Raw genomic sequence first — 70,466 nt, 5'->3', positions numbered from 1 at the left:
CACTATGCCAAGATCGATTGTTCCGCGATATGGACAAATAATTCGTTTTCTTAATTAAATGATAATGCCCATACGTACAGAACAGAGGCATTGGGTACGCTAGTACTTGCTTTTTATCGAATGGATTGACCACGCTGAATTGTTTCTTCCCTGCACTTGAATCCCAATAAACATTAATGAGACACTCAGAGGCAGATCTAGGTTTTTCGGGGTCTAGGGCTTATTGAAGTCCAATGGGCTCCATTTTTTATTAATACAAATAATACTATAAATTATCATTATTAATATTAACTATTTTTTACTATAAGTGCTCATTGTTAATGAAAAAGTATTAAAAATTTATGATAATTCAATTTCTGTGGGCCAATGACACTTGGGGGCCCAGGGATTAAGCCCTATTAGTCCCTATGAAGATCCGCTCCTGGGGACACACTTGAATGACACATTGAACGAAATTCGTCACCAGAGTATATATCCCAGAACTTATCCATGTTCTGTAGAAGGAATGGGAGACGTTACCATAATCAACTAGGTGTGATCACTTGATTTACAGTATTGCATGCCATCACAATATAAAGGCAGATACACACATGCTGTACAGAAGGGAAGAGCGGATATCGAAATCGCAATGCACCTGTAGAAGACAGACATACATACGGCAATGTCACATTTTTGTGTTATTTATTTATTGTTTTTTAATGCACATGCTATATAAATATGTAATTGTTTTTGGGTTAAATTTTAGGTGTGTCTCTATATTGGGAATTTAATATTCTCTGCCTTCTTAATTGGAGGTACAGTACTTTAAATTGTTTTTGTTTTATTATTTTGGAGTTTTAATTATTAACAAATTAATCGTGGATTAACAATACTTACCTTTAGAATATTGCTGTTTTTCATGAGTGTAATTACTTAGGGTGGGCAATTAGTTTACTTTCTGCCGGAAACGCACCAAGGTATTTCTTCAACCTTTAACACATCGCTATATAAATATTCAAGATTCTTCCATCTTAAAGAATTATTTTTCTCGTTAAACGCTGTATTTTTAAACCTTTTTTTTTTTTTTCTTTTTGATAAGAAACATTGTAACTCACCGCGTGACGCAACAAGGCGGGGTCACACAAGTTAGGGTTCAAATTTAATTAAAAGTACCAGGCCGAGACTTTGTGGTAACCAAAAGAAATATATAAATTCAAAACACTTAAATAAAGAAATCAACAATAGATATTTTATAGGGTAAACAATAACAACAAATGATTAATTATATTTTGTCATTCGATCCTACTGATCTTTAGAACTAAGCAGACAAACACGAACAGTAACAAAAAACTTTATTAAAAAGGTGAGAACTGTCACCGACATCCTCGGCCAACATCCAGGCAAAAACCCGCGAACTTTCGCGCCTCTTTTTTTTACGTTGCCAGCCAACTCTCGTTGGCAAGTGTTGCCAGGCAGTGTTCGGGATCTCTGGCGCTGGCGGCCACAATATCAAAGTTAATATAATTTTCAAAAATGTCAACTAGTGAAGTAATAAAAAAAACAAGGAGTAAACAATTAAACAAATGAGTCTTATTTCTTATAATAATACAGTAGAGAGTCCTTATCCGATCGCTTTCCAGTAGGACTGTGTCGTGCTGAATCAAACTTTTTTGATACTAGATTTACTTCTAAAGTATAATTTTTATGTTTTTATATTTTTTAATATATTTATTTTGTTTGTACAAAATAAAAAAATAATTTTTAACGATACAATAGCCTCGATTATTATTATAAAAATTTTCGTTAGGTTTAAAATCGACGAAAATTCAATCCGAAGCGACACGCGACTGAGAAAAATTCAACACGAAGCGACACGCAACGGAGAAAAATTTCAACATAGGACAGGTTGATATATTTTTTCGTACATAATCGGTTATCTGAAAAATCAGTTATCCGAACAACCCCAGTCCCCAATTGATTCGGATAAACTAATCTCTACTGTACAAGCTAAGATCCAATCTCCACCCCAAAAGAAATACTCAACCACGGTATACGTTGCTTCCGCTTAATCACTTTTCGTTGACATGTCATCGTTAGGAATTTCACCACACGCGGTAGTGGACGATCCGTCTTTTATTCGAAGAGCTGTGCGGAACTGCACTGAGCTAATTTACATTGGTTCGTGTTACGGGACAGCCACAGATAAAGTTGTATCTGCTTTTTGAATTTTTTTTTCACATGAGGGTTTAGAAGTTTGTCCTTAAATAAAAAGACCCCCGAAAAAAAATAACTAACTAAAAATAACGCACATAAAATGACGATCGGACATTGACTACTTACAAAATGTTTGTGAACTCTTTCTAAGTTTCATACATCGTGACTCCCTTTCAAATTTCTATTACAATAAAAGATCCCAAATAAAAGATCAATTTAAATGCGCATATTATGTGCCAACGAATCAATATTACTAGTGGTCATCAAAGCTGGTGGGATAGTCGAGGCGGCAGGCTATCAGCGTACCTCACTAGAGGACTCGAGATTGATCCAGGAGAGTAACCCCAGATATTTTTCATGGGCAGTCTGTCTCGGATATTTTTCACCAATTGGTCTCTCCATTGTGGATCTAGACGAACGCACGATGAGTAGAGTAAGGTCCCATAAGAGTACTCACTTTTGCAATTTTCCTTATTAATTAATACTCTAGAATAAATATAAATTTTGATTTGATACTAGCGAGGTTGAGGCCGAATACCCCCACTTCCACTGTATTATTTTTAAATACTGCACATGAGAATTCAATAATTAAAAGAAAAAAATTTTTTTAAAAATTTAAAACGAAAAGGAGCACGCGGATTTGAACCGTGGCCCTCTCGATCTGCAGTCGAATGCTCTACCACTGAGCTATACCCCCACTCGCTCGATATTATTTTTAAATACTGTACAGTACCTAAGGTAGATAGAGGTCCATTAGATGGAAATAATATTACGGGGATAGTATTAGATAAAAAATGGTTTATACCAAATTGATATTTCAGCTGGCATTATAAAAAATTGGCTCTCTAGAAACGCTCTTCAAATAGCTACAACCACATTTACCGAAACCGTCACACCGATAAAGCTAAGTTTGCGAGAAATTGCTGGAAAATTATCTTTATTCGGAGATCAAGGGTTTAAGAAATGTTCCTGTGAAAAATCCAAGATACACTGCAAAACAAATAGATGTGCCTGTAAAAAAATAACGTCCTCTGTAACTCCAGGTGCCACAAATCTACAATGTGTTTCAATAAAAATAAATAAACTTGGCGTAAATAAATCTCTATCTTTTCTTATAAGTACTTCTTAATTTGTTGATTCGTTTTTTGTCATTTCACGAAACCAGTTAAGAGATTTGATCAAATCACTTATTTTTTTTTAGGGAAATGACACTATAGAATTGTCATTTTAACATCTTCAGTGAATTGATCAAATCCCCACTTTTATCATATCCCTGCAACATATATATCAATTAATTTCTGTCTACATTTAATTGCTGGCTATACACGTAGCATCATCTATTGGCAAAAAATTTTAAAAATTAATTCTTACAAAAAAATAATATAATTTTAAAATATCTATACAGGGCCCACTCTAGGCGCGGACAACCCCGACATTTGTTTTGGGCGGCAGATCTAAAGGCGACATTTTGGTCGTGAATGTGACAAAATATTTATAAGTTAAATACTTAGTTAATCGAAATTTATATTTGTCGATTTTTTTCTATGGATACAATTACATTTCGTATTTATTATTTTTGCCTGAAAGCTAAGAAAATATTTGCATTCCTTAATTCCGAAGAAAACAACCATAAAAGAGGGCTTTTGGGCAAAAAGGAAAGATAAGCAACAATGTTAAATTTTGTCCCAAACCTTAGTGTCACCTTAAGAATATTGCCGATTATACCAATAACTAGCTAGTGGGGGAAAAGACTTCTATAAATAAAAATTTAATTAAAAACTTTTTACGTTCCACTACCACGCAAAATCATCATAATCATTTGGGCATTTTGGCCATTGCGCATGAAACTGCCGATCACGTAAACTTAAAAAAGTTAATAAAACGCAATTAAAATTCAAACATCCATACTCAATAAATAGGTTTCCTGTTAACTGGCAATTCGAAATTATCAGAAAATATTTCTATTTTTCTGCCAATTGATCGTCTGTTGAGAAGGGAAGTGAGAGTTAGGGGTACGCATTGAATGGTTTAAGAGTACGCGAAAAAAAAAATAAATAAATAGTAGCTAATGTATTGTATTCCGGTGCTACATTGACCACGCTATGTCATTGGGTGCTCAGTCTTAAATAAAATGTAATTATAATTTTATCACATTTATCTATGTTTTTCCTGCAAAAATTTTCGCTTTAACAAAAATGTTTTTTACATTTAATTGTACACTGCTACATAATTGACTAAGGCACTCCCGTTTGTCGATAATACGAAATACAACTAGAAAAATGCGAAATGGAAAAATACTTAAGGAAATGGCTGCCACGGGGCATGCATATAAAGAAAGTATGGGAACTGCTACTCTGAATCAATGTAGTGAAGTCGGTTCGTTAATTTTTATGTAACCTACGCAATTTCTTCTAATAAACATAAGTTATTCAAGTGCAACGAACATAAAAATGTCTTCCGATTGTGGGTCTCAAAAACTGCCTGGCCCCTGGATTGAAGGGGAAAATTGTTACGGCCTTGCTTTTTACAATTTTGATCAATAATATAACTACGTAACGTATATTTGAAACAAAATTTCATAGATATTTTTGTAATTTTCTATAAAGCACATGATTTTCCACGAATTCACCACTCACACTGACATTTTCTCGCAAATTTATTACTATCTTTCAATTACAATCTCTTTATGCTTTCTATCGGACAATATGTGTACCACGACGTGTGTTGCAGAACGACATTCGATCACACTACTATTTCCAAACCTTAATCACGGTGTGACGTATTTTCCGAAAACTTTCGAACTCTGAACAGTCCGACGACGACAATTTTTTTTCGTTTTCGGTAACATTCTGAAACAAAATTACGCTTTTGCCTTTGACCGGTGCATTTCCTACAAATTTTTAACAGAAAAGACGTAAAATTATCGTTACGCTATTCCTTACGACGTTACGAACTGTAAACATGATTGAAATGTCACGCGCAGATAATCCCTGGTATCTGAATTACACGAAATTAAAAGCTTATTAAATATTTGTGGTAATGACTTAAATGGTTTATCGTAGAAATTTCGAGGTAATAAGTGACGCGCGTGATGCGACGTAATACTCAACGAACAATAATTTACAATTGTTCTTTTCCATATTGTTTTTAGATGATTTCTATTATTGTTTCTTTTTAGAGACTTTTCAGCTGAATTCCGTTTCGGAAGGTCTCACGGAAGTAAGTAATCCTTTGTTTTTGTTTATATAATTAATATTGAGTATAAATTCTAATAGAACATCGACCCGAAACATATTCGGGTCGATGTTTCGGGTCAAGTTTAGATAATTATACAAATTATTGCTGAATTAGCGAGATTGATTTATATACAGATTTTTGTTATATTCGAGCTTATTTTCGTTCAAATTCTGATAATAACTCTCAAATTATTAAAATGAAAATGCGGTAAATGTGCAATAGTTTGAACAGGAATCAGTTCAATAAATAATCTTAGTTTTTTTAATATATTTTATGTACATTATAATTTTCTACGCAAAGTACTTTAATTCCAAGATTTCTAAGCTATATTTCGTGTTTGATTAACAATACGAAGTACAAAAAACAAAAGAAAGCGTCTTCCGTAACAATGAATAAGCAATGTTTTATTCAGTTAAATCTAATTTCAGTGCCGAAATTGAATAAAACAGTTAAACAACACTATCGCCAGGGTCAGTGTCATCAAATGATTTATAATATAAGCAGAATCAATTAGGTAAGTTCTCATCTTTCCTCTTATTAATTAAACTTTTTTCAAATTTTTACAAAAATATTACTTTCAGGTATGGACTTTCAAATTAAAATTTAACTTGAACAATTTTCTTCCCGACACCAGACAGTAAAATCACGATAAGTAGCATGATTTTTACACCTTCTTTTAATTTAATATCATAATATTTAATTTAATGATTTCAATAAGTAATAACCGGGTTCTTTCTAATTCTAATTGATATATAAGCTGGAATTTTAGTAATCTTTAATATTCTAATTTCATATAACATTCACTCGATATACTTTTTAACAACTATATTAATACATAACATATATCTTAAATATTTGGCGCTATGATTACAGGAACCATTTCACCGATACACAAGCTTATTTCTCTTTTAAAAATAGTCTCATAATTGGTAGATAACATGTATCTTAAATATTTGGCGCTATGATTACATGAGACATTTGACCGATACACAAGCTTATTTCTCTTTTAAAAATATTCTCATAATAGGTAGATAACATGTATCTTAAATATTTGGCGCTATGATTACATGAGACATTTGACCGATACACAAGCTTATTTCTCTTTTAAAAATATTCTCATAATAGGTAGATAACATGTATCTTAAATATTTGGCGCTATGATTACATGAGACATTTGACCGATACACAAGCTTATTTCTCTTTTAAAAATATTCTCATAATAGGTAGATAACATGTATCTTAAATATTTGGCGCTATGATTACATGAGACATTTGACCGATACACAAGCTTATTTCTTTTCTTAAAATATTCTCATAATTGGTAGATAACATGTATCTTAAATATTTGGCGCTATGATTACATGAGACATTTGACCGATACACAAGCTTATTTCTCTTTTAAAAATATTCTCATAATAGGTAGATAACATGTATCTTAAATATTTGGCGCTATGATTACATGAGACATTTGACCGATACACAAGCTTATTTCTCTTTTTAAAATATTCTCATAATTGGTAGATAACATGTATCTTAAATATTTGGCGCTACGATTACATGAGACATTTGACCGATACACAAGCTTATTTCTTTTTTTAAAATATTCTCATAATAGGTAGATAACATGTATCTTAAATATTTGGCGCTATGATTACATGAGACATTTGACCGATACACAAGCTTATTTCTCTCTTAAAAATATTCTCATAATAGGTAGATAACATGTATTTTAAATATTTTGCGCTATGATTACATGAAACATTTGATTGATACACAAGCTTATTTCTTTTTTAAAAATATATTTTTTTTTATTCAATTGATACCTAATAAATATCGTAATATTTTTCGTTCTGATTTATTTTTCTGTATCAAAACAGTTTCACTACACAAAAATTGGTTGCAAAAGGCTTAAGCAACAGCGTCTTTGTTACAATATAATAAGTTTTTAGTATATGTTTTATATGCAATTTTTATAATTTGTGGTTATTTATATTTTGAACATAATTTTTTATTCGTTGCTATATTTATTTGTAAATGAAAAATCTGTATTTAAACTTCATGTTCTTCAATAGGAAAGTTTGAGGAAAATGGCATAAAAATTAAATTTTCGTAGTGTATTTTAGTTTACCGAATGAGTTGAATAGCAACGAATGTCCAGTTTTATTCCTCGATTGTTATTCTGTCGAGCAATCGGGGTCAGTTTCTGGAAATCAAAAAACTACCACAAAATGGGTGTCGCCTTGACGTGGCTTTGTGGCTTAACGTGTGAAAATTTTCTCGAAGTTCTAAAGAAAATTTTTACCACAGACTAAGAACACCCGACAGAAATTTGAAGTGTTTTAAAAAACACTTCAAATTTCTGTCGGAAAATTTCTGTTGTTTGAAAAAATTGTACTTAAAAGTACAATTTTTTCAAACATTTTTATTGTCAATTACGCTAAAACACAAAGCAATAAATGTGTTGAATCTATTGCTTTATTTAGGTAAAAACAGAAACATAAAATGTATTGTATTAATTTGAGAAAGATCATGGTGGTATGATTAAGTAAACATTTTCCATTAAGTGGTGAGTAACTAAGGCTGCTCGGAATGCTGATGTCAAACTTCACAGCAGAAATTTATACGAATAAACGTTGCGTTGAAGTACTTCTTAATCTAATGAAATTAAATGAATAGTGACGCATGAATATGTATTCTGCTCGTGTGATAATTTGGGTAACGTAGATATTCATGTTTTAACAGTAACCAGTAGTATTGACAGGTGTAATTGAATTCACGTGGACGTTGATCCACACCAAATTTCTCGAATTTCCAGCATTATGTTGAATACCGTATATAATGAATGCACTATATATCTAAAAATAAAAAATATGGAAAAGTTAAGAAAACAAATTACAGAATTGACAACACTTCGTAAATTGCCAAATTTTTATGGTCAACCCATTATTTTTTTTTATTGCTTCATTTCATACAAAGAAAATATTTATGTCTAAACTATCAACAAAGAATTTTGATGGTTTCTATAATATTTTGAGCGATGTTAATTTTTAATATCAGGTGATCGAATTCTGCCTACCACACGACTGAATCACATAAAAAAATTAAAAATAAAATTTATGTTTAAAAATCTAACAAAGCCAACTGTTAAATCTTTAAGACAACATTCTTTTAAGTAAAACGAAATGAAACGTTTATTAATTAGTCGAGTTATAACCCAGAAAAAAAGCATTTATCAATAGAGTCATAAAACAACGTTTATTGTATCTCGCAGTAGGGGTAACGAGAGGTCTATTAACAAATTTTTTTGCAGTAGCATTAAATTTCTACTAACTTCACGTGAATGAGTCATGTTTCTTCCCTATTTACGAACAAACCAGATGACGATCAGTGAAACGTGAGATAATTTACAGTCGAGTTGAAATATGCTACGTTTATTAATTGCATTTTTTCCATCAAATTACGTAAAAATAAAAAATTTAAAACGAAAGGGGGCACACGGATTTAAACCGAAGACCTCTCGATCTGCAGTCAAATGCTCTACCACTGAGCTATACCCGAGCTATACCCCCACTCGCTCGATATTATTTTTAAATACTGTACATGAGAATTCAATAATTAAAGAAAAAAATATTTTTAAAAATTTAAAACGAAAGGGGGCACACGCAGGGCCGCCCTTAGCTTACGCGGCGCCCGGGGCAAATCTGAAATTGTGGGACCCTTTCTAAAAATAAACTAAGTATTAATAAAAAAAATGCACTAATAAGTAAAATAATTAACGTTAACTGTTCAAAAATTTATTTAATCAAAGTTGCGGAAATTATAAAACAAAAATTTATAAGTTTGTTTTTATTTATTTTTATCTTAATTTTTTTAATGACCCTTTCGCACTATTTTATGCAATATTAATTTTGCGGGCTTTTATTTCATTAAAATCTTTTATTAAATCATCGTAATTTAATTTTTCACATATTTCGTGCTCAATAGATAAAAATGTCCGATTTGTTAATCGTTCCTGTGAAATTGTTGTCGGAATATAATTTTTAATTAGTTTTAATTGAGAAAATCTTCGTTCTGGCGATGCTGTTGAAATCGGACCATTCTCTCTAAATTTTTTTTTTTAAATCCATCAACCGTTTTAAAAGCTTAATTACTAAACTTAAATTACAATTAGGTTTTTGTTCAGTTTTACTTACTGTATTGACTGTCAATAATAATTCGTACCAAATAACTGTAGATAAAACAAATTCAAAATTAATTGCATGCTCAAGTAAGGAATCTGTTTCACTTTTCACACTAAAATCCTCTGTCACGTCATTTAATTCTTCTAATGCTGTTATAATTTTGTCTAAATCAAATCTAACTGTCTTCACAGAATTTATTCGGCATTCCCAACGTGTATCTGATAATGGTTTTAGAGTTGAATTTATTAAATGTTTCATGAAAATAGCCCACCTGTGAGCAGACGTAGAAAATAGTGTATACAGACTTGAAAGTGTTCCAAAAAATGTCATAGCCATAGGAACCGAGGAAGCCATATCACCTATTAATAAATTTAAATTGTGCGCAGAACACGACACAAAAAATGCTGTCGGATTTTTTTCCAAAATTCTTGCTTGCGCGCTTTTTCTCTTGCCTACCATGTTAGCCCCATTGTCATAAGCTTGTCCACGGCAATCGTTCAAAGAAATATTTAAAAGTTTTAAGTTGATTACATAATTCCTCTGATAAATCAAACCCTGTACTTTTTGGCATAGGAGAAAAACCAATAAAAAAATCATTAATTTCAACTTCATATCGTTCTTGTTCGTCAGTCATTTCTACAATTCGAACAATGAGAGTCAATTGTTCAATACGACTTTTATCGGTAGTAAAGTCTAACTGTACTGCATAATATTTACTTTTTTTAATTTTTTTATTATTTCATTTTTAACTTTGTTTGCCAACAGATTAATTATCTCATTTTGAATTTTCCAACCTAAACAATGATCGTTTGTTTCTTTATCTTTGATACGTTTTATATGTTCTGCCATTCTTGCATCGAATTTTGAAATTAATTCAATTAAACCTAAAAATTTACCATTATTTTTTGTAAAAATTGTCTGATTCGTTCCACGAAGTGCATCGTTGTTTTTAGCTAAATATTGCACACAAAATATAATCCTTCTAAGAACTTCACGCCAATGTTCTGCATCTGAATTTAATTGTTTTTGATGAAAATCGTCAATTGTTTGATCTTTTTGCAACCTATTTTTTAGCTCCATAAAATCTTTAAGTGATTTTCTGTGTGGCAACGATAATTCATGTTCATTTAAGCGAGTTCCAAGGTGCTTCCAGTCAGAAACACCTTCATTTACTAATGCTAAAGATGATCTTGACAATTGGTTAGGACATAAATAGCAGTAAAAACAAATACCTTATCTTTTGAATTTTGAATAGAGAAGCCAGTTTCTGTAACATTTTTCTCCATTTAAATGTACTTTTGTGTAATAAGATACATTAAATTTTCTACCTCGTTCATCTATGAGAAAATCGTAATTTGTTACTTGAACAATGCTTTTATTAATTAATACAGTAGAGCATCATTTATCCGACTTAATTGGGGACTGGGGTTGGTCGGATAACCGAAAAGTATGAAAAAATACATTATTAGTATAGTGTATTAGGCCTGGTTTAAATACTAGCCTCCCTTTCATGGTCGAGCCAGTGCTGCCAGCTAAAACATGCAAAAATTTAACAAAAATAATATTAAAGTAGCCAAGACATGACCAAATATTGTAGCGCCACATCACTAGCAGACATTTGAATTTGCCGACTAGAACGCGGTCGGTTAATCGGGGGTCGGATAATCGATGCTCTACTTGTAATAATATAATTTTCTCAGAAGGGTATGATGGCAATGTTCCAGGAACGTCTTCCAATATAGTTGATAATTCTTTAGTTTTCTTGTTTGCGCTAAGAAAAAAATCTTCTTGACCTTCATCATTTATAGCTCCATCTTCATTCAATAATGAAGGTAATTCTTTGTATGTAGTTTGTAACTCTTTATTTTGTACACTAGTGCTAGCTATAGCCAGATCGTTTTCTTCGTTATCAGTTTTAAAATATTTTAAAAGACTATCTTTTTGACGACTTTCTAAATCTTTTTTATTTTCGGCACGTTTTCTTTTCTGGTTACCACTTAAATAATTTCTATTTTTATCACAATCTCTACTCGTACTCATTGCTAATGATCTAAATCATAGAAAAAAAAAAAAATAGAAAATAAAACTTGAAATAAAAAATGAATAGAAAAATAGAAATTAAACAAGTAAAACGGAAAAACCGTATTTGGGACAAGACTATGTCTCGGAGACTCACTACTAAGCGGAATCACTTTGATGCTCAAGGTAGTCTCGTTCTCATTCTCCGATCTTCTTTGGTATCGCTGGTTTTGAGCGCGATCGTTTTAACTTCACCGGCCACGACCTATTAACCTATCCAATGTCGAAATTTCTCTCCGTTGCGTGTTGGCCCGGGTTGAATTTTTGTCGATGCCTAACGAAAATTTCCCGTTTTTGAAAAAATAATTGTGGCTATTTCGATTGTATCGTCAGAAATTATTTTTTTATTTTGCACAAACAATATACAGCTTAATCCCTATTATAACGTCGTCGGATGTAACGAAAACTTTAATATAACGTCTTTAGTGGCGTGGCTACAATCTGTACGCGGCAAGTTTCGCTGCTAGGAGAAATTGGTCTGGATTGCGTCCTACATTGTCCGTGATGTCCACGTTGACCTCCGACCACGTGTTCTGCGTTTTTGTTCTGCCGGTAAAAATTAACTGAGAAACTGATCCAGGCCAAACTGAGCCAAATTGCAACTCCTGACATATATATTCTCCATACCTCTCAGCTGGTAACACAGGCCGGCAGTTCGATTTTATAATAAACAAGACATAGTCTTGTCAAATATAATATAATAATTGGAAAATTTGAAAAACTTACTTGTGTCTAGAGCCGGATTTACCAATCCAGAGGTCCTGGGCACAAATTCGGTGGGGCCCCCCTTTAAGAGTAGGCAAATTTGATGATTTAGAAAATTTACACAAAATACTGTACTTTCAACTAGATTTCAACTAGGAAGTTGTAAATTTCATTTTAAAAATAAGGTTATTGTAAACATACATATATTTTATTGTGTAAAACTAATTATTTTAATTTAATTGAAAAATACCTATGTCAAATTTTTTCCCGAAATTTTCCGATGTTTCATAGGTTTATTCCCGGGTTTGGTTTTCTTTGCCATGTGGCCCTCGTAATTAGGCCACACTAGGCTATCGCAGTAATAGGAAAAAAAAAATTATGTTTAAACATAGTTTTGCGGGGGCCCTGGGCACCGGCCCCAAATGTCCTTATGTAAATCCGGCTTTGCTTGTGTCATTAAAGTTCCAATCCCAAGTTTTAAAGTTATTAACACTATAACGATGCTTCTCTCTGTTGTTTTACGGTAACGGAATGCTGAACACCTTACGGTGCTTAAATTAAAACACCTTAGTAAATGTAAAATGTTTTTAAAATGTTCCCGTATTCACGGTCTAAAACAGTACACAGATTCCTTATAACACAACAACAACAAATTTGAACTTTAATTTCTCCACTAGCGAGTAACACTCCGGCACTCCACAAACGAACAACACTCAGGCACCCGACAATTAATTTAATAATCACAACACCGGTTCTTTATTGGCCACACAGCTACACGCTGGTCAACACTGACCGTAAACACCAAACGAAATGCACAATTTCTCCCTCTCTAGGCGGGAAGATCTTACCCCGAATTCCTAAGTGTACAGTTACATAACACACCTGACACGTGTGACAGAGCTGTGGACTGTACATTAACGCTAGATAACATAAACACACCTGACACGTGATACAATTCTGTTTAATTGCATATCGAACTTAACAGTAAATTATAAAAAGTACCACAAATTTGTTCAATTAAAACATTTATTAGCTTACAATATGTGTAGGAATAATGATAGACATATAGAACTAGAAGTAACAATAATCTTCCAGCGTTCTTAACCGTCTTGATAGAACGATAATGTTATCGTCTTCGTAATGTCTTTTCGTCCTTTTCTCCTTTCGCGCCGTCACCAACTGTTGTCTTGCCTCACTTCTTCCGTTACTCGTCCCTCTCTCTATATCTCGTCTCCGTCGCAACCCCCTTGTAAATTTATTGTCTTAACGATTTAGGAATGTTACTCGTCTAAACCCCACATTCGGCTATCCTGACAGCTGACATCGTCCCCGATGTCCCCATCTGACCGCTCCTAACCTCACAATTACACTTTAAAATTAAGTTTTATGTTGAAATACTAGTTGTTACATTTCAATTATAAAGCATTATTCCGCATCCTCTTAAGCGCAGGGCTCGGGGCGGTTGCCCCAGTAGCCCGGCCCTAGGAGCTGCCCTGGGCACACGGATTTGAACCATGGACCTCTCGATCTGCAGTCGAATGCTCTACCACTGAGCTATACCCCCACTCGCTCGATATTATTTTTAAATACTGTACATGAGAATTCAATAATTAAAGGAAAAAAATCTTTTTAAAAATTTAAAACGAAAGGGGGCACACGGATTTGAACCACGGACCTCTCGATCTGCAGTCGAATGCTCTACCACTGAGCTATACCCCCGCACGCTCGATATTATTTTTAAATACTGTACATGAGAATTCAATAATTGAAGAAGAAAAATCTTTTAAAAATTTAAAACGAAAGGGGGCACATGGATTTGAACCACGGACCTCTCGATCTGCAGTCGAATGCTCTACCACTGAGCTATACCCCCGCACGCTCGATATTATTTTTAAATACTGTACATGAGAATTCAATAATTAAAGAAGAAAAATCTTTTTAAAAATTTAAAACGAAAGGGGGCACACGGATTTGAACCACGGACCTCTCGATCTGCAGTCGAATGCTCTACCACTGAGCTCTACCCCCACTCACTCGATATTATTTTTAAATACTGTACATGAGAATTCAATAATTAAAGGAAAAAAATATTTTTAAAAATTTAAAACGAAAGGGGGCACACGGATTTGAACCATGGACCTCTCGATCTGCAGTCGAATGCTCTACCACTGAGCTATACCCCCACTCGCTCGATATTATTTTTAAATACTGTACATGAGAATTCAATAATTAAAGGAAAAAAATCTTTTTAAAAATTTAAAACGAAAGGGGGCACACGGATTTGAACCACGGACCTCTCGATCTGCAGTCGAATGCTCTACCACTGAGCTATACCCCCGCACGCTCGATATTATTTTTAAATACTGTACATGAGAATTCAATAATTGAAGAAGAAAAATCTTTTTAAAAATTTAAAACGAAAGGGGGCACACGGATTTGAACCACGGACCTCTCGATCTGCAGTCGAATGCTCTACCACTGAGCTATACCCCCACTCGCTCGATATTATTTTTAAATACTGTACATGAGAATTCAATAATTAAAGAAGAAAAATCTTTTTAAAAATTTAAAACGAAAGGGGGCACATGGATTTGAACCACGGACCTCTCGATCTGCAGTCGAATGCTCTACCACTGAGCTCTACCCCCACTCGCTCGATATTATTTTTAAATACTGTACATGAGAATTCAATAATTAAAGGAAAAAAATCTTTTTAAAAATTTAAAACGAAAGGGGGCACACGGATTTGAACCGTGGACCTCTCGATCTGCAGTCGAATGCTCTACCACTGAGCTATACCCCCACTCGCTCAGTATTATTCTTATCGTCTTTTTCATTCAAATTCCGTGTAAATGCGCATTTATGGAGAGACTATGGAAGCTATATGACATCTATTTTACTTTAAATTTTTGATCCTCCGCTCTGTGGTAACTAAAATGGCGTTTTTCCATGCTTGTCCATGCATGGATTCAGATAAAGTCATAATGAGACGTCCAGGTGATGAGAGGTACCCAATATATCTGTGTCAATCATCCTAGCCACCTGCGAGTCATAGAAGATTGCGGACCCTTCTACATAATTTTACGACTTCATAAACTAATAATGTCTGATTATATCTATATAATTATTTATAAATTGATATACAATTGCAACGGTTAAATTGCTTCATTCTTTTTCCAATTTCGGGACGCCTACAAATATTTTAAATGCGTAGTGGGCAATCCGGTAGTAATTTCCAGAACGTTAGAAGCTACAATGCATGATAACCAAGACTGTTGCCAATCTTCTGTTTTGAAAATCCCCTAAAATAATAGTGTTAATCCTAAATACTGAAACAAATTCCCCTAAACAGTTGCTTCAGGAGCAATGCATATAAAAAAATAGTTTTTTCGCAATCCAGAGAAACACAAATTTTCATGCGGTGGCGTGGACACAGTTGAGCAAAATTAACGTGTGACTTGAAAACGCCTACTCGTCGCTGAAACTCAACTAAACAATATGGGTAAACTACATTTTCCAGTAAACTACAGTATTTGTACCCCTATTTAGGAGGAAATAAAACCCCTAAGTTGGCACCACTGCTTTGATAATATTGTTTCTGTGCTGCCCTCTGGAGATTAAATTAATAGTAATATATTTTAGTTTTCGTTTTAATTTTTTAAAAGTTTTTTTTTAAGTTTTACGTACATTAAAATCAACCAATGAAGAAAAACAAAAATACATATATTTAAATATAACACTTAAAATAGAATATTTAATGTGTTTGTTTATGAAATTAATAACAGTCATTAATTTGTAGCGCCATCTCGACGTATTTCGATTCTGTCTTAAAAATTCATATTTGCAATTTAAATAATCCTGAATTGTTAAATAAAGTAATATATTCGTCATCAATAAAAATAACGTTTTTTTTCCCTCAAAAATGAAGAATTAACACCGACTAAATTTAGCATCGACACTCATTTTAGTTAACTAAAATAAATATACAGATAGAAAAATGAGTTTAGTTACAGCCAATTTTTCCTGACTCAAATGATCAATCATTTATATCAATTTTAAATAATATGTCATCGTAAATAGTTTGATACTTGTTAAAATATTTCAATTTCAAAAACACGTGAGGAGATGATTGGCTTATCAATACGGATATTTACGTATTGTCCATCAGTGGTTTGGGGCAAATGTAATCATTATCGTCACTCTGTCCAAGGACTCTCTTCGATACACTTCACAAACATGGATAAAGTCGAAATTGCTAAGAAATTGGCGGCGCAAAAGGCGGTAGATTGTCATATTAAGGTAAAGAAATTAAAATATATTCACATAAATCGATTATTATACACATTAATTTAACAATCAATAAAATTCTTAAATTATATGGTTATTTAAAAGATTTTAAAGTTAAACTTTGTTTATCATCATAATAAATGGACACACACTGCATATACTTTGTATAAACACAGGCTATAAGCTAGGAAATTTATATTATTAAATCTAAAATATTAAGTGATTTTTTTTATTTAAAAAATGTATTAATGACTACAGTTATTAAAAGAATAATTTTTTAAACCATATCCTTTGAAGTGATAGATGTTTTAGTTATTTTTATGGAGTTATAAAACTGAATTTTCAACATTACAAGATAAATACTCATAAACTGAAACAAAATTATTGAATGAAAGTTTGAAATGGTTTACTTATTAGTATTTTAAAAATAGAGATGGATTTTTCTAGAGTACATTTTGATAAAATTTCTAATTGTATTTTATACTTTTTCCTTCCTTCTCTTCTAGCCCAAACTTCAGAGTTTGCTGTTGTCTTTCTTCGATATCGACCTTACAATTGACGTGCGGTTTTTATTTTAATTGAAATCCACATAGTTTTGTGGATTTAATTGTTTTAAATAAACTTTACTTATATTCGACATAAAAGTAGTGAAATAAAGAATAATGTGAATAAAACCCAATAGTCTTTGTCTCTGATGAAATGCGGTACAGACGAAATAACTACGGTTAAACCAACTGTGAAGTTAAATCAATTAATCTATTGAGAAAAAGAAAATTTTCAAGGGAAATTGATACTTAAGCAATATATATAAAAGTTTAAGTTAAGGACTTTGTAGTTTTGTTATGTAGAGATATTGACATAATATTTTTGTTAAAATGAGAAAAATTAGTTTTTAGTTTAATAAATTTTTGTTTTTGAAAATTTGTATCGTTCAACTAATTTTCTATACTATTGACAATTCTACATTTCATAAATGTTACAAGTTTTTAAATTAATTTTATTTTCAAAAACAAAAATGATCAAAATATTTGAATTTTTTAATTCAGAAGTTTAGACCTTCAAAAAATTTTATGATTTTTGTTGAGATGACCATGTTTTACATGGTTTGCAGTAGTTTTTTCTTCTATACTTTATTTTTCACTAAAATATTATAGTTCATTTAATGAAATAATTTAACTCATTCTTAATTTCTCTTAGTGTTTTTTTTTAATTATTGTTTTATGTAAGGTTTTAGTATTTCAAATGCATATATATAAAGACAGTAGCAACTCTACAAAGCATAAATAATTGAATAAGTGTTAATTATTAGAAAGATCTTTATGTGAAAACAAGATTTAAACAAAGCTAGACTGTCTTATTGCTATGTAATTCTTGCTTATGTAATTTTTGGATAAACTTAATAATTGGTTCTTGTTGATGTATGATTTGGATTTACCATGATTTAGATCTTCAGTGTATAAATTGCATACACAATCTAGACTTAGTCCAAGGTATTACATAAGCTAAGAATTATAATTACAATACAGTACATATTAATATATTATATGCTTAAAAAACTAAGATTCTTTGTTATTTTAGCTGATAATCTTTATATTTTGTGATGTAGTTTGAACAAAGATGATAAACTACATGTTAGTACTTCAAAATCTTTGTTGTTTAGTTACTTTTGTTTTATAAAATTATAAATTATATATGATATGCATAAAAATGAAGTTTGTATAAAAAAATTTAATAACCCTTTTAGGTAAATTGTATAATATATGTTTGAATGTAATTTTATAAACAAACAGTTCTTGATTTTTGGACAACTTATTTTTTTGTATCTGATGCTTTGATAGCCTTAAATCACTTTTAAATATCAAATTTCCATTTGTATACATTTTCTGCTAACAAACACTTATTTCAAGCTATTTGCAGTGATGTTTTCAAACAGTTTTAGTTTTGACTATAATTATGGTTTTAATATGTTAAATATTGCTTTATACAATACAATATATTCACTCAATATAAACATCCACAACAAACCCAATATATAGTAATAAATTCCTCCAACTGCCTTATATCCTTTGCTATAATTTAGCAATAATGATAATAAGGCATTAGGTGCCATCTCGTGATGATGCCTAACTCCTCCCTCTAGGTGCCAAATTTATTAGTAATTTATAATTATTACAATATATTCACTGTAAAAAGAGTAAAACTTTCCTATCTTTATAAGGAATGTTATGATTTTTCTTCTTAGCTTTCTTTGAACAGAATGCCCTTTATAACACACAACTGTATGGTTTGACTTTCAAGCATTCAACTTTTGCATACATTTTAAAGAATACATTATATCTGAAAGTTGAAGATTGTCTGCAATCATATTGAAAATAAAGATTTTATTTAATTACTACAAAGAAAATTATCAGTTTCTTATAAAATGTTGCCAAATATCCTTTATTTTAATTAGGCTTGTTCTGTATTGAAATGAGAAAGGATTCAATTTATCTTTTATTTTCATTTTTAAATGCCTATCCTTATAGATCAATTCATATTCTTTCCCATAGAAAGATACGATTTATCGTTAAATATTTTATCATTCTTGAAACCGTGTCAGTATGTTTTCTTTTTACAAAGGAAAAAATACCGACACGGTTTCAAGAATGTTTAAATATTTTAAATCAAAATCTAATAAATATGAACAATGTTTAGTTATTAACTAAAAACATCATTGAAAATTACCTTTTTGGAGAGTGGTAGTATTAATCATTTTTATATGTCCTTTAGGCTGTGTGTCCAAGAACCTGATCATTAAAATATCCATACTGTTTATTGGGAATATCTTTTTAAAAATTGCCAAATTATTCTTCTCATTTAATTATTTTTTATCCATATCTCTACACTTTTATTACAGTGTATTCTTTTCAATGATAGAGATCCTTCTTATAGTTGAGGAATCTGGGGTCTGGGTGGTCCTCCTAAGACTAATGTTACCAAATTTTCCTCAGGGGAAAAAGATTTTGTGACAAAATTATGCACGTTGAAAAAAGTATTGTTGCCAACAATTTTGAATAGTTACAGCATCATCTAATGATTTTACTTGCAAGCAGTTTTCAACTATATTTACCAGAAAGTTAAATATGATTTTCATCGTAAAAAGAAAATGGCTCAATTTTGTTAAGTAAAAAGTTTGCATTACTTATGAATTTTGTAAGAATTGTTAAAAACGAAAAATAAATCATTAGGGAGTTTAATAATTTGCAATAGAAATTATTCTATTGCAAATTTTGAATAATTCAATCATTAATAAATTTGAAATTTTAAAAGTGTTATACTTTTAAAAATTTTTAGTTCTGATTTTTGTTTACAAGAAGTTTGTTGATTTCATGTAGAGAAAAAGTTATCACTAAAAACGTGTAAGAGTTTTTAAGTATTTGTTCATCAGTAACCTTGGAAAAATTTAATCACTATGATACCCTAGTGAAAGATGTTCAATGATAGCACTTTTGATTGATTATTTCTAAAAGTTGTTATAAAATGTAGTGTTGATTTTAAATGTTTATATCAGATGATGTACTAAAAATCATAAATTAAATATAATAAATATCTAATTATTATATTGGGTCTTGAAAGTCATAAGTTATGGGTTCTATCACATGATTCAAGATATCTGTATATTTTAGCTTTATTGGACTTTTTATTTAAGATCATGTCATATTTTGGAAAAATTGCAATCTAAGAAAACAAATGTTTGTAATCTTTACTTTAAAAAATTTATAATTTTATATTTTTTTGAATAGGCTATGACATACAAAGCGATTTTTATGGGAGACATGTCGTCAGGCAACAGAAAAACCTGTTTCTTGAGCAGGGGGAGTGCAGTCGGCGGGGAGTCAAACCACTTTAATTTCGGGAGACTAAAACAATAGTGAATGAGTACGCATAGATTTATCACGTAATACAGCTCTTGTTTACAAGAAAAAATAAAAATAGAGGATAGTCACTTGTCGACGGTTGACAGGACACAATGTTTAATTTAATTACTGTATTTACTCGCTTATAAGACAGTCTTGCATATAGGATGAGGTATGACTTTTTAAAGATCAAAATAAAGAAAATTAGATTTATTAATACAATTCTAGTTTTATTTTGTTTAATCACAAATAAAATATGAAATTCACATAAATGCACACATTGACCCACAGAAACTACTGGCATTTTAAACTTTAATGAAAAATCTTGTAATATCAACAACACAATTTCTTCGTGTAAGGCTGGACTGGACGATCAGAAACCTGTCATGCCAATTTTTAACAGTTGAATCCATTCTCTGTCGATTACACTTATGAGTTTCTCCGAATTCTGATTTTTGAATAATTGTGTGTTTTCACGTGGGAATGGTTATTAAAACTTACATCAGGCTTTTGTATGATTTTGGAATTCAATTCAAATGCTTTGCTTTTCCTACTGCTATTCATCTTTACTCATGACAATACGCAAGAAGGATTCAAACGACCCAGATAAAATACTTTTGTTTTTTAAATGCCAGAGGGTGAGCTTCCAATAAAAAATGCGAATATATGGTTTACAAAAATTATTGCATAAACACAAAGAATCCTTCGCACATATATATAGGACAACCAAGTTTTTGAAGCAGTGAAAAATGAATAAAAACCTCGTCTTATATACGAGTAAATATGTTAATTCAATCGTAAAAACCAATTTACAGTATAACAACACTATTAAAGAATATCATGACAAGGTACTCAAAGATATATGCTTTTGCACCATTAGCAAAAATTTATGATTATCAGATAGAAATGTGAATTGTTTGACTCAGGCAACTTGTCTCCTCGTGTCCAAATGTTGGTAAATGTCAACAGGTTTTTGTTGCTTGGAGACATGTCTCCCGGGCAAGAAATCACCTAGTGTGTCATGTCTTATGTGTGTTATATGTTGAATATGTTTGATATATACTTTTTGACCTTCAGATTATTCATTACTTAGGGCTTTACATTCATAGGCAAGAAAATTCATTACTTCAGATTGTCCATAACTGATGTCTATACTGGAAGGGAGAGAGGGGGTAATGATGAATCAGACAAAGTCAAACGAGGGGGGTCAAGTATTGGTGGGCATTCATTTATTTCTTTAAATTTTATACAGTTTATGCCTTTTACTATATTTATTTCAAAATTTCTTGTACATTTCATTTTTACTTATGGTATCTATCAGTGATAAAGGTTTTAAGGGGGTTGAATTTTGTCAGATTTCCAAAGAGGGAAGGGAATTATGAAAACTTGGATAAGCTGGGATGGGATGGGGAGTAAAAATTTCAAGAAAAATGCAGATATAATTTTTGCACAGACCCTTAATTGTATTTATTTAATACTCTGAAATTTTATAAAAACACAATTTGATATTGTTCAGTATAAATCTATACTATTTAGTTTTGTTAAACTACATTATAGTTGAACTGATATTTCACATAAAAGAATTCAGCATATGTAATTAAAATGTATAAATAATAAAGCCAGAAAATTCATAGTTTATAAGGAGTATGAATTTTTTTAAACAAAGTATACAATTATATAATTTATGTTCATTATATATACTGTTTTACTAAAATATAACTAATCTTTAAAATGTTATGTATAGACATGTTATATACAAATGTTATATTTACATTTGTATTTATTTTTATTATTATTGTGAATTAGCCTATGTGTTTTAGAATTATCACCCTAAAATTTTAATTAACAGTTTTCTCACAACATTAATTCAAATAGAATTTCTATTGCAAAATGTCATTTTAATTAAAAAATTATTTTCATTTGTTTGAACTAATTCTTTATTTCATTCAAGAATTCATCTTTATTTTCATGTATAGTGTAAGAAGCTAAAATACTCTCCCAACTTTTTAAATAGAATTTTAACTTAAAGATTATTAATCATCTTTTTTGAAATAAAATAGTTCTGACTGACTAATTTTAACTTAAATTTATAATATAATTGATTTATAACTTTTAAGTTTAATATTTATAGTAATTAAATATTTGGCCTCCAATAAATGAATGCTGAAATTACAAAATATTGAACTGAAAAAAAATATATATATCTAAATATGAATACTTTATTGATTTTCTTTGATAAAGTTAAATAGATCAAATGAAAATGAAATGATGATTTGAAATTTTCAGTTATTTAATGAAACATTTTAAATTTAAATTAGAAAATTACAATACTTAATTTGAGATTTTTATATGGGACTTTTTGTATTTTAGGATAATTTTGTGGTCGGAATTGGTAGTGGAACAACTGCAGTATACGCTGTTGAACATTTAGGTTAGTAAACATTAAATTCTTAAATGACTCAATTTTGACTTATTGTATTTGAAAACTATTTATAAAATTATAATAATTAGTCTAAATTTTATTTATATGCAATGTGTTGATATAATTTAACTCTGATTTTTAAAAAATAGCTTTAATATTTTAGATTTATAAAATATCTTAAAAATTATCCAAAGGTTATAAATTTAAGATATAATGTAAATGTTACAATTACAAAGTTACAGTATAACTTGTATTTGTTACATTTACAGTTACAAGTTATACAATAACTTTGTTAAAAAATTTTTTTCATAAATTTTTTTAATCTTTTAATCAGAAAATGTTTCTACATTTGCCTTATATAGGCCTATTAATAAAACGTAACTTTGTTAAAGATTACTTATTACAGAGTAATTGCATTGATATTTATCATGGTTATGATAAATATCAAGTAGGTTTACTTGGAAAATTGTCTCCTAGATTAATAATTGTTTTGATTTTGTCACCAGTTGTTTTTGAGAAATTGTTAGTTGTTATTATTTTATACCAGATGCTCACCCTCTGGTGTTTAAAAACAAAACTATTCTATCTGGGTTGTTTGATTCATTCTTGAGTATTATCAGCAGTAAAGATGAAAAGCAATAGAAAAAGCAAAGCTTTCTGTTGCGTTTCAAATTGCAATTCAAAACCTTATGGAAGACTAATGTAAGTTTTTGTCTATTCCCACATGAAAAACAGATGATTGTTCGGAAATCGGTCGGTTATATTTATGAGCTTCTCTGAATTCTGAAAGTGTGGATTAAACTGTTAAGAATTGGCAGTTACCCCAATTGTCCAGCTTTACATGAACAAGTTATGTTGTTAATTTTAAAACATATTTTCTTAAAGTTTAAAATGCAAGTAATTTTGTGTGGGACACAGGGTCGGATTTAAGCATTTCGAAGCCCTATGCTGAACTCTGTAAGGCCCCTTACCAACCCTTCACAATTTTAGAAGTCAATCATAAAAAGAAAAGAATTAAATCAGATTATGGCTCTGATTTAATATCGATATTGGAAGAAAAAGATGTGAGGTTTCACTAGTCTTCTGTTTTATAACTGAATTTAATTAAATTTTCATTAAAATTTTTTTTTTAAATTGGTTTTATCAATTTTTTAAAAAAGATCTTACCGTATTTACTCAAATGTAAGACAATCTCGCATATAAGACAAGGTGTGACTTTAAAGATCAAAATAAAAGAAATTAGTTTTATTAATACAATTTTAGTTTTATCTTATTTAATCACAAATAAAATATCAAATGAACATAAATGTACACATTGTCCCACAAAAATTACTTGCATTTTAAACTTTTAGGAAAAATCTTGTAAAATCAACAATGTAATTTGTTCATGTAAAGCTGGACAATCAGGAACATTTTTTTGACAATTCTTAAGTCAAATCCACTCTCCATCAATTACACTTATGAATTTCTTTAAATTCTGATTTTTGAATAATCATCTGTTTTCATGTGGGAATGGATTAAAACTTATATCATGCTCCCATGTGATTTTGGAATTTCAGTCTGGATTTCAATTCAAAAGCTTTGCTTTTCCTATTGCTATTCCTCTTTATTCCTGAGAATATACAAGAAAGATTCAAATGACCCAGATAAAATACTTGTTTTTAAATACAAGAGGGTAAGCATCTAGTAAAAAATGTAAATACACGGTTCACAAAAATTACTTGCAAAAGCGCAAAGAATCTTTCACTCATGCATATAGGATGATCTGGGATTTTGAAGCCATGATAAATGAATAAAAACCTCGTCTTATATGTGAGTAAATACGGTATGTTAATTCTTAGAAAAAAATTAATGAAATACTACACAAAATAAAAAGTCGAGTATATTTTGTTGGTTTGTAAGAAAATGTTTATGACAAAATTTGACTTCAATTTTCTTTTTTGTACAAACATTTGAGGCCTCTTGAAAGTTGAGGCCCTAAGCAGCAACTTTACATAGCTTTTTACTTGTAAATCCGGTCCTCATAGGACAATGTCAAATCTGATGTTTTTTAACACAAAGGGCACAAATATGTATAAAACAATTCATTCATTTGTTTTGATACCACATAATGATGTGTCCTGCTAGCAATAATTATTTGCCTATAAAATTTCTTGATAAACAGCTACAAGCAGCATATATCATTATATCAGACAGTAATATATGATTAATTTTCATTACTAGTTACAAGCAACCTAGATAAAGTAGCCAGTTTGTAAAAATGCAGCACCCTCTATAGTTCATGAAAAATGCAAATAAAACAAAACATTCATGGAAGTGTTAGCATGTTAGCCTCAAGTAAATGAAGAATGACTGAAGGCAAAATAAACTTACTACTTTTTAAGACAACTTTCCAAACATACTTTCATTGGTCTTTATAGTAATACTGTATATATATTTTAGATTTGCAATTCTGTTTACAACAAAATTGTTAATGAAACTGTTTCAAACTAGTAATGTGGCTAACTTTTCAGTTTAAAAATAATGAATTAATTATGTAAATTTAAATGATACAAGTCATAATAAATTTAGAAATTATATTAATATTTTATTTATTTTAGTCGTCATATTTTAAATCAACACTTTCTGAAATCTTTTAGATATAAAATTATACAAAAAAAATCTTATACAATGTTTTATACATATTTTAAAGTTATGCATTTTGTATAATTATTATTGATGTTTTACATTTTTCTAGCTGAAAGAATTAAAAAAGAAGGCTTAAAAATTTCTTGTATTCCAACATCCATTCAGGTAGTAAAACTTTTTTAACTTTAAGCTATCAAATTTTATAAGATAAATAAACTAATTCTGGTTGAAAATAACATTTTTTTTTTCTTTTTTATTGTTGAAAATACTTAAAAATCATGTTTTTAATAATAAAAGTTCTAATACTTTGTATTTGAGTTAAATGAATTAATATACAGTGGTACCTTGTATAACGTACTTAATCCGTTCCAGGTGCACGTCCGTTAAGTGAAAACGTCCGTTATACGAAACGCATTTTCCCATAGAAATACATGTTAAAACATCTAATTCGTTCCACAGCATAAAATAACCATACTGTATCATAAAAAAAATGAACATGGGGTGCATTCTTTTATTCCTCTGCGTAACTCTGCACAAGCAACATCTGTTAAAAAATTCCTGCGGAACGCATTCCTAAATTCCGGTGGGAGTGCACGCCGTCAAACGGCAAAAACGGCCACTTGTAGCAGTAGTTTACGGTGGAAAGCAACATGGCATCCTCCATGGCTCAGATAGTTTCATTTCCGGGTCCATTATGTGGTTTTATGAATGAGAATTTAGAAATTGTGAAAGCACGAGTTAGTGCACGCGGTGATGTAAGTGTCTTTACGAATTTTTTTTCGAGGCTATTTTGAATGCTCTTTCAACAAATAATCCATTTTATGGGGCCTTTAAATTGGGACCTTTCTTTTGCCTTTTAAAGCTCATAGTTTAGAATTATAGATTCCTCCATCACGAATACTATCAATAGTGCGGGCGCTGCCATCTTTCTTTCTTTTACCGTCATTTCTAAATGCCTACAAATGGCAGCGCACTCCTGTAGTAGCAGAGACACAGAGCAACCGCTATTAAAGAACGCACCCATGGAGCAGTCACCAATTATGCCGGAAAGTGCATTGTTCGCAGCCAGTCCGTTGTTCGAGTCACGTAATGGCTAAACAGAAAGTCTGTTGTTCGCAGCGTCCGTTATTCGAGGCGTATGTTATACGAGGTACCACTGAACTTAATTTTTACTTGTTATAAAATGCTTTGTCCTTTTGAATATTATATTTTCTCTTCTTTTAATGTAGCTACCAATTTGGGTATTAATGAGGACTTATAACACCACAATCAAAAATGTGACCAGATTAGAACTTCTTTATTCTTTTAACTAACTACAAAGTGTACATTTCAGGCATTTTGATCTCTCTTCAGTTGGAGCATACAATTTTAAATAGTTAATAAAAATTGTATTTTGATTGGGGAGTGATAAGTCCTCATTAATAACCAAATTGGTAGAAGAGATAATTTAATGTAATTTAATATTTATAATGTTTTTCTTTTTTTGTAAATATTTTAGTTGGAATTTTGATAAAATGAAAAATTTGATTAAAATGGTTGTTCAACAAATGTGTCAATTTGCAAAACTAATAACCATATTTTATGTATACAGTCAACTCATCTTAAATGAACACTGATTAACAAATTCTTGTGTTAAAGTGGATTTTACTGTTGCCCTGGCAAAACATTGTTATTGCATGAAAATTAATTTTACAATAAAGTGAACAAAAATTTTACCACACTTTGTTAAACTGAACTGTAGATTATCTTCACAACTCCCAAGAAATAATCCTATTTCCAAGAATGATTACTTTTTATGCTTATTATTCTGTCTTAACCTGTTCAGATAATTCTGAAGCCATCAGAAATATAATTTTTAATACTGTTATGATATATATATTTTTTCATTCATTATTTTAAATGCTTCAAGTAAGCAATATTGTTATTTTTCAGTCCCAAATGTTAATAAGACAATATGGACTAAATTTATCAAGTTTAGAAGAGCATCCAGAGGTAAAAGTATAATTTTTTTTTTAATTTTTATTGTTTATATATTGGAAAATCATTAGACTGATTGTTATTAATTCTGCTGCTTCATTGGAAATAATGACTAAATTTTGAATTAAAGTATTAATGATCAAAATAATTTCAGATGACAGAATTTGAATTATAAAAAATTGACTTTTTTAACATTAAAAATTAAGTTTTATTTAACAAACATAATTAATAAAAATTAAAGTTTCCATTTTAAAGTAGAATCGTAACTAGAAAGTAGTCCATCGAAAAGTAGAAAATACCAGGTTGTTCAATAAGTTTTGTCATTTTTCGATAAGAAAAACACAATTTTATAGTTTGAAATACATTTTATTATTCAATATAATCTCCCTGAACTTTAATATACTTGTTCCAGTGATCTTCTTCTAATTTATGGATTCCATCCCTGAAGTGAGAATCTGGAAGACTGTTGAAATATGCTTCCACGGCTGCTATTACCTTTTTGTTCGATGAAAATTATTTCCCACGCATGAATTTTTTGAGATGTGAGAACAGCCAGAAGTCAGAGGGAGCTAAATCTGGCGAATAGGGAGGATGTTGCAACAATTCGTATTTTAATTTACTGATTTTTGTCATGGTTTTTTGAGATGTGTGAGAGTATGCATTGTCTTGATAAAAAATGATTTTTTTCTTCTGTAAACCAGGTCTTTTCTCACAAATTTTTACATCCAAAAGGTTACAATAATAATCTGAGTTTATTGTTTTCCCAGTTTGGAGGTAATCCACGAACAAAATTCCTTTTGCATCCCAAAAAAACTGATGCTAACACCTTTTTGGCCGATTTCTGGACCCTAACTCACTTCAGAGCCGAAGTACAGGGTTCACACCACTCCTTAGCCTCTTGTTTTAATTCAAGATCATGGTGGTAGATCCAAGTCTCATCCATAGTGATGAAACAACGCACAAAATCCTTTCTATCCTTTCTAAAATGCTGCAAATGTTGCTGAGAAAGTCACATTCAAATGTTTTTTTGTTCCATTGTTAGCGAATGCGGCACCCATTGTGCACACAGCTTTCTGTAACTCAAAACTTCAGCCAAAACATTGTTCACACTGCTCAATGAGATCCCTAGGGCTTCTACTAAATCTCTCTTTGTTAATTGACGATCTTCCAAAACCATATGCTGTATTTTTGCTACGATTTCTGGTGTTGATGCACTTTTTGGACATCCTTCACATGGATCGTCTTCAAGATTTGTATGACTACATTTAAATTCAGCAACCCGTCTTTCTACTATTCTAATTGAAGGTGAAGAGTTCTTATACACTTTTAACAATCATTCATGAATTTGTTTTGGTGCTACACCTTCAAAAAATAAGAATTTTATCACTGCATGATATTCAATTTTATCCATTGTAAAAAAATACAGTGAGGCATCAACTTTGAACAGCTGTAAATATATGAATGAGTTGACAGATCTACATGAAACTTCATGTGTGTTCATAAAAAAGTAGTATTATTTTTAGAGAAATAAAGCAACGAATAATGCCATCTCTTATGAAACGACAAAACTTATTGAACAACCTGGTAGTTTCTTGATTTATTTCAACTTTGAAAAAAAGTTTAAATCATCACAAATATCATATTGTTTATTATTTTACCATTAGTAAAATATTATTATATTATGATTTATTTGTTGATAAGATGCTGAATCATCTGAAAGTACAATTTCAGATCATTTAGCATTTCATTAATAAAAAAATATAGAAAAAAGAAATATATTGAAGAAATAAGATTAAAGGATTGAAAAATTATGTATAATTAGAAAATAAAATGTGTTTTCACAGAAAGAAATTTTGCTTTCACATTTCTAATTTGTCTCCACTAGATCGATTTATGAAAAAGTGCAGACAATTATAGGAACTGATTTTCTTTTTCCACAAATGAGCCAGCTTTTTAATTTTGTCTTTGAGGAACATCAGTTTCTTCAACTTCTTATTTTTCTATAGATTTATAGTGTCTTGCTTAGATGGTATTTTTGATTTATAAAGATGAAGGAAAAACAAACTAAAATCCACTTGTAAAATATAATGCTGACATTCAAAATGTATATTGATATGAAATAATGGTTACTATCCACATAAGTACCAATGCTGTAAAGACATCATGTGTACTTACATGACAGAAGAACTAATAGGAGAAACTTTGAGATTGTAACTACTAGCACAGTCTAAAGTCAACAACATGCAATTACAGTAGAACATGTTTAAGATAGAAATAATTAAATAATTTTTAATGATTTTATCTATTGTTTTATTATTTTTGTTAATTGTTTCATAAGCAAATTTTAATTTCATCGATATGATAAATGATTGCAAATACCAAACTGCAAATAAAGAATACACAAATTTGAAGCTTCTGCTACACACAAAATTGTGTTTTCTCTATTAATTTTTATAACTATCATGTTTACACTTGGAAAGTTTTGTTTTAGATTATTATCATTATAATTATTAAATATTATAAAAAAGTATCCAATAAAAATCTTTAAACTTTTCATAATTCTAAATTTTCTTTCGTAAGTCAACATCATTTCACTAATACGGTTGATGTAAATTATATTAGCTCTTTATGTAATAAAACTAACACTAATTGTAAAGTATAGAAAGTATTTTTATTATAAATGTGAAAAATTAAATTTATAATTGAGTTTTTACTATGTTATAAATGTGTTTCAATGCAAAACAGTGGAGATTAAAAAAATTGCAATTGTCTCCAAACTAAATTATTAAACTTATTATTAATTTCACCTAGAGTAAATTATATACTGTATTTTACAGACTATAAGATGCACTTTTTTCTTTGAAAAATTGCCTCCAAAATTCAGGTGCGTCTTATAGCCTGTAGCGTCTTATAGATATTTTTTTTTAAAATTGCTTAAAAATGAAGGTGCGTCTTATAGTCTGTAGCGTCTTATAGTCCATAAAATACGGTAATAGTAATAATTATCATTTATTTTGTATGAAGATAGATGTTGTTATTGATGGTGCTGATGAAGCAGACTTTCAGTTAACTTTAATTAAAGGAGGTGGAGGATGTTTAACACAAGAAAAGATTGTTGCTTCATGTTCAAAGAAGTTTGTTGTGATTGCTGATTATAGGTAAGATTTAATGAATTAAAAATTTCAAATATGGATTGTTATTAATTTTTATAAAGAATAATCAGAGTTAGAATTCTTATTTATTTAAAAAATATATTAATTATTGAAAATTACCAGTTAAATGAAAATTTCAATAATTAATATATTTTTTAATATATAGATAAATCTGGTGGCTTATTTTTTTCAGCAGTGAGCTTTCTCAGAACACCTCCTTGCACGTTGTACAGGATTCAAATTTGGAAAGCATTCTGTATTCTGGTTAGGTTATGTAATAGTTTGGTTTTAGTTGATTACAGCAATGCAACACATGTGATCTGCCGAGGGGGAATGCCTTCTGGGAGGTCTTTTATGGGAGACTATCCCCTATTTAGATGTTATAAACATGAAGAAAACCCAGAAAACTCCACATGGTCAGCCTGTTGGTCAGGCATGAACCTCTGACCAACTACCAATGTTCAGTTGTTTTATCTACTCAGCCATTGGTGGGCACTTAATTTATGTAATGAATATCCTCACTCCAGTATTTTATCTACCATTGCTATACAGTGTGGTTGGGCATTGTGATTGATTGAATTTCTTGCTTATAGCACCACATGTCTTCAGCAGTCTAACATGGTACAGGATAATGTCTTCACAATAGTATTTACCAATTTGTCTGTTTATCAAGCACTTATAGCTTAGTGTATCCATTCTTTATATCACACCACCATGATTTCAGGATTGTGGTGATGTGATATGAAGAATGGACATACTGAGAATGCATACATGCATACCTATATGCAAAATGAATGATTTTATTTGTCACTTTCTGTGATGTTTTTTAGCATTGTAAATGGTCCCTCTTTTGTGTCAAATCAGCACACATTTAGAATCAAATGAGAAAATGAAATTACTCTGATTTTCAAACTGAACACTGGATCACTGGGGCAAGGGCATGACACTACTGAAAATTGGCTTAAACTGTATGCATTTTGGATATGTGTAGGACTTTAGTGTATACACTTTTTCTTCCCAAATGTCTGGTTACAATTTACTGCAATATCTGCATACCTGTGTTTTAATATGTCAAGCTGCAGTCTGATCTTCAATATTGCATCGATTGTGTTTGTCATCAGTATATATTGATCTTTCTGTTTAGTGGTTAGAGTGAGGATGACTTCATGTAAACATCTAGTGCTACTTTCTTGAAATGCTGACCAGTCACCTGGAAATCATACTGTGAGAGACTTCAAACTCTCTCTGGAAATATCAATCACTGACCATTCCCCTCTAATTTTCCAATAGTTATATTTTGAGTAAAATTATCTAGATGATGTCTTTGATCTATGAAAAAAGTGATGAGCTGATGGCACAGATACAGTATCAATTAAATAACTTTCAATCATAGTATATTTAACATATCCCTCTGTTTTACATTCTTAAATGTTATTCTTGATGTCAACAACTGCAAGTAAAAAGTGTATGAATTCAATTTCTGCACTATAGTGCTTAACATCATACATTATTTCAGAGATTTTGTTGAATTAAGCTGCATATTCTTCCAATCTTATGTTCATTCTTAAGTTTTGGATACCAGGGTACATACTTAGGAAAATTCCTTAGAATAAGATTTGATATATTTCACAAATATTAGTTTTGTTTTGGCCAAGCCAATAAATTCTGGTGTTCAAAAAGACATAAATGGAAAATATGGACAATAATACAAATCTTATGTCTGTATAATTATTTATTAATTTGTTCCTATTCTATAACACTTTTCATTTTATCATTTAAATGTATATGAATGTAAATAGCATGAAGATAATAATCACTAGAATATCACATAAATCAAAAATCAGTAAACATGAATATGGGAATCAAAATTTCTTTTGGAAATTCTTTTACAGTTTTATGTCCTTTGTTTTCTTCTGCTTCTGGAAATATGCCTCTGTACCACAGTTCTTTGTGCTTTATAATCTGTTTTATCCATCAATCTGTTTTTGCATGGATGATTGAGGATCCCATTGACTCAAAGGAGATGTATTGTGATAAGTATATAAATAGAAATTTTATGTATCAATATTTATACTCGACTTTTTGATTTAATAATGTTGCTTACACTTATTAGTCTCTCAACATCAGCTGAATGTGGTTTTGCAGTGAGAATTCTCACTAAAATATTAGAGACAATTTTATATTCTTCAGATTTTTGCCAATATTGGTAAAAGAGTATTATGAGATAGTTCTGGATCATATTTGGATGTGATTTAGGCAGAGACAAACTGCATAGTTACAATTACAATCCAAATTTATTGTTACAAAGAAGGATACTTACAACTGCATAGGATTTCAGTTGCTGGTTGCAGATACATCCTCAGGTGTCTTTTTCTTTTGTTAAAGGTAAGGGTTCCACTGATGTTGATCTTTTCTCTTCACTGAGAATGTTGATTGTGATGTTGGGGTTGACTAGGTGGACTGCCCCAGGGCAGTGTTAGGTGGTAATATGTAGCGAGAGAGTTGATGAGTTTGATTCAGAGTTGGGATGTGGACATGAAATTTCCATGTCTCTATATCAGTGGTTCTTAACCTTTTAGTGATGACAGACCATTTATCAAAATTTTTCTCTTGTCATGGACCATGAGCTGTTTGGCAGTAATATAAGTTCTTATAAGGTTGTTCTATAAATTAAACATGTATAAAATTATTCAAAACCAAGAGTATTATATTATTTGCAAAAATGTTACATTAATTATATTATTTTAGTGCAATTTTTGTAACTGCATAGTGTTTACCAACTGCTGGATTCTTTGTTCAGTGCTACTCAAAGCCAAACGCATGTCAGCACTGGCATCCAACCGATTTCGATGTTTACTTTTAATTATCAAAAGCACTGAGAATCCTTGCTTGCATGAATATGTGGTTGAAAATAAAGTTAGGTACCATAAAGCAATTTCTCGAATTTTAGAGAAAGCAATAGCTTTATGGCTCCAAAAATCTTCAAGATTAATTTCTGTCTCAAAAGTATCCTTGCAGTTACTATCGTGTTACATTTCAATTAACTCTTCTTGTATTTTATCCGGCACCTCAGAAATGTTGACTATGAAAGGATTGTGGATCAGTTTCCGAATAATGTCTTCCAGGAGGTCTTTTAAAGGAAACTGGCCCCTATTCAGGTGTTACAAACGTGGAGAAAACCCGGAGAACTCCACGTGCCAGCCTGTCCGAACGCAGTGGGAACCTGCGACCAAACTCTCAGTGTTTAGCGACAGAACCGCTCGGCCACTGGTGGGCATCTCAGCACACTGTCTGTCAATAATTGGGTTCAATGTATCAAACGCAGAAAAATTCTCTCTTTCAACTATGCTGATCAATAGGTCGAGGTCGATTTTAGCGATAAACGTACTGATTTTACCTTCAAATGCAAATATATTGCTAGTGCCTTCCAATTTCATATTTCCTGACTGTTGCAGTTGAAGGTTCAATTTATTTAGTTTGTGCAAAAAAATCCACTAAATAAGCAAAATGTATTTGAAATTTGAACTGACAAAATTCGTCGTCAACTCGTCGACATTTATTTAATAATTTTAGGATGACTTCACGGACCACTTCAGGTGCTTTCAGGGACCAGCAGTGGTCCACGGACCACCGGTTAAGAATCACTGCTCTATATCAACAATCTTATGTAATCACTTTATAATTACACGTTGTTCCAGGATATTTTTAGGTCCTCACACATCAATTCTTCCATTTCTTCAATGTTCTTGGAATTTGATTTTTACAGTGGTCATTTTTATTATTATGTTTATTATCTTTTTCTGTAATGCTTGATTTTGATACTTGTAGTGAGAAGGTTGTATTGATAACGACTTTGGTACATTTTTGCAGATCATGATCATAAGGAGATAGAATCATTGCCCTTTGGCCATTGTTTTCTTTTTTTTTTTTTTTTTTTTAACATTATTAATACTCATACTCATCATTGTCTCCTTTCTGTGATTATTTATTCATATTGATAAGGAGTTAAACCTATTGGAAAAAATAATAACGAAAATAATAATGCCCAGCCACAGTCAGTTGTAATGACAATTGAATGCATAAATATTAATAAACATTTATGAAATATACAAATCATAAAAACTATTTGCACACACAAGAAAATTGAAATTTAATGAGATGAGGAATTTAATAAATAAATGAAATAAATAAAAAACTGTGTTGGTAGTAAAATACTTATGTTTTCATAGCAGATCAAGAGTTATAGAAACACTCTAAGTGAGTATGAATACATTTGACCATTAATGTTCAATTTTAATCATTAGATATGCACAGTGCTCACTCTGTGCCTGCATGTGATATAATTTACTACATGATACATGATGATTATGATGTGGCTGCATAAAAAATATCTTACTGTATATATGTGATACAAATGGTAATCCTGCCAACATTCCTTCCATAGCTCTTTTTCATTGAATGAATAATATTTACACTGCATAATTTAGGTAAATATTTTAACTTTAACATAACAAAAAGGAAGAAATACTTATAAAACCCAGAAATTGCACAATTGATTATTGTATAAATATGGGATATCCATTGCACAATTTAAAATTCCCACTACACATCTTGTGTCCAGTTGCATGTTAGAAAATGCACTGACATATATACATATTTATACATAGTTGTTGTTTTAAATGCATTTAGATTTACAATATGTAAGCAGTATATGTTTAGATATACTGCTTACATATTGTAAATCTAAATGCAAATCATAAATTCCATTCTATTTATACTTTTTTAGAATTTTTTTTTAAAAATGTAATTAAATATTTTAACCATGATATTTGTCAAAACAATATTATATTTTATATAATCTGTCTACTGTATAATATCAAATTCTTGTTGTTAATAATAAATTAATTTTTAGTCTAATAAAATTTAGCAGATTATATTAGTACTAAGCATTTGATTCAATCATACCAAATGATGAATTAATTATTAATATATTTACAAGTTGGAATATTAATTATTTATCAAGAATATTTAAAAAGTTATAATTGTGAATATTGAAAGATAACATATTAAAAAAAATTAACTCTGAAGGATTTATATTTATTGAAATGAAAATTTGCTTTATTCCAGAAAAGATTCAAAGAATTTGGGAGATAAATGGACAAAAGGCATTCCAATTGAAGTGATCCCAATGGCATACATTCCAATTCAGCTTAAATTAGAAAAACTTGGTGGACCAGCAATATTAAGAATGGCTAAAGCTAAAGCTGTAAGTAGAGTTTTTGTAAATTATAAGATTTAAGAAGTATTACTTCTTCAATCTTTTAATCTAAAGAAAGAAATTGCTTTTTTAAGAAGTAAAATAATATACGATATATCTTTCAAGATAATCAAATCTTTCATTACTAGATTATTGTAGGATCTATCTTGGCTAACTATTAATTATCAATATAAAGTAATTTGATGTAAAGATATCATCTTAAATAATCTGGTGTTTAAAGTTTGATTACTATACAGTTCACACTTATGTTTATATATATTATTTTAACATATGCTACATATTAAATTTCTGTTAATACAAGAATTTAAAATAATAGTACTGTTTTGAATTTTTGATGTTCTTCCTTATTTTTACATATTTTTCCAATTTCACTCTGGACCATACTTATCAAAACAGCAACAAACAAAATAAAGTTAGCCATATAAATGGCATCCTAGTGCCTTGGATAACAGATTAAATTGGAATTTTAAATAATAAAGAAATGTATATTTTGCTTTCAATATGTAAACAGCTCTGCATTTTATAATTTCTAAAGAGTTAATAAGATTTCATCTTGTCTTTAGAAAGAATTTGTTTTTTATTGATAGTTGAATATATAAAGTTAAGACAATTAGAATTTGATATTAATAAGTTTGTTTTATTTTGTAGGCTTTATTAAATGTTCAAGTAAACAAATATAAGGGGGCATTCACTTTTGTTTGTTGTATACAATAAAGCAAATAAGTTTACATAAGTTGTTTTATCAAATGAAAAGATTATTTCTAATATACAATTATTTATATAAAATAGCACATAAAAATATACATAACATGTATGTAATTGTTGAAGTTGATTTTAAAATAGTAATCAAATAATATTTTTATGTATTTGAAAATTATTGTACTTTGGAACTATGTTGTAATTTTTATCTTTATTTCATCAATGCTATAGCTGTGTTTCCAAAACTTTCTCTAAATTATTTTTCTATTCATCAATACAATTTTATAATTCACGTAACAAAATTTAGTTCTTTACTTATATTGTTATTTATTAACAAAGACATATCTGCAATAAGTTCACATAAAATGGTGGTAAATTTGTTAAAAATTCATTTATCTTTCTTCCAGATTATTAAATTAAAAGAATTATGCACTTGAACCTATCTGATTGTGTAATCTTTGAGTTGATTAAATTATACCACTTTACTTGCTTTCTGCCAAACTTATGTTTATTTTTATTTTCTTCTGTTTCTCCTTACATGACACTGGTTTTTTTTGTTAATATAGATATGTCTTGTTTACAGAACTTCTTCCAGCTATTGTTTATTTTTATTAAATGTTATTAGAGTTAAATTTACATATAACTCTAATTATATTTAATAATAATTTAAAAGATCAAACTTGTGGAATGCTGATAGAATATATAAGACAACACAAGTTTAGTAAAAAAAAAAAAACAGGTTTAATGTTTAAAAGGTTGTTATTTCAGACAAAACTCTCTTCCTGCTTTTTCTTTTCTTTCTTACTTAACATCCTCTAGTGTTCTAAAACATACAGCTTAAAAATATCAAAAAATTACAAAATTATCATACTAATATTAAAACTAAAAGAAATAGATAATACACAAAAATGGGAAAAATCAAATGCAATGTATATAGCATCTCTTGCACTTGTAAAAACTCAAATTATACATAGGTGAACTGAAAAGACAATTACTAATGCCATTTAAAGAACATGAAACTGATTTTAATTACAAGCAAATAGATTACATTTGTTTGTAATGTTTTACAAACATGTAATCTATTTGTCCAAAATAGATAAGAATAATGTAAAAATTTTTGATTATGAAGAATACATACACAATATAAACTTTAAGGAAAGTATATACATATATACATATCAAAAACTGGTAATGACTAAGTAACAATAATGACGAAGAAATAAACAATACTTCTGCAAGAGATTTGGAAACAGATTCTGCAAACAAGTCATCTCTACATCAATATAAAAAAAAACTAGCCACGTAAGGAGAAGCAGAAGAAAATAAAAATAAACATAAGTTTGGCAGAAAGCAAGTAAAATGGGAAAATTTAATCAACTCAAGGATTCCACAATCAGATAGGTTCAAGTGCATAATTCTTTTAATTTAATAATCTGGAAGAAAGATAAATGAATTTTTAACAAATCTACCACCATTTTATGTGAACTTATTGCAGAGATGTCTTGTTGATAAATAACAATGTGAGCAAAGAATTAAACTTTGCGATGCGAATTATAAAATTGTATTGATGAATAGAAAAATAATTCGGAGAAAGTTTTGGAAACACAGCTATAGCTTTGATGAAATAAAGATAGTCTGACAAAGTAAGCAATGGTGTAGATTAATGTTTCTTTCCTAAAAGAATATTTCAAAATTATTTTATTGATATTTTAGAAAAAATTTTATAAAATAGATAATTTTCTTATTTTATCAAAATGTAGAAAGTACATAATTTTGTAATTTATGTCATTTTTTTCTTTAGTTTTAAGTCTTACAATTTTAAATTGTTACTGAATGTCAAACTCATTTCAAGTATATGTTAATTCTTTCTCATATTGATAAATATTGCTTATATATTTTAAAATAAATTGATATATTAAAGTTGACTGTAATTTAAATTTCTCCCAGATATACTGTAGTTGTATATTTTGTCACTTCATTGAGGTAGTCAGTATTTAAAATTTCAAAAGTTATCCATAAATAAATAAATGTATTTTGGATATCATTTTCATTCCAATTAAAAATCAATCAAATTTAAGATATTTTATACACTCATAATAATTAATGATTATATGTATACATAAATATGAGAAAAGAGAAATTTTATTGGTTTTTTTAGTTTTCCTCAGGAAATTTTATTAAATAAACTTAATACACTTTTGTACACATTAAGAAATATTCAGTTTATAAAAGTACAATAATAGATAAATAAAAGAGATTAATTGAATATGAATAATTGTTGATAGTTATTATCATAAGAAATTTGAATGAATGAAAGTCTAAATATAAATTTGTTGTAGATTTTCATCCGATGGCAATAATTATAATTAATTATTTGAAGACGTAGTCCTTCCCAAAAGAGGAACCACCATTTATTAGCTTTGTGTTCCAGACAATACATTCTTGGTGACTGATCTTTCTTTTTAGACTATTGGCCGCCAAAAAGTCCTTTAAAAACACAAGAATACATCCAATTAAAAATACAAACATTTTTAAAACAGGAACTTTTAAAAAAGAAAGGCCACTTGCTAAGAATGTATTGTCTGGAACACAAAGCTAATAAATGGTTCCTCTTTTGGGAAGGACTGCCTTCAAATAATTGATAAATTTGTTGTGTTTTCAGATGAAAGCTATAAAAAATTTTTTGTTATCCTCTGAACATATTACATGCTATATTCATTTATTAATTAGCTTCAGTTTTCATTTATCTATTTTATTTTTTACAAATTAAAAACTGTCTAAAATATACCAGTATATTAAAATAAATGAACTAAATTTCTGTCTTTAAGTTGAATGAAATGTTTAAATTAAGAAAAAGTTATTAATTGTTTTAATTATTAATTTTTCTACAGATGATTATATAAATTGATGATTACTTTTTAGGGTCCAGTAATAACTGATAATGGTAATTTTATTCTGGATTGGCATTTTGAAAAGAATCATGATTGGGACAAGATTCATAAGTATATTAAACTCATACCAGGTAAAGATAAATTATTTGTTTATTCAAAGGAAATTTATAGTAAAACAAATTCAGTTAAATTTAGATAATGTTTTTGTAATATTTGAAATTTTATAACTAGAATTTATGAAATTACAAAATTATTATGAGTATTATAGAAAGAACTATTTTGTGATATTTGGATGTTTATTAATTGAAATACATACATAAATTTTAAAAAGAAAACAAAGAATATATTGGGTTTTATTTCTCATAGGTTATCTAAAGAATACATAATTTAATATACAAGGGGTGCAAAAGTAGGTATACAGTTGTTATTATGGAAAAAAACATACAGGGAGAAAATAGGAAGAAAAAACATTTATTTTCATGTACAAATTAAATCACAAATAAATAAGGTATACAAACTAATAAAAGATAATAAAAATAATAATAATGAACACCAAACATTTGTATTTCTCAGATTCTCAACTGTATACCTACTTCTGCACCCCCCCTGTATTATTTAAAGTTGATTTATTATATTTGTTTTACAATAATTGTATTTCCAAAAGCCAGCTCATATTTTTTAATTCATTTATCACACACTCAGTCATTATTTGAAAATATATTTTGTCATTATTAATTTGATATTACAATATTCATAAGAAAGTAAATGATTAATATTTTTCATTGACATATACAAAGTCATGTACTATGTTTTTGCACACTAAATTTATAAAAAGAAGCTTTTTCAGAAATGATTCAGTGTAGTAGCTGTCTTCAAATATATTCTTCCCTGATCTATACAACTTTTTTTCACACTCTGGTAATTTACATATGTTCTCAAAAGGATCTTTTTGAATACTGTTTAGTTACCTCTGTGTAACTTTTTAGGTTTCCAAAATTTTCATAAATTGTCTCCCTTTCAAAGCAAAATTTAATTTGGAGAACAGGAAGTGGACAGTTTGTGCTTTCCAGACTATTGGAGGGTCTCGTTCCCTAAATAAAAACTTTCTTCGAAAAGGAAAAAATTTAAATTAATTTTGAAAAAAGAAGTTGTAAGAAGATAATTAAACAGAATTACAAAAGATCCTTTTATAAGGACATATGTAAATTACCATTAGTATGCAAAAATTTTTGTAGATTAGGGAGGGAGTGCAATTTGAAGGCCAATACTAAATTGAATCATTTCTGCCAAAAACTTTTTTATAAATTTAGTTCACAGACAAAGTAGATACACCTTGTATATAATGTATGTATTCTTATTATATTTTTATAACTTATATAATCTTGGACAACTTTTGAACTACCTGCATATAACATATATAAAGTGGTCAAAAAGTGTAGAAACACCCATATAAAACAAATAGAGGTTGGCAGACAGAGATATAATAGCGAGGTTGAGGCCGAAGTTTTCAATGCGAAAACGTGTACGTTGGACGTTCAGCGCCGCTTTTCCTGTAAGCCTAGAAGTTTGGCAATGGTGTTTGGAAAGTCAGTGGAATCATGTTCGACATACGAAACGTCATTGTCAAACTTTTAGGCTTACAGGAAACCGGCGCTGAACGTCCGATGTACACGTTTTCACATTTGAAACTTTGGCCTCAACCTCGCTAATGTCTCGACACATGATATCAGATAGGGAAAACTTATTAGGCCATCTCATCAACATGGCAATCATTTTGAAATTGCCATTTTGGATTCACCTCTAATTTTTTAAATGGAAAAGGGACATGTGACATCAGACTAGTAGAGAATTTCACTAAAAACCAATGATAGGCTTAATTTTAATATGACCTTACTCATTCTCAAGGCTTAAATTCCTAGTTTTGTTTTAAATGGATGTTTCCAACCACATTTTTAGATCACCCTATGTGTATGTTTGTGTATTCTTATATGTGTAAAGGATGGTCTGGCTTATAGGTTTAATAAAAGAAATGAGTATAAATTGAAAACTTACCATACTATAATGAAAAAATTGTCTTATACAACAAAAACTATGGCAGATTTTTTACATTCAAATACACTTTAATACATGCATCGATAGTGTCATAGCAGATGTCCAACTTATATTCCACTTCAACCATGTATTCAGTAGCATGCGAGGTGTGACATTGTCGATAGCCTGACATATTCTGTGTCTCAGATCTTTCAAGCTATGCATAGATGTACAATACACTTGATTATTCACAAAATCCCAATGGAAAAAGTCCAATGGGGTAAGAACCAATTTAGCATCTAGGAAACTCCATTCAGAAATTGTTTTATCTAAATTTCAAAGTGGGGAGGAGCCACATCTTATTGAAAAATCATAAGTTGTGACTCGTTGTGACATGTCCAAATAACTCGCTCCATTCACTGTGGACTGTCATCTGGTCCTTTGTTAATGTGCACTTATTTTGCTATTCTGTACATGTGTCAGTAAATCAGTGTCAAGCTATGGTATTTTTCACAAATGGTCACAAATGTCAACATAAAATACACACTGACTTCTAGTATGCTATGAATAAAATGCAAGTTATAAATTTTTCTTTATTAAATCTCTAAGTTGGACACTTTATATATATAAAAGAAAAACAAAAAATTTATAAATACAGCATAACTTGAATATTAACAATTTTGGTATAAAATGCTAAAAAAAATTTCAGAACTTAAAATTGCTGCAATTATATTTTATTATATGAACATTAGTTGGGTTGATGTTTTAATTACAACTGTATTTTGTTTATGTTCAATGTCACATTTTATTCTATTTTATAATAATAGACAAAATAGCTGTTAATGTAATGGAAAAATTATTGTACCTATACAATGTTGTGCTTATACTTATATGCATGTTTATTATTAATTAATTTAATGTTATTTGTATGAAATTGAGAAACCTACAGAAATATCATCATAATTTATGTTTTAAATAATTTAAAATATTTATTTATAGATTTATTTTTTTATTTATTAGGAGTTGTTGAAACAGGTTTGTTTGTTAATATGGCAAGTAAAGCTTATTTTGGACAAGCTGACGGAACTGTAACGGAAAGAGAAGCACAATATATGTAAAATAATTAAAATAATTAATTATTTTGCTTTAACATTCCAAAGATGTGACAATGTAAAATCAATTACTTTTATTCACTCATAGTATTTTTAAAACAGCTACTAAATTTTATAAAATTTGTTGTGTATGAATTTTATAATTTGAATAGATTTTATGCTTCTGAATTATAAATTGAAATAAAGAGTAATTTTATTTTATGCTGTAGTCTGTCATTCAAATTATTTAAATTAACATATTTTAACACACAAAAAATAAAATTTATTAATGAATGAAAATATCATGTCAATAAGATGTTTTTTTTCTATAAGATTGTTTTTCTATAAATATTGTTTTACAGTACAGTAGAGTTATAGTATGTACTGTACATAATAAGTTATGTTAAAATTTGAAATGTTTAAGATTACAAAATTTTTCAATTTTAAATTGTTAATTGCTGAAATTTTTGGTTTTGATTGAATACATTAAAGTTTCTTAGTTATCATGATATTGTTTCTGTTGTTTCTCACTTCCTCTATACTGAACATTTCTGTAGTCTGAATGAATGATGTTGGTCCTGTGGGTATAGAAATATTTACATATTCACTAATAATGTAATAATTTGTCATGAATTTTGCAGTTTGAAAAGATCTAATTTAAAAAACTTTATTAAAATAATAAATTTTGTTTAATTAAATTATACAAATACATAATCAAATAATAGATAAGCAATAAAAATAAGCAAAAAATAAGCAATGGTAAATTAGTAATGATCCTATAGACACCAAAATATTTAAGCAGTCAATAGATATCTGAAATTACAAAATATACATATATCTTGCACAGTCTTTTATGTTTTTTTTTGTTATTATTTTGAATGAAAGTCTATATAGTTGTAAGTAAATTAATATAATTTATTTTATGAAATTAATAATTTTTTAAAAGAAAGAAAATATTTTTAAAAAATTTATATGATGTCATTGGAAAAAAATTGAACTGCATTGACATTATTGTTCAGTATTACTAGATCATTGAAGTGTAATATATTTGTATTTATTCATATAATTTCGTAGATTTTTGAATGTGTTATGTCAAAAATGATAAACATCAGTTATTTTGATTTTAATACTGGTAGTATTTATCAAATTTAATTTTTATATATGAATTCCTTACACATATATTTGATCTATTATTGATTATTTTACTTTTATTAAAATATAAAATCTAAAATAAATAAGTTATATATTTTTCTCCTTTTTTTTCTAAAATTTCAAATAATATAAATAGACTATTGAGAAATCTTTATATTGTATTTATATTTAGGAATGCAAGTTAATTTTTCAAATAATTTTCTTGTTACTGCACAGATTTAAAATTTAAGTATTAAATATATTTGTTAGTTTGTTCACTAGCATGTTAATTGGCTGATCAAACTTGACTTTACATGTATATATAAAGTTAAATATTTTTAATAATTAATTTTATTTATCTAAATTTAACTTTTTGTTGAAAAGAAATAGTTTTTGTAATTATAAATATCTATTTTTGAATAAAATTAATTTAAAACAGATTAGAAAATAAAATTTTATTCTGTAATTTATTTTAATTTATAATTGCTACAATTTATCATTTATTAAGAAAATTGTGATAAGCAAAATCTTATATTCATATCAAAAATAGTGATATTTATTTCAGATATAGTAATTTGATGCTAAATAAGAAATAACTTGATACTTTGATAGGAGAATAGATAAGATAATAAATGTAAAGATAATAGATGTATCATAATACAGTAAGTCTGTAGAAGAAAGATATAATGATTTTCCTTCTAATTAATGTAATCTCGAACAAAATAGAAACATCACAAGGTCCAAAAATAGACAAAAGAAATGTGATAAGTGTTAGTATAAAAAAAATTCATATGATAAAGTGTGAAAACTTATAAAAAGTTTTTAAAAATTTAATAGTTTGAACAAAAAAACATGAGCCAGAAGATAGAAATAATAAAAAAATATTTTTAGTTGCATTAAGGCAAGCCTTGTTAAAAAATAGAAATGATTAGTAGCTATTTTTGTTAATGTAATATTAAAGTTGAGTTATTAAGTTTATAAATTATATTTTTGGAAAACATATCGATATTTTGTCTCTAGCTACTTTTTTCAGTACTTTTAATATCAGGAACTATTTGGTTATGGATAGTTCAATTTTAATTCATATAGAATATTCCAATTGAAAATTTCAAATAATTAATTTTTAAACAATAATCTTCATATTCAATTCTTAATTACTTCTAAAACAAAGGCTTATTAATATACTGTATATTGTCAAGAGAAAAAGATAGTAGTTTTTATTCCATTCATCTCATAATGCCATTGTCAAGTTTAAATACTACTATACTCTAAATAATGTAATGTTAATTTATAAATGTAACTGTTACTTGTAAAATATAGGCACTAAATATCAGTTAAAATCTTATGTATAAACAAACAAGCTTTTTGCTTAGGGCCTAAATAATCCAAGGAGCCAATTTCTCTCAAATTGTAAAATTTTAAAAATTTAAATTGGAAGGAAAATGTAAAATAGTGCATAGTAAATTAATTTTTTCATAACACATTTTGTGATATAAAATGTCCTAAAGAATGTAAAAACTAGCATTTCTCAAACGGGATCTCTTGTTTTTTTAACCCAGGAAATCCTGAAAATTTCTTAAAATTCACTTTTTTTTGTTTTTTGTGTTAAGGTTGAGGAAATTTTGCAAACAGAAAGTATAATTAAGTCATAAACTGTCAGAATACAAATGTATTTATTAATTTTAAACCTACTTATTAGTTTTTTAAATTTTTGCTCGTTATGGCATGTCACAAATGGTCAATAATTAATATGTAGCTTATTTGTGGCAGGACTCTGAAAATTCTTTACTTGTCAGAACCTGTAATATCTGGAATAATTGTGCTTATGCTGTCTTAATTTTTAACCATGCCCAGTAGCTTCAATAACTGCGTAATGCCAGGTTGTGAAAATTGGACAAGGATACAGATGAGTACGAAGTCTGCAAGTATGAAGGTTTTCTTCATAAACCTGATTATTAAAGACAAACAAACTGCTAAATTATTGGGCTATAAGCTTGATGTTTCCATTAAAGCAGCCGAGGTAGACATATCAAAAATACTAGAGAGCAAAAGAAATACTGCAATCTCGAAAACGAACTAGAAATCTTCCAGGCTACAGGTGAAAAAACACAACATCTGTCTTCTCTTAAATGCATTAAAGATGATTCTACCCACATGAATTTAATTGGAAAGGGCATTCTTGGTAGCAGGCTTTTCATTAGTTAAATAAGAACTAGATCAAGTGATTGGAGTATTGATCACCTTTGTTTTTTAAAGTCGATAAAAATTTACAATAATATTATGTTTTAGTTAAAAAACGAAATTACTTTTTAAGTTAAAAGTTTGATCTAAGTTCATTTTTTTAAAATTTTCAACTCAATTCAAAGCATTCTTTTGTTGTTGTTATTGTATGCAGTTTCCAGCAAACTTTAATAAATTTTTTCTATTTGTGAAAATTTCTACGTAATTCAAAGGTAATTTTTAATATATATCTTACACAGCATTATTAATATGATTTTGGAAGTTATGGAACGTATTAAATTACTTTAAAAAATGAAAAATAATTATATCATTTGATTCCAAGATACTTTGTATATTTTAAAAATAATTAATTCTATCCTGGGATCCCGGGAAACAGCTCACTTTTATTCCGGAATCCCGGGACAAGCAAAAGACCAGGAAATGAGAAACCCTAATAAAAACGTTAAGACCAAGATGAATGGGTGCAATTTTGTAGTGTATGAAGAGCATAAAATCAAGCAAATATTGCAAAAACTATTAGAATTTTATTTCTTGGAGTAAAATTTATCTATTTTTCCAAATTTAGAAACTCTGTTGAGAATATAGAAAACATTATCTATTAGTAATGCTAGTAGTAAAAACTCCTTCTCTATCTTAAACTGAATAAAAAAATTATTTAATTAAGGAATTCTTTTGATCAGAATAAATCATCTTTGTCAATCTTGGAAATTAAATCATAATTAGTAGATAAGTTAGATTTTGATTAATAATGGATAAATTTTTTGAAATAAAAGGCAGGAAAAAAGCTTTAACAAGTTTTTTCTGCTCTTAATGGTTTTATCTGTGTATTTAAAACAACATAATTATTTTGTTTTGTGAAATGTTTTTTGTGTCATGATGTTAGTTGTACCTGATTAAAGATATTCAATAAATACAAGTAGTGTTTTTTAATAATGTATTTTTATAATATTTGGAACCAAAAAAATATTTTTGCCTAGGCCCATATTTTGTTAAGATGGGCCTTATTGATTTAACAACAAGGCTTGTAAAACATTTACAATGTTTTACAAGCCTTTATGTAATGATAGCTCTTTTCAGTGTTTTACAAACACTATGATAATTTCAACATGACTATAAGATTGATGCTGAAGTTGATATTTGAGAATTATTACCAGTACCTACATCTATTTAGAAATATGGAAATAATTATTCAGAATGTGATTTTAATTTCATTTCCATAAAAATATAAGGCTTATGAATTTAAAGTAAATATATGCCAAGATATTAAAATTCAAGAAAAATAATCAAAATCCAGATGAAATATCTCCAACTTCCAATATAGAATTATTTAATTTTGATTTATCATCAATCAGAGTTGAAGGCTTTCTGTAATTGGAAAGAAAATATAGAATTTTCTTGTTTTACAAAAGCTGCAAGAGAGAACCAGAACAAATTTCAAATAACTAAGTATGTATATATAGGCCTATATATTTAAAGGTAGGTATAATGCTTTTTGTAACGAATAAGAATAAATCTGTTCACAAACTGTCTAATATATCATATCATTATTATTTAAAAGCAAGGTTTTTGATGATTTAGGTAATGAGATTGAATTTAAGTTTAATGATACAACAAATGATACTTTACAAACATCATTACATCAATGTTTTTAATGGAAGATTATTAATGAAGATGATATTTTAGTTTATCGATTCTGTTTCGATGTTAATCTTTTCCATTTATAATACGTCCGAATTAAAGATTATGTACTGTTTTCTGCAATGGTATAAGTAATTGCTAAAATCTTAGTTCTAATAATTGATGACATAATTGTTTTGAGTACATTAAAGTACTTTATCATCTTGAATATTACGAATCTTTTGAAATAATCTTACAATTTTTTTACATCTTTATTTATAGGACATTGTCATTTTGACTGCTTTCTTAACTTCTATTTTTATTTTCGTAATCATAACTATAAGCCTACGACAACTAATAACACTTTTTAGAATGAAAAATCAATTATTTTGAATAATTTGACTTTAAATGAGCATATTCATTAAAACTGTAACAGTCTGAAGACTTTGCTACCGAGCAAGAAAGCATAAAAAGAAAGAATATTGCTGGTAAAACAGTTTTACAGGGGCATAGAACGACGAGTTCAGAGATACAATTCGGATTATATTAATCTTACAACACAAAAATAATCTAGAAAAATTGAATTTTATATATAATGTTAATCGAATTTTCAAAAATTAATGAGATGTTAGTTTTTGTAAGTATTTTAATATTAAGATATGGCTCGATCGAGAAAACAGGCTACGACAAAGTTTAAGAATAAAGTCACTTAACAGATCGCATTAATATAATATAAAATTATTTTCGTAGAGATTATTTGCTATTTAATTCCGTATACAATGATTGGATATAATAATTTTCTTTATAAATTATTTTGCCGAAGTCGCAGATATCAATTTTAATTAATTATTTGATGAATTATAAACTTGATATAGATTTTATATCTAAAAATTTTTGATTATTTAAAAAATAAGAACATTTGAAATTAGGTTATATCAAGAGTTAACTTGAATCCTGACAACATGGGTATTATTGATCTAAAAATAAATAAAATTCTCCAGAGTTAAGTATGTAAAACTTTTAAATACAATAGAGACATTTCATGTTTTGAAAATCGATTAAATAAAATGTTATAAATATATTTATATATTTAAATCAATATTAATCCGATAACTCAAAGACAAAAGCGAAGAAATAAAATTTGATAAAATATTTGAAACTAATTTCAGTATGGAAAGCAATTGAGGAGAATCAAGTTTTCCTTCTAAATTGATGAGAAATTATATACTATCGCATAGAATATTACTTGAAATGACATTAGTTACGTATACAAGATACGTATACTTAGACAATTCATGTTGATACAATTATCTTTGGGATTCATTGTATGTATGAAATTAAAGATGATATCGTTTATATCTTATCTTGCAATTCTACGGATGCTTATTCGATATTCAAATAACTAATTAATCAGTTAAACCTGACTTAACTTTTTTAATAAATATTATTATATAAATTATATAATAGCAAATTATAGTACTACAGATCTTAAAGGCAAACTAATTTCTGGATTTCTTAATAGTAGTATATGTACCATACACTTTGACTATACGGACTTATATAGTACAGTGTATGTACAGGGATAGTAGTATATGGTACATATACTACTATTAATGTTCATTGAGAGTTTTCCCAAAGTTATCGAAGAAAACTTATGGATGATACTGATTGTATAGTGGCGTCATCTCTGAGTTCGTTCAGAAAAAGCATTTATTGAGCACATGTCTAGGAGGTGATTAGCTCGATGACCAATTAATAAGATACGTCACGACTCTCGCTTACACAATGTAGCTTTTGGAGAAAGCGACGACTTTAGGAAAACTGAACAAATATTTTATTTATTTTAAAATTAATAATTAAATTAAAATTTAAGCAGCAGAAAATATTCTTTCGGGATATTAAATTGTATAATACACATAATAAACAGATCTAAGTTAAAAATAAAGTTTTTAATGAAAACACATACTGTAAAAAAATATTGGCCGTAAATAAAATGTTTATATATAAAGTATATATTTATTTCATGGTATATTAAATGGAAGAATTACAGATTCAGATGATAGATTTCTTATTTATATTTATGATATTTGATCATTTTTATACATAAATAAGTCGCAATTACAAGCTAATTATTAATGTATATGTGAAAAACAAATACGGTAAAACTGTTTTGTTGCCACATGTTTCATGACCAGTTAAACTGCATAAGTTTTTATATATATTAAACTCTATCTTGGTGGCTCCCTGACATTTAGTGGCCAAGATAAGGAGTGACCGAAAGTGATATTTATCCCCATTTACGCGGCCAACAGAATAGAAATTACAGTTTAAAGCGCTTTAAACAATACGTTTTTTAACCGAATTCAGCGTTGTTGCTATAGTTTTGGAACAGTTTGCCGGATCTCTCGAACAATTGTTCATTCAAATAAAATAAATCTTTATTTACACTCTACAAATTAAATTAATCTTCAGATTTTAGTAAAAAGAGAAACGATTATATATTTGTCTAATAAGTTTACATTAAATCTAATTGCATTTTGTAAGAATATATGTAAATCCGTAATATTGGTCTAAGTTATTTGCAACTCTCAAGAAAGAAAAATATCAAGTCTGATATAAAAGTCGATTAATAACTATATTAACACTTTGCGATACTTGGACATTTCTGCACATTTAGTGACTGACTTTTAATAATAAATACTGTACTTTAACAGGAGAATTCAGGGAAGTTAAGTAAAACCTTTGCAACCATTCATAAACATATTGATTTCGTCTATACGTACTAAACAATCCTGTTTAGTTATCCGTAATTTATACTTTGTTTCTATTCTGTTTCCTTAATCTCAATATATATCCGGTCAAAACAGTAATTTTCTTGGAATAGGAATTTTCTAGAATTATCATGTCCACGGTTGCCTGTGGATGTGATAGAAAATTAAAGTGCTTTGACCAGATATAGGGAAAGTGTGTTAATGCCGCGCATCTAAGAGAAAACTAGAATAACACATTCCTTTTCTTTTCTTTCGAAGACACAATGTAGTGACGTAAACTTAAACACTGGGCGAATTTTTCATCCTTTTTATTCGGTTGGAACGCTTTTTTATTACATAACGCGTTTCGGGCCGATGCCCCTCTTCAGCCAACTAAACATTAAAAAGTGAGAGATGACTATATACAAATATTTAAAATAAATATCGTGACAGTATACATAATTAGTTTTTTAGAGGTTGTTACCTTCTAAATCCTGGTAAGAGCTTGTATACCGTTAAAAGCTGGTCCGTACCTCATTCGGTAGTTTAGACGGATGTAATAGTCCAAGGGTACGAATCTTGATAAAAATTCCATAAAAAAGGAAGGTTTAGTATCAGTCTGTAGAAGTATACGGGGTTATTCTTTCACAAATCATATTCGTGAAACCATACCTGAGATTCGTCTTCCGGTGTGTTGTCTAACACTGAGCTCGTACTCCTCCACCTCAACTGCGGAGCACGATCTATTTTTAATTTGCATATGTCTGGTCGAGCATTAGCAGGGGAATGTTCCTTTTTTTTTTTTTTTTTTTTTTTAATAGGTTTCTTTTCCGATAAAAATTATTCGGGGGGTTTAGCGGTGATTTTTTTAGAACATAGCACGTGGCCATTGCTATTTTTTCCCGCTTTTAGTATTTTTAATATTTGTCGCTATGCAAATGACGTAACAGATCGTAAAACAGTTTTTTATTTTATAGTATATTTTATAGTAATTTAATCCAGTTTTCATTGATTTTTATGCTTAGATTAGTATTTATGCAGGTCTTATTTTTATTTTTAATGATTTCTACACTTTCTTTGAATTTTCTGTTGTATGTCTTCTTTTCTCTATGTAAAATGCTTGTTTTAGTATCATCGATTTTACAGTTATTTAACACACAATGGTCATGGAATACTGAGTTTAGTCTGTTGTACTTTAAATCGGCTATATGTTCTTTCACTCTTATTTTGAGTTTTCGTTTTGTTTCTCCTATATAGAAGTTGGTATTTTTGCAAGTGCATGGTATCTTGTAAACTATGTTTTTCATATCTTCTTTTTTTATCGTCTGTTTCTTTTTTCTTTGTTTCGCTTTAAGTCTAGATAACAGGTTTACGTATTTTGGGGCAAGTTTTATATTATTTTTCCTCATATCTATGTCGATTTCTTCATAAAGGTTCCTAATGTATGGGAAGCTGGTATATTTTGGTTTCGATTCGGTTTTTTTATCTTTTATTTTTGTTTGGTTATTAGTAATTTTATTTTCCCATTTATGAATCAGTCTGGTTGGGTACCCGTCTAGGGCAAACTTTTTCTTCAATTCGATGATGTGTTTGGGTTTATTAGTTTCTTTACTAGTTCTATTCTGTATTTTTCGGTATTCCATGTTAAAGATGTTTTGTTTTATATACAATGGTATATTTGAAGTATATTTTATTGTGGTGTTGATTGAACATGGTTTTTTAAAAGGTTCAAAATCTAATTCGTTTTCGTTTCTTGTTATCATGACGTCTAAGTATCGTATACTATTATCGGCCACGTTTTCTTCCTCTATTTTAAATTGGATATCCTTATCTATATTGTTTATTATATGTTTTATCATGTTAGGCTTTACTTCTGCATCATTATATATAATTAGGACATCAATCTTATAATTATATTAGGACAGAAATAATTAGGACAGAATTTGCATATATGAGTAATTATTTCAAGATAGATGAAGAATACTACACACAGAATAATGGTATTAGTATGGGGTCCGTCATAGGCCCGAAACTAGCTGAAATAATAATGATCGACGTTGACAAAGAAATTAATAATATAACGGTACTAAAATATTATAAAAGATACGTAGATGATGTCCTAATTATATATAATGATGCAGAAGTAAAGCCTAACATGATAAAACATATAATAAACAATATAGATAAGGATATCCAATTTAAAATAGAGGAAGAAAACGTGGCCGATAATAGTATACGATACTTAGACGTCATGATAACAAGAAACGAAAACGAATTAGATTTTGAACCTTTTAAAAAACCATGTTCAATCAACACCACAATAAAATATACTTCAAATATACCATTGTATATAAAACAAAACATCTTTAACATGGAATACCGAAAAATACAGAATAGAACTAGTAAAGAAACTAATAAACCCAAACACATCATCGAATTGAAGAAAAAGTTTGCCCTAGACGGGTACCCAACCAGACTGATTCATAAATGGGAAAATAAAATTACTAATAACCAAACAAAAATAAAAGATAAAAAAACCGAATCGAAACCAAAATATACCAGCTTCCCATACATTAGGAACCTTTATGAAGAAATCGACATAGATATGAGGAAAAATAATATAAAACTTGCCCCAAAATACGTAAACCTGTTATCTAGACTTAAAGCGAAACAAAGAAAAAAGAAACAGACGATAAAAAAAGAAGATATGAAAAACATAGTTTACAAGATACCATGCACTTGCAAAAATACCAACTTCTATATAGGAGAAACAAAACGAAAACTCAAAATAAGAGTGAAAGAACATATAGCCGATTTAAAGTACAACAGACTAAACTCAGTATTCCATGACCATTGTGTGTTAAATAACTGTAAAATCGATGATACTAAAACAAGCATTTTACATAGAGAAAAGAAGACATACAACAGAAAATTCAAAGAAAGTGTAGAAATCATTAAAAATAAAAATAAGACCTGCATAAATACTAATCTAAGCATAAAAATCAATGAAAACTGGATTAAATTACTATAAAATATACTATAAAATAAAAAACTGTTTTACGATCTGTTACGTCATTTGCATAGCGACAAATATTAAAAATACTAAAAGCGGGAAAAAATAGCAATGGCCACGTGCTATGTTCTAAAAAAATCACCGCTAAACCCCCCGAATAATTTTATCGGAAAAGAAACCTATTAAAAAAAAAAAAAAAAAAAAAGGAACATTCCCCTGCTAATGCTCGACCAGACATATGCAAATTAAAAATAGATCGTGCTCCGCAGTTGAGGTGGAGGAGTACGAGCTCAGTGTTAGACAACACACCGGAAGACGAATCTCAGGTATGGTTTCACGAATATGATTTGTGAAAGAATAACCCCGTATACTTCTACAGACTGATACTAAACCTTCCTTTTTTATGGAATTTTTATCAAGATTCGTACCCTTGGACTATTACATCCGTCTAAACTACCGAATGAGGTACGGACCAGCTTTTAACGGTATACAAGCTCTTACCAGGATTTAGAAGGTAACAACCTCTAAAAAACTAATTATGTATACTGTCACGATATTTATTTTAAATATTTGTATATAGTCATCTCTCACTTTTTAATGTTTAGTTGGCTGAAGAGGGGCATCGGCCCGAAACGCGTTATGTAATAAAAAAGCGTTCCAACCGAATAAAAAGGATGAAAAATTCGCCCAGTGTTTAAGTTTACGTCACTACATTGTGTCTTCGAAAGAAAAGAAAAGAAACGAAAATACAAAACACGGTTTCCTCAAGATAGAATAACACACTCAAATTCATAAAACATCAAAACTTTATTAGTATAATGTATGCAAAGAACACTTCAAACTTATAAGTTATTTTTAAAAATTTTTATTAATTAATTTCCAATGCCATCCATCGAGCGGGAATGCCCGACCTTGTCGGGTATTACCGCTTAAAGGTTAGGCTTTGGTACTCCTAATTTCACTTAAAGATTTACATACCAGAATAGTCACATTTATAATTATTTGGTGTTTCTACACCTCTGCAGTCTTGGTGTGACAATTTTTGCATTTTTGTCTGGGTCGTCTTAGATTTTTCGCTTTCTAACGCCTCTAGTAGTTTGTGATTTTCTGAAGCTGTTAGATTTTGTGAATGTCTTATTTCCTACTCAAATTTGCAATTTAGTATTGTTTGAAATACAAGAAACGGGTGAAATATCACCTACCGTCTAAAACCAGGGTGTCCAACCTTTTTGTTTCTCTGGGCCACATTGGAAGAAGACATGGAGTTTTGGGCCACGAGTATATTGTATACTATTAGCCCGGGCCGCTCCCTAGTAGTCATTCTAGTCATTGCGTAGTATAAATAATAAATTTATATCAATGCAGTGGCGTAGAGAGAGGGGTGAAAGGGTGTATCATGCATCGGGCACCACTCGCAGTGGGTGCCCAAATCGTCCCCAAGACAAACTATATGTGTTTCTGGAGGGGGAGGGGAGCGCAAATAAAGTGTCGTGCCCCGAGCGCCAGTTACGTTCGCTACGCCACTGTATCAATGGGGAATGTTTTTCTCTTTCCGTGGGGGGAATCCCCCTCTACACAGGTGGAGGGTAATTTTCAACCCTCTCCCCACGGGAAAGGCGTTCTAGCAGCAGCGGTTATTCCGTAGTATAAATAATAAATTCATGTTACAAATAATAATAATTTATTGTTAATTTAAAATCATCGCTAAGGAGCCCCTAGTGGGCGTTTTAGGAATACCATTACAAGTTACACATGAACTGACACGCGATCAATGGCTTATATTACTAGAAACTTGTTGCCCAATTTTTAAAAATACAAAATATATTTAAGGATTAACATGTCTAGATTATAGTAATAAATATACCGAAAAAAGATACTTTAAAAAATTACTTCTACATTTTCAATTTTTACTTAGAAATAGAAAAATTCATTTATTATAAAGGAGACAAACAAAAATTTATTTGAAAAACACAAATATTTGTTTTATTTAAGTCTCTAATTAATAAAAAACGACGAAACACCATTTTAAAGTGCATTTTTATTCAACTAATATATTTATAAATAATATGTAGCCCAAACAGTAGCTAATGCGCGAAATAACATTTTTTATGCCATCCTAAAAAAAAGGTAGCCAAATTTGGCGCAAAGTAGCCAAATCTTACAACGCTGGAAGAAATATTAAATAAAGCTGGAGTTGGTACTAAAAGGATTATAGGCCGAAATGCAGGGAAAGGAGAGTAAGGACAAAAGATAAAAAAGTGAGAAATGTTAGAAAATTACGGGTCAATATTTGCATAACAGAAGGACTATTTAAGCTTTTTTACTACTTTTTATTTTTTAGCTTTTCTTTCCTTTCCCCAAATTTGGGTCTATAATCCTTTGAGTCACAATTCCAGCTTTATTTAGTAATATTTCATCATTCACACATTTCCAAGTATTTGAAAATATTTCTTTCCAGTCAAAAATAAAATATGTATAAAGGTTTAAAGCTTTGTGAAACTTCTTTTTTGAGTTTATGCCGTTAAAACGAATAAATAAAAATAAAATTTAAAAATTTGTCGGTTTTGTTTACACGTTTATTGGGCCGCATTGGAACTTGCCTTAGGCCGCATGCGGCCCGCGGGCCGCGGTTTGGACACTCCTGGTCTAAAAGCACTGGTTGTTGAACTTAGCTTATGTGAGCCTTCATCGCTATATTGGATTCTGATACTTTTTTGTTGGCCTAATAGCATTATATAAAGTCAACAAAAAGCAGGAATGGGAAGCTAAAAATATGTAGTTTATAATGATTAAATTTAACAAATTAAAGTAAAGATGTACTTATCCTTAGTTGAAATTTGCAAACGTTTCTAAGAGATCACTTCAAAAACAACGTACGAATGAAAGAAAAAACTTTGCATCTGATGGCAAACACCACGCGACTATAGATTTATGATGACATTTGCTACCTGGCCACATCAATCAAACATTCACAATTCCATTCTGTTTCGAGATACCCAAGTGAACGAGATTGCACTCAGAGCGTCATTGCCTAACATTCCCTATATTTAGAAATCCCTTTTAATACTGTACTGAGCAGTACCTTAAATGAACCCTACTGAAAACAGCTTGCATTCATGTACCCTGTATTTCAATACTTTATTATTCAATATCAATGCATTACTCTATATAAAATTCAAACTTTCTCTAGTATTTGCATTTAGCTTATTTTGCAGAGAATGTACAGTACAGTGTTATGTGAAATTATTATTTCTTGTTTACTTTTATAATATGTATTAAACTTTTAGCAGGGTCCAATACAATATTTTAATTATAGCTCTATGTCAATTTTTTTGTCACCCCATTTACTGACCATCTTACTTATGTAGCCAGAAATTGTATACTTGAAGGTAGTGGCCACATGAGGAATTTTTTTGGAATCAATTTTATTATTTAAGTCTTCACATAATGCCTTGATCATCTAATACATTGCCTAATGCTTAATATATTCACTATAAAAACAGTTTATGAAATAAGCTTTCAACTTTGATATTTGATTTTATAAATTTTTATAAGTGAACAAAACAACAAAAACATAATAAAGAAAATTATTAAAATAAAAGAAGAAATTATGAAGAATATTTCATAAATTACTTAAATATAAAATTATAGAATTTTAAGACAAAATGAATAAGTGCATACATTTCTTATTTAAAATTCAATTCAATTCAAATCGATGCAATTACTTACAAAAGAAAAATAAACTGTGGAATTCGAGTAGTATCTAGATTTAAATTAAATAAATAAAATTAAATTTTAACTATTTCAGAGTAATTCCAATAAAGTAATTGAAAAGTGAGGTTGAAAAAATGACTAAACACAGAAGCAAGCATTAAAGAAAAGAAAGAAATGCTGACACGTTTTAAATTGGCAACCAAAAATAAGATTTAGAATGAAGGCATCCTTCATTCTAAATACCCAGGGAACAGAAAAGAAAGACATGCTATCAGAATATTTCTTTAATATATAAAAATAATTAAAATTGAAAGAAAAGTTTTGTGTATAACAGAACTTAAACTGAAACCTAAAAGGCAATCACAATCATTAATAAGTTAGTAGCGCTATTAAGTGAGAATCATTCAATTTAGTTGAACTAAACAGATTTAATTTTTATTGTTAAAATTTGTGTAATAAAAGGATGCTGAAACGACTTAAGAGTTTAAAGGAAATCCTGAAGTTTGAGAAACAAATCTGTTTATAAATATCTAGTTGTTTCTTTAGAAGTATTAGACCTACGAACAATGATTTATAACTGGAAAATAAAGCTTATTTTTATACTTATTTTAATTATCATTTTACACGTATTTATGTTTATGGACTACTTTAAATAGTTGTTCTTCTGCACTACCTCACGTATCTAAATATGAATTTTGATTGATTTTTTTAATATTATTTTTGTGCTTTTTCTATCGCTTATTTATATATGCTATAATATTAAATATTAACAATTAAAAATGCAACTAACTCTATTATCTTTTACAATTTAATTCATAAATTAAATTTTATTCATATCTAAAATCAATAATTTGATATTTCATTCTTGGTGAAATTTGATTCAAAAACAGAGTCGTATCTTGGATTTGCAGCACTAGAGAGCAATAATATAAAAATATAATATAATAATTGGCGAATAATTTAACAGCATGTACCGGTGATGAGTAATAGAACAGTTTTTAAAAACGTTTTAAATATTAATAATTATTAGGATATGGATTTAGATTGTTGGGATAAGGCCACGCGATCTGTCAACAGAGTATTTTGTATGGGAAACTGGTCCCTATTTTTAGAGTTTAGACACGTGAAAAATCTGGAAAACTCCATGCAAATTGATCAGAAGCAAGTGTTTTATCCGTTCGACCACTGGTGGGTAATATTAATATTTGCATTATACGTAATTTTTCACTGACAATTTTGCAAATTCTTTACTATTTATTAAGAGAATTCATAAAACTTTTTTCATTTAACATTCTTCTCTTCTCCCCCTTCATTACATTTTGCTTTAGAAGAGGGTTTTCCAAATTTTTTTGACTATTGACGCCTTCAAAGATTCCTTGACGTTTTATTGACCCACTCTTCTTTTTTGCTAATACAGTTAGTAATAAATAAATAGGTTGGCGAGTCATTATTAATCCTACACCGTTTCATAAAAAAGATCTACTTACAGTATGCAAATTTACAATTGTTGCATAATCCCCTGGACTATTAATTTTAATGAACTGTTTTCAATCAATCTCCGAAAATGCCTTATTGATCCAGACCCGTATCTACGGGGTGGTATTTCAGTGGCTTGCTCCTCAAAATTATTCTGTGTCTTCTTAAAACTTTTTGTGTTTATCAATTTATTAAAGAACGTAATCAATTATTTATTTATTTATTTAAATTAAAATTTTAAAAATCTCGTGTCTGTTTCTGCTTAAACTAAATGATGCCGATTATAATGTACTATGCACCCGACCCAGGAACCCCTAATGTGATTAGGTGCCCTCTCACGGAAAAAATCCTAGAAACGGGATTGTATCGATCCCTGGGGGGCGATATCGACCACTTTGGGAACCCCTGCTGTAGAAGCAACACGACTGAAATGACTAAAATGATTTAAAGTTACATAAAGAACATAAAGGAACATAAGAATTAAAAATAACAGTAAATATTTTTTTATATAAATAATATAAGTTCAAAATTTTTGGTACTTTTATTTTTTCTATAAAGGTTTTATTTCTTATAATTTAAGAGTATGAGACATATGACAGAAAGTTGAAGTTCATTTATATTAAAACCTCTCCTGTGATGTCAAAATATTGTAGAAGTTTGATTCTTATACGAACGAGTCCCGAGGCATTCGCGTTATAACTTTACTTTTACAGGCCAAAGTCATTCGAACAAGTGACGCATTTCTATAGACAATCAAATAAAAATCTTTTAATTTTTATTTAAAATTTAATTATTATTTTTTGAATGATTAAAATTGATATATGTATAAGCTTTAAAAATATTAAAAATAATATTGTTTTCCTCTGAAACTAAGTAAAGTATGTCGAAATTCAGTAAATTTAAAAACAAATAATATAAATGATGAAAAAAGGAAGAAACTAAGTCTTATAATCCTACTTATCATTGAACAAAGACTCTTGTCGAATTCCTACTGTATCCAAGGATTAAGTCTTCCTCTCAAAGTGTTTGATGGAAACAGATGTTGTATATAAACCTTTATATATAAGAATCTTGTCACTTCAGACATTATATTTGTCTGTTTTCGATCAGCCTACTTCGATGTACTGTACATATATAAAAACAGTACTTAATGTAAAAAATGACGAAAGATTCATTAATTTATTAACCCGTTGGACCAATCCCGAAAATAACTATTATCAACACTTACAACTACGACACAACGCTCCACTAACAAATAGAAAATAGCTGATAGGGGACAAAAGGGCGCGGCAATCTAATAAATTATAGTTGTAAGAAAAGAAAAGATAGATGATGAAGAGAGCTATAATAGTATAAAAACATCCATCCAAATTTTAGATATGGACAAGTTAAAGTATCCAACCTTTGTTTAGGTGTGCCATAATATGGAAGGAAGAATAAAAATATAATGCTTTTGGAAACTAATATGCCTTTAAATTATAAAATAATTACTAGGAAAACGAGTTTATACATTATTATACATGAAATAAATTCTTTAAACACGGTTATTAAATTTTGAATGTAAAAATTTATGAAGAATATTCAAGTAAACAAGCATACAAGCTATAAGCAAATTTCTTAAATATATTCTTCCAATAAATTTTCTGCATAAAAATTTTTAAATAACGCTAAATTTTAGAAAATAATTTTAAAATGCTGAATTATTTAGTATTTTTTTTTTTCAAAAAAATAAGCTTTTAGTATATATTACATTGAAAAGAATAAATGATTCCGAAGAAAAATGAATACATTATTCATCAAGAATAACATATGACAAACTAAATTACGAATATTTTCTTATTAATTAACATAGAATTTTATTTTTAAAACAATTATATTTAAAATATTCCGATAAATTCTTTTAGTTTTCAGCAATAAGTTATAATTTTATTGTATTTTTTTGTGTTGAACGGAAATAACATATTAAAAAAATTCTTACATCGATATAAGATAGATGTAAAGTTGTAAATTTATAAAATATCAATGTGATAATAACTATAAAATTCAAACAAAACCGCATTCTTAGTATAATCTCATACGTCAACACTAATCCTAGAAGTGGAATGGAATGGAAGAGGATTGAAGAAAATGGAACTAACGGTCTGTAACTCATTCCTATGCAAAACGGACTTGCAAAAGTCTTCTTATATTTTGAGGACAGTTTTACTGCAAAATAGATTTTTTAACGATTTTTTTTATTTATTTCCTTTATCCGCAATCAATCAAGTAAAAAAGAATTTTTTCAAACAGCTGCTAAAGTCTTTTTTTCTTTCTTCAACAACGTAATCGTCTTTGAAAATAAGAATTCTATGGAGATTCTCCAGAAATCTATACGTATAAATCGATTTTTCTTATTTGTATAAATAAATATTTATTTATATGTAATTCGATTCGATTTTTTAATAAAAATCTTTTAAAATTCTTAATTTATATTATTAAATTATTTTTTTAATAAATAAATAAAATATATTAAAAGTCAAAATAATATATCTCGATTTAATTTAAACTGTTTATTTAAAAATACCTAATAATTTAGTTTTCAAATTTAACAACAGATGGCAGAGTTTATATATATTAAATTTGAATATTTTAATGTAATAATTCTAATTAAAATTATTAATTAAAAAAAAAAGATTTAAAATTAGAATTAATTATTTATAAAATAATATTTTTTGTAATATTCAAATTCAATATATCTAATTTATTTTTAATTCAATTTTTTTTAAATGTTATTTTTAAAGTTAAAGTATCTAATATATTGTTAAGAATTTAATGTACCGGTATTTAATATTTTAAAGCACTTTAATTAAATATAATTTAAAATACTTGATATGATTTACATCGTTATAAAGAGCAAAAGTTCAAAGATTTATTAAACAAGAAAATAACATAAAGATTATTAAAGAAAATAATTTTTTTTTCTTTTTTAAATATAAAAATTCACGTTTTCTTCCTCCAGAAAAGGTTTTCTTGTAAGAAATTGTTTACTCAATATCTCAACTTGTCAATCGATCAAGTATTAATCCATTTTTGTATTTACATCGTTATACCCTTTAAAAATTCAAGGCTTTAATGGATAACTTTAAGATAAAATCAATTATAATAACAAATTTTAAAGTTTAAATTATAACGTATATTAAAATTATTTATATATTTTTTAAAAATTTACTTCTAATTTTTTCTTTATTTTAATTATATTTACAATTTTTTTCAATATAAAAATGATTAATAATATCTAAATTATACTACTAAAATAATTTCTTAAATTTAAAAATAAAACATATCGCATGTGTTTACTATATTAAAAATTATGTGTAAAAACAAAACAGGATGGTAATATTATTATTTTCCGTTGGAAATTATTATTATTATTATTATTATTATTATTATTATTATTTTGCTTTACATTAATTATATTTAAATTCTACTGTATTTATATAAATCTTTATCAATTTTTTAATGGAAAAAATTTAATATTTAATTATTAAAATTACACTAAAATTTTTATTATTTATTTAAGAATTTATATTTACTGTATTTAACAAATTAAAATAATTTTTAAAGTTGTAGTTAATTATTTCAAATTAATTTAAAATATTAACCATATTTACAAGAATCTCAATTTTAGAAAATTAATTAATAGGGAAAACATAATATTTATACATTTACAATTATATTATATAAAGTTGTCTTTGCTTAAATATATAATGTGCATAAAGAATATTTAAAATGTTAAAATTATATATAAAAATTAAATTAATTTTTTTCAATATCGATCAATCTTTATTAACAAAAAGGGATTGTCCCTGTTGCAGGGGGTTGTACAAAATTGACTTATAAAAAAATTAAATTAATTTTTAAATATTGGTATTTTATTTGTTAAAAAATATTTATTTTATGAACTAGTCGATTCAACAAATATAATTTGATTTTTACAACATTTCGAGAACTTATAAAATATTTAGTATTCGTGTATTTGCGAAATTTAATATAATTTTTTATTTTTATTTTTTGTTATAAAGAAAAAAAGTTTGTTTTCTTCCTTACTGACAATTTCACTTATCTTTTGCCATTAAATCAATGTTTTTGTTTTATTAAAAATTTATATAAAATTTTATTATAAAGAATTAAACTATATGTAATAATTAAAAAGTGTTAAATGTTATTTAATTATTTTATAACAAATATATTCAGATTTTTATTTTGTTTTCAAAATGTAGTATATTTTATATTTGAAAATTCTTAATTTAGTGAATATAAATTATGTTAATTTTAAATATAGTTATTATTAAATAACTAAAATATGTTCATTACAAAAATTATTTTCGTATCTAGTTTTGTTTTAAACGCGAAACTTTTATGATAAATGGCGGATTATAATATGGAAACTCTCTATCACTAGACTTAAATAAGTCTGGTGATAACTTTCCTTTATTTATTTTTACTTTTTATTTAAACTATATAAGTAAAATTTTCATATCAGATACATATATTTTAATTAAAGATACGACTTTTCATTGTTAAGGTTATGCAAAAGATTCTTAACCTAGGTACAAGCACCCTCGAGTATAAGGCATCTTTTCTCGAAGATGCAGGACCTTGCTTAATATATAAATATATTTAATAACAGAAATAAAGTTATATTTTTGTAATGAAATATTTTTTAAATGCTAAAATTTACCTTACTACATCCTTAAAATCCACTATTGATTTTATATTTATTTGAGTTTTGTGTCACATTAATTTAGCTTTATCTGCACTTAAAACTACGTTAAAATGTATATGAGAAACTGAGATGTTCTACCCTTTAAGTAAACAATCTCCAACAAAAATATATCTATAAAAGAAAAATAATAAAAAAGGGACTAACCCCAAAAGTAAATACAAAGTAATACATAGAAAAAGAAACAATGATATAAGGACTGTAATAGAGAATAAAAATTTTGATAATGCCTGATTGAACTTAGTGTCTCAGAACAAATGTTTAGGAATATATTTTATTACTTCATTATAATATAAAAGTGGTTTCAATTAGATTAAAAATAAAATTAATGTTAAAATTAATAATTTAAGAATTTTATAAAACATTTTCAGCTGCTTTTTATGAAGAAATTACCTCAGGTGGACAGAATTATATAAGAATGTCCTTTAATAAGAAAACTCAAAGAATTAATGATATACAATAAACAGTGCAATATAAAATAATATATAGTCGTCTATCGGTATCCACGAGGGTTGGTTCCAGGATTCTCCCCATGTCCTTTAAATAAAATGACATAGTATATTATTTGCATATAACCTACTGTACTTATCAATACATTCTCCCGTACACTTTAACTCATCTTTAGATCACTCACAACACGTAATACAATGCAAATGCTGTGTATAAAGCTGTTATATTGTATTGTTTAGGAAATAATGACAAAGTCTGTACACGTTCAGTAAAGACGTAAACATCGCAGGTTTAACTACATAATACACGTCTACAACAACGTAATATTTTCTGTTTTAACACTTACGGATTGTTTTCGTGTAATTGCCTGAAAGAGGTAAAACAGAAGGTTTAAAATACAAGCAAATTCAAGAATTACTTTTTAGAACTTTGGGGAATATTTTTCCCAATGTTTTCGATCCGCCGTTGGTTGAATCAGTTGATAGGGAGGGCCAATTGTCTACTCTAATAAGAATAAATGTATCTTATTTATTGGAATTTTAACAAACAATTTTTCAATATTAAAGTTAATATTTGATTTTTTTTTTTTAAATTCGAGTAAGAACTATAGATATAATTACTGAAGAAAATTTAATATATATGCTAATAACCTGTAAGTTATGTAACTTAAAACAAATTTCGGTAATTCATCTTTTGGTTAAATTTACAAAATATATATGTAAAAATTTAAGAAAAAGTATTTATTAGATTTTGTAATTGTGTTTGATTAAAAGTACTAATTAAGTATTATTAATAACAATATTATGTACATACATATAATTACTTTTTCGTGATCTTTGTTAAATATCAACAGGTGTTAATTTGTAGTTATTTTTGTTTATTATAAATGTTATTAGATAAAGCTTTTAGTCTAGTAACATTTAATTTTATACTGCATTAAAACATTTAATTAAAACATATAAAATATATATTAAAAATATAAGAGCATCCTCTTGTAACAAGGCTTTCCTTTTATAGAATAAACTTATAATTTAAATTCTAAGTAAATATAATAACATAATTAAACATTTTTTGAACTTAAAGTTCATATAAATGAATAATTATATCATATAAGTAAAATTATTCTTTTGAGTATTATTAAATTTATGTTAATATAAAAATTAATTATATATTTTTACTTAAAAATTATAAATTACTTCTGCTTGTAAACTCTTATTTAAATTATTTAAAATATAAAAAAATGGATAAAGATAAATAAATTTTGATTATCTGTCCATAAAAATTTAATTAATCCATTTTTAATAAGTTATAAACAGAATAATTAAAGGAATTGGTATAATTTTTAATTTAAAGAGGATAATTTTAAAAGCCACTTTACATTTTATAGGCTAAATATCTGATAAAAAGTATATTTTCAGATGTTTATAAAATGTAAAGTAAAACGACAAAAAAAAAGAAAAGAAAAAATTCATTTTAAATAAAACTTTTAGAAAAAATACTTTTATTACATTTTTAAAATCCTATTTTCTATTTGTATATTTTATAAAAAAATATATAGAGTTTTTTATATGATAGAATTTATATAGACATAAATGTTTTATTTGGACTTTATGATACAAGAATGCAATATAGTCGATTGTAATTCAATAAATTTATTATATATGACTTAACACGATTTACAAATGTGAATTATTAACAAGAAAAAGATTTAATTTTAATATTTGTATCAGTAAACTATAAAAATATATACAACTGCTCTCATATAATCAATAATCTTTTAAAAACTTATCTAGGATTATTAAGATCATTAAAAAAAGCAGTCAAATTTAAAATCAATAATTGAATCGGGTAATCCTTATCAGTAAAACACTGAATTCCAAAGAACTGCCCACGAATTCAATATAAAAAATGCTAACTATATCTGTTTTTTTATTATAAGGAGTCACATTAATCCAAGAGAACTATGAAAATTACTTTCTTCAAACACGAAAAGGAAGAATATGTAATGTAGAATTTTCTACGTTAAGTTTAATTAATATTTGCACTATAAAAAATAAAAAAATACAATATATATAATTAATGTGATACACGGAGCTTTAAAACATTTAACAGTAATATTTAAAATAGTTTAATATTATAATAGAAACATCAGAATAATAAATGTTTTAACTTGAAAAACTATCGGTAATGAAAATAAATTTTACCACAAAGTTTGATATTTATGTGGACTTATCACGCAATTATTTATTTTGTTAATAAACTAATAATTAATTTTAGATCAGTCAGATAATACAATAGTAATAGTTTATTCACAATGGAAGCAATACAGTTTTTTTATATACCATTCTTTGTTATTGATTGCATAAACCGGATTATAGAGATAGACAGATATTGATTATTTGATGTTTCTCTTTGTAATAGGCAACTTGCTTTCTCTCAGGTGAGAAGAATATGTGTCAAAGTTCATTTATTCTATTCCGAGTTTCTCATTGAGGGACGTCCTTTATCACAGAAACAAACCAATTTGGTGATAAATAAATATCATTTGTTATTCAGTTGTGAATAACACAAAAAAAACCGTTTTAATAAATATATTTTACTGATAAGTTTAAAAAACTGATTTAAAGCTGTCTTAATATTCAACTTAACGTTTTGTTTTATAGTTGATCTATATTGTTTTTTTATTTACAGATTTAAAAAATGATCAATAAAACGATTTTTTAGACGAATCCATCTTATTTTTCTGAAGGCGCTTTACCGATTTTCATTTTTTTAAAATTAAATTAAATTAAATTTTCAACGTAATATAAATATACTTCAAATAAATCATATTTTGAGGCGAATTTATGATTAGTAGTATTATTATTATTAAAGAAAACTAAATTAAAATGTTTGTTTTTTTCTTAATATTATTTTTTTTAGATTAAAATGAAAGAAAATAATATAAATATTATTTAAGTACAGTACATTTACATTTGTTACTATTTAAATCAATACAATATTTAACCTGCATCTAGCAACTAGCAGCAAGTATTATATAATGATTTTGTTTTAATTTCTCTACAATAAAATATTTCTTAACAAAATCTATATTCGAAACTGAAGTTTAGAGTTTTATTTTTAAAAACTTTTAACAATTTTCAGTTATTATATTTTATACTTTTAGTCAAATTGAAAATAAAATGATTAATTTTTAAAATAAGATCTGACTTTACAAAACTTTATTTATTTATTCAATTTATTTTATAATTAAGTCTACAACACCATGTTTTATGTTTAGTATAAGTTACCTATTCTAAATTAAGTTTTACAACATATATTAAAAATGTAAATGGTATATTTTTATTAAAGCATTTAAAATTTAATTCATTTACTGAGAAGAAAAATTGTTATTTAAATTTAAAATATATATATATATATATATAAATCAAGTGAAATAATTCAATTAATAAAGTAGTATCAAATTATATTTGTAATATTGTAATTGGATACATGAAAACCAATAGTTTAACATATATAAAAATCAAACATTGTTTTATAAAATCGCTTTAAAATATTTAATGTTAGAAAAATATAGATTTATTCTTTATGTTAGAAATATACCATAAATTTTTTTTGTCTTTACATATTCGTTATTAAAAAACAATTTAGTTAATGGTTAAAAAATGAAATGTTAACTTTATATTACAAAATTAAAAATATGTTGTTTAAAAAATAATCTTTAAATATCTAAAAATACACGTTTTTACAGATTAAAAATAATCTTTTAAGGGACTAAGTTACAAATATTATTTACTAGAAAATAAAGCTTATATTTTTAGAACTAATAAGAAGAAATTTTGATGCTGAAGTTTAAAAGTAGTTCTACAAATTATTGATTTTTTAAAACCTTTATTACTTTTTAACAGTTATTTATTTAACAATTCAACTATTTCTTAATTGTTCTTTTATAAATGTAATTCTTAATATAAAAATTCGAACTACAATTTTATTATTATTATTATTATTATTGTTATTATTCATCAGATAATTCACAATAATAACGTTATTTACTTAAGATAAAATCGAACCAATTTCAACGATTATATTGATTTATTGATGATAATATTTATTTGGGTTCCTTTTGCTGATGAGACTTCTTTAGATAACACAATTCCCAATGGAATTTATTTTAATAATAAGTCAAGTAGAAGCTTCTTTTATAGAATCTGCCGTATGTAGATTTTAACAAAAAACTTAGCTATTTTTAGTAGAATAATTTACAATAAATCATTATATTTTACAATAAGAATAAAATTATTATTTTATGTTCGATATTTTATAACTAAATTATTCTTGGAAGCCTTAAAATGTTTAAAGAAAATACATTTAATTATAATTATTGATTAATAAAAGATTTAATTAATTATACACAAATTATTGTATTACTGTAATGTATTACTTTAGATATGTATTTATAAATCATTGTAAAAGTAAGCTCGTTTTGCAGTTTTTTTACGAATAATTTAATTATAAATTAATTATAATCTTTCTTAAATTTATATATTTAATGAACTGATAAGTGAAACGTTAATAATTTTATAAATCGATTATTTAAGGGGGCGAATATGTTACAAGCGAAACAAAGATTGTTAGAATCGTAGGCGGTTTATAAAATTAAACATTTTTGTATTTTATTTTTACAAAAAATTAATATTTTAATATTTATTTATTAATAATTATTATACCATGTTAGAAATAAAAGTAATAGGAATTTTTACACGTTTTTAAAATCAATTTTGTTATTTTATTAACGAATATCACATATAAGAGTAGAATTTATGCCTTTATGTAGTTATAATTATATAAATTTTTATTGATTTTGATAACAGATTATAAAAAAATGACTAATTATAGATTTTTTAATAGATTAATTATCTATAAATCTGTCACATATGCTTTATCACTCTTCAGTAATTATTTTATAGATTATGAATAATTGATAAACTCCAAAAACTCCTCAGTCGTGTATTAAAAAATGAACTTTGTGATTAAAACTTTCGTTCTAAACTAATTTGTAAAGAAATAAAAAAACTCAAATTAACTTAGTTAAGGGATAAAATTCAATAATAAGTTTATTTTCTTCGAGAAATTTTTGTTTTGACAATAAAGATAATAATAATAATAATAATAATAATTGTAAGACTTGTATGAATAATTTATTTACAAAATAATTTTATTTTACAAGATTACAAATGCAATTTTTAATATTCCTATTCGTTATATATTATAAATTAAATCTTAATAGTTTTATAGAATAAATAACAATAAAATAATAATAATTAAATAATAAATAAAATTTTTATAATAAATTATAATAAGCCATTTAACAAACAGCTCCTAATTAAATTTAATTAAGAGGAAGAGATTTAATATCTTCATCAAAGGTTTTAATTAAAATTTGTAATGAGTTATAAATATTATTTATTTTTCTCATATTTTTTTCTATGTGTATTTGTATATAAATCAGTAAATAAAGAACATTCGGATAATTGAATAATTTCATTAATTAAATTTGGTACTTAATAATCTGAGACGATTAAAATTCATTATTAAAATTTTGTTATAAGTTATTATCGAAATGTAATTTACTCTCGCTTATCTGATAATAATCTGAAAATAAAATTTAATTAGGAAATAATAATAATAATTTTTAAGCAAGTTTTAATGAAATTTTCCCTACGAAATATTTACAATAGAGTTAATTATGATTTACTTAACTGATTGATTTCTAATAAAATTCTGTGATTTTATTAAAGGAAATTTTGATTGATTTCTTATTACGAAGTTGAAAATTTTATTTTATAAATAAGTTAAATAAAGCTTGTAAAATATTTTCCGTTGGAAAAGTAAAGAATGAATTAAATTTATATTGATAATAAAAATATAAAAATGAAATTGTAAAAAAATTAGATTTTTATTTGAAATTACTTTTCGATGTATTTTAAATTGCATTTTTCAGCTTCTTCTCTTTAAAAGTTTGTATATATTTTGTTAGATTGCGGTCAGTTCCAAAGTGACATTTCAATAATTGAGTTTAACAAAATACAATTAAAAATTGACTTTCAATGGTGTTTCATTTAATTAACTTCTTAATTACTTGTTCACTAACACATTAAACGAAAACGAAAGAAGTCTCATTCATTGTCCAATAAACTAATCAAAATGGCGATCGTAAAAATCGTTTTTCTTAGAAAGGAAAAGGCGTCGGTATGTCTTTATATTTTTTAATTTAGCTTTAATAAATTATACCAAAAATGATTGCTAAACTTTCAATTATAATTTTTTTTTCAATCTTTTAAACTTTTTATGTAGCATAATCAACTTATTTTAGAAATATTTTGCAATTTACCAGGAAATATTGATATTAAACCTATTACATAACTAAATCGATGAAATTATCTTGATAATAAAATGTGTTTATATCAACTAAATTAGCATATTTAATTTAATTTTGTTAGATTATTTTCTTTGCGCTAATAGGAAGTACAGTACTAGTAGGATTTTATGCTCTTCGGACAAATTT

At 27.7% G+C, this 70,466-nt stretch overlaps 2 protein-coding genes and 1 non-coding gene across 3 annotated transcripts in view; 2 read left to right on the top strand and 1 right to left on the bottom strand.

Moving 5' to 3' along the window:
• Positions 1 to 15,126: 15,126 nt before the first annotated feature.
• On the bottom strand, positions 15,127 to 15,198 carry TRNAC-GCA (transfer RNA cysteine (anticodon GCA)). Its single transcript has one exon. It is a non-coding gene; the product is annotated as a tRNA-Cys (tRNA).
• A 1,192-nt stretch (positions 15,199 to 16,390) lies between these two features.
• On the top strand, positions 16,391 to 42,969 carry Rpi (Ribose-5-phosphate isomerase). Its single transcript, XM_067282656.1, has 8 exons — positions 16,391 to 16,694; positions 22,949 to 23,009; positions 25,738 to 25,793; positions 27,561 to 27,620; positions 30,630 to 30,763; positions 35,885 to 36,023; positions 39,657 to 39,756; positions 42,677 to 42,969. Exons 1-8 carry the CDS (start codon positions 16,521 to 16,523, stop codon positions 42,772 to 42,774), a joined length of 822 nt encoding a protein of 273 aa, XP_067138757.1. The 5' UTR covers positions 16,391 to 16,520; the 3' UTR covers positions 42,775 to 42,969.
• A 27,156-nt stretch (positions 42,970 to 70,125) lies between these two features.
• LOC136985379 (uncharacterized) overlaps positions 70,126 to 70,466 on the top strand; it is a 16,434-nt gene continuing 16,093 nt past the window's right edge. The window contains exon 1 of the mRNA XM_067282648.1: positions 70,126 to 70,150. The gene's annotated coding sequence lies outside the window, so the exon portion shown is untranslated. The remainder of the gene's footprint in view (positions 70,151 to 70,466) is intronic.

This window comes from Centruroides vittatus, unplaced genomic scaffold (assembly GCF_030686945.1).
Source record: "Centruroides vittatus isolate TY-2023 unplaced genomic scaffold, ASM3068694v2 contig_963, whole genome shotgun sequence".
In the NCBI taxonomy this organism is placed as follows: Eukaryota; Metazoa; Arthropoda; class Arachnida; order Scorpiones; family Buthidae; genus Centruroides; species Centruroides vittatus.
This window is presented reverse-complemented; position numbering and strand designations above follow the sequence as displayed.

Coding starts and splice junctions, on each gene's coding strand:
- Rpi (XM_067282656.1), top strand. CDS start 16,521: ATGATTGGCTTATCAATACGGATATTTACGTATTGTCCATCAGTGGTT. Junction 27,621..30,629: donor GTTTAGAAGAGCATCCAGAG/GTAAAAGTATAA, acceptor TTTTGTATGAAG/ATAGATGTTGTTATTGATGG. Junction 36,024..39,656: donor GAATGGCTAAAGCTAAAGCT/GTAAGTAGAGTT, acceptor ATTACTTTTTAG/GGTCCAGTAATAACTGATAA.